Below are 72,089 nucleotides of genomic sequence, written 5' to 3'. Positions count from 1 at the left end.
GCACATAATCTTTTAATTTTCTAAACTATTTTATAATATACTTAACAACAATCCATCCCCTTTTGGAATTCTACATTTTATATATAGACAACATTTTGTCTATATAAGATGCTTGAGACTGGCTAGTATTATATTCTTGTCATTCTAAAAAATTTGGATCCTTAGAACACATTGTGCATTTCTAAATCTCTTATTTGTAATTATATAGCTAGTCATTTCTAATCGTCTGATAAATAATCTACATCATTCTTTGTCTGTTCATAAGTCAATATATACTTCAAACCATCATCAAGTATGATGATTTGGTTTTCAATAACACTAGGTAACGACCATGCTGATGAACAACCCTCCCACTACTTCGAGGCACTCTCAACTTTTGAGAAGGATGTGACTAACCAGATTTTCTAGTTTTATCAACTACTTTAGTGGATGAACTATGTTTATCTATAACGTCTTTAGAAATCCTAATATTAATTTACTACTTGGTTTGATGATTTATTGTGAGGTTTTCTTCTAAGAGTCTGGTATTTGTCTATACAAATTCGTTATTTCTTGAGAATCAGAGAGCAAAGTTCATCATAGAGCAAACCATGTCCAATAAGGCTTAGTTTCTTCTTTCTGATACACTGTTCTGCTTAGACATACTAGATGTAGAGAGTTGTGACTGGATTTCATGTTTTATCAAATAGTCTTGGAATCTTAAGTCCACATACTCAACTTCAGCCTTGTATTCTCTAAACTTTTCAAGAGAATCAGACTTGTGATACAATAGAAAAATATGATTAAACCTTGAATAATCATCAACAAAATTGATGAAATATCATACAGTCCTTGAACGTTGACATTCATTGGTCACTGAGGTCCAAATGTACGAGTTCTGATGGTATTTTGGTTCTGAGACATTTTTTTGATAAAAAATCTTTTGGTCATTATTCCTTTTAAGATAAGACTCATATGAAGGTAAATAGTTATTTTCAAACTAATTTAGAAGTCTACACTTAACCAATCTCCCAACCGCATTGTGATTTATGTGATCGAATCTTAAGTACCATATATAGGTATTATATATATAAATATCATATATATATATATATATATATATATATATATATATATATATATATATATATATATACAGTTTTAACTAATTAAATCTCAACTTCAGTCTTATATTCTCTTAACTTTTCAAGAGAATCTCTTTTAACTTTTCAAGAGAATCAAACTTGTGATGCTATGGGTAAATATGATCAAACCGTGAATAATCGTCAATAAAATTGATGAAATATTCATACCGTCCTTGAATGTTGACATTCCTTGGTTTACAGAGGTCCGAATGTATGAGTTTTGATGGTATTTTGGTTATGAGACATTTTTCCGATAAAAAATCTTTTGGTCATTAGTCCTTTTAAGATAAGACTCACATAAAGGTAAAGAGTTATGTTCTAACTAATTTAGAGGTCTACTCTTAACCAATCTCCCAATCGTATTGTGGTTTATGTGATCGAATCTTAAGTACCATATATAGGTATTAGAAGAAAACTTTTTGTATTTTATGTAACGCCCCGAAATTTCGAGGTAAACTTTTACCGTTTTATATATTTTTCGGGAATTTTAAATTTTGGATTAATTTCTGAAATTCTGGAATTTATAGTTGTAAATTTATATAATAATCATATAATAGTAATTATATTATTATTATTATTAATTATTATAAGTTTTATATAATAATTTAATATTGATATTATCTTTTATTTTGTTATTATTAGCATTATTATTATTATTATTTAATTATATAAAAGTTAATATATATATATATTAATATTTTATATATTATTATTATTAGTAATTAGAATTATTAAAGTTAATATATATACATTTAATAATATTTTCTTTATTATTATTATTATTATATTTTTTTATATATGTTAAGCTACGATTTGCTCAACAAGTATCGAGACTACTACATCGTCAATATAATGCACATTTACCCATATAAGGTAGTATAATTTAACGACTTTATCCTTCTTCACACTACTACTTCTGCAGTTAGAGTGAATATTGATTTCAATGTAGACTTTCTAGAATCTTTGGAAATAAAAAACAGCGTCCGATAAGGATCAGATCCTTAGTATACACAAGCACATAATCTTTTAATTTTATTCTTCTTCTTCTTCTTCTTCTTCTTCTTCTCTTCGGCTTCTTCACCCGACGAACACAGACGCCATCCGTACGCCTTCGACGACCGCCCGTTTTTCTCCATCCGCACCTCACCGACGGGAAGCCACAGCGACAGCCGTCCCCGACCGTTCTTCTTCTGGGTTCCGCGTGCACGGCCAGCCATCGGCCGTCTCTGCCTCGGTGGTGCGGCGTCGGCTGTCGCCATACCAGCATCGACGTAAGGGCAAGCCATTCGGCCATCGCCGCCGTGTGTTCCGCCGCCGGGTAGTGTGGAAATTAAACCGGCTCCAAACCGGCTGTGTGGAGCTGAGCCAGCCGAGCCGCCATCCTTGTCCGAGCCGAACCCCAAGCCGAACCGAGCCCCAAGCCGAGTCAAGCCGCGAGCCGAGCTGCGAGCCGAGACAAGCCGAAGACCAAGCCGAGTCAAGCCGCGAGCCGAGCCGCGAGCCGAGCCACGAGCCGAGACAAGCCGAAGACCGAGCCGAGCCAAGCCAAGCCGAGCCGAGTTGAGCCGAGCCGAGCCGCGGCCAAGCCGAGCCGAGCCGAGTTGAGCCGAGCTGAGCCGAGACCAAGCCAAGCCGAGCCGAGTTGAGCCGAGCTGTGAGCTGAGGCCAAGCCGAGCCGAGCCGAGAGTGAGCCGAGCCGTGAGCCGAGGCCAAGCCGAGCCGAGCCGAGCCACCTAAGCCTTCCTTCCTCCACTTCGGGTCACGGTGAGTCTTCGGTAAGGATTGTTTCTGATGAATTCCCTAATGTTACCATATCCGATTCGAGTTGAATATTGGAATAAGCTTTGGTCCTATCTTTCATCCCTTAAAGGTAGTAAGGAGTTGACGCTTAAGTTCTCGGGTCCCGCGGCAGGCTTGTTTGGAGATAGCTTTCCTTTCCTTGGGTTGATCCGTTGAGCGTGGATTCGATCGAGGGGCATAACCGAGTATCAGGTAAGGGTTTTCCTACTACTGGACCTCGGATCGAGGCTGAAAACGTAGTAATCCACAGGGGATTACACGTTAGTGACTGTACTGAATAACTGTATGTGTGTTGACTGTTAAGCACGGTTATTATATTTTGTCTGATGTAAAAGTACTGTGACTGCTAATTGTAGATTGGGATTTTATGTTGATGGACCTTGAAGTTACGGTTCAGTATGTAGTAATCATTGGTCGGGATGTTGATCATGGAATTTGGACGGGGAAAGACAGTGAGTCCGGTTTTGGTTGGTTAGTTGATTTGGGTTTAGGGTTTTCCCTAATGGTGTGCGAATTGGTGATGCGTATAGCAACTGAGGGTGTAGTTGTTTAAACCTATACTATCTGACTGACAAAGCCTATGGCGGAATTGTAATATGAATGCCGTTGGGGTGTGACTGTTGTAGACGGTTTAGTATGGACTGAGGGGTAACGGTTAGCTTCATCTATGGGGTAGTATGCCTTACGGATATGTGCATCCTTCGGGAGCACTAGACTGATATGTGCATCCTTCGGGAGCACTAGACTGATGTGTGCATCCTTCGGGAGCACCAGACTGATATGTGCATCCTTCGGGAGCACAAGACTGATATGTACATCCTTCGGGAGCACTAGACTGATGTGTGCATCCTTCGGGAGCACCAGACTGATATGTGCATTCTTCGGGAGCACAAGACTGATATGTACATCCTTCGGGAGCACTAGACTGATGTGTGCATCCTTCGGGAGCACTAGACTGATATGTGCATCCTTCGGGAGCACTAGACTGATATGTGCGTTCTACGGAACCACTAGACTGTTATGTAGGGTACCCCCGAATAGGAAGTTAACTGTTGTCCCCTAACGGGCCCAGTAGTGGGTCCCTTACTGGGTATGTTTATACTCACCCTTTTCTCTTCCTTAACTTTTCAGGTAAGGGCACAGCGAGGGGCAGACCGACGAGAGGCAGGAAGGACGCGTGAAGGCCATATGGACGCGTCTGGTTTTCTTATCGCTTCCGCTATGTATTTTGTCAGAATATTTGACTTGTGATTTTGAACTGATGACTTGAGTTTTTATTTGAGACTTTTTATGATTGATTTAAAATAGGGCCCGAAACTGTCTTTTTGTAATGTTTCTAATGCTTTTAATGAATCGTAACTGGTCCGTTTTAAATTTTATGTTGAATGGTCGAGTTTTGGTATTTGGTAGTGACCTCAGCTTAGTCCGGAAAGTTGGGTCGTTACATTTTATGCTAAACAATTTAGTATTAAAGACAAATTTACTCCAATTGGTGTTAACTTATATAAGTTGTTTATTAAGTATGGTAGAACAAAACTGAATACTTTTTCTAGAATGATGGACCTTTCATTGATTTCAAAAAATATTCTATACATATATTCTAAAATACAAGAGATAGATATTAATTAAATTTCTCAACTTTTTGAGAAGCATACAAAACAAAAGTATGAAATATCCATCTAAACAACTTTAGATCTCCCATTTACTTCAACGATATTGATGTGCATCATCATGTCCAAGACATGTTATTTAACAGAAGTCTCTTTCTTCATTTGCTTGGTGTAAATGTGCTTAATAGCTTTATGTTTGAGGGGCCATGGAGGTTGACCAAACATTTTTGTCAATAAATCCATAAACTCTTTAGCGTGGCTAAGGCTTCATGTTTTTTCCTAAAACATTAAATATGTTGGCAAGAATATAGACACGGGCATTTTTATTGGCATTAACCCATCGATCATATGCTTCATAAATATTTCGATTAGCATTTGAGGTCGGGGCTTGAGGACGTTCCTAAATTAAGAAAAACCTTAAATCATCTACGACAAGTATTGTATTTAAGTTTGATTTCCAAATTGTATAATTATCGCAGTTAAGTTTTTCAGAAGCTAAGAGTTGTACTATTGAGCTATTCATGCTGGAAAATAAAACATATTCTATTTAGTGAAAAACTATAATTCTTTAAGAACTAACATAGTTAGTTTAGCAAATATTAATAATGTATCCATCATGATTATGTTTTGCAACGATATTTCAAAGGTTTAGAATAACCTCCACCAAAGGATAGTCGATTACTCTCATCCTTTGAACCAAGACAATCTTGACCAAATGCTAACTCATGAATATCTCATATTCCCTTAGCACTTAGTTACTGCTATTTCCATCAAGAATATACTAACAACTTAGTAATTCTTGTAAGTGTAACCTTCCATGTTTAGATCTTAGATATAAGAATCATTATGCTCCCGAAAGTGGAAAGATAATATGAAAATTGATCTAAGAGACCCTATCCATATATGGAGTTCGCATTGTTTCAAATCCTATTATACAAACCTCCGAAGGTAACATCACTCAAGGGCAGACAAGCAGACACATTATAGGAATCTCACGGTGGGACCCAATGGAAGAGACTGTGGGATGTGTTGTCACATATTCATTACCACTTACTATGAACTACTTCTCTTATTCACCTTGATATTGATCTATGCAAACACTCTCCGAAGGGAGTCCACTCCAATGCACGACCCAAAGCCCTGCATAGACCTTACGGTGTAAACTCTTAGGGACACTGGAGCTAAAAGTATGCTACTTTTTTGTAGCTGAAGTGTTCTAAGATGATTTTAAAGGGTACTCAGGAAAAGTATGATCATATTTAGGCTAACTTATACATATTCTAAGTCTAGGTGAAACATCTGAGTATAACCCTTATACTGGATTTTAACCTATGATGTCTAAGTGATAAACCAATTTTATTATCTCACATCTCTCACGCATGCACATAAAACTAGGTTAACTAGGCTCAATAACTGATTATGATCTCCAGGTAGAAGGTGTTTCGTAAACCGTCAACTTAAAAACCTCAAACCTTAGTCATATTATTTGACTTGTTACCAAGATCGAATCATGTGATCCTCTTATAACCAGTTTTACAAGATATCGACCTAATTCTTATAACCAGTTTTACAAGATATCGACCTAAACCTAGGTGAGATTGCAACTTATCTTTGTTATAGATATTAAATGTCTAATTCATTTTATAACACTTATAAAACTTTAGACAATAATTCTTGGATTCTCTTTGGGGTAGGCCCTGAAAGGAGAAGGAAGGTTGGAATGCCAACAGGCCTCTACTATTGAATTCACCTGACTCGATAGTATCCCATTTTTGGAACGTCCAGTGCCAAAGTCACTAAATGGGTAAGTCGTCAATCCCTAAAACGGACTATGTAATGTACTTTATCTACTGGGTTACGGGTGGGCATTTTACCAAAGGTTTCTATTGTATCAATCTACCCTTGTTTAATTCCTGTTGAAGCATTTACTCGGGGGGTGGGTGCAGGGCAGACGATTTCAAAGCGGTGCAGAATAGGACACACCAACGGACGAAGGAGAGGTTCGATTACGCTATCAAGAGAAGACGGTTCTCTGACGATCCGAAGAGGGATGAAATAGCTCCACCAGTGGCTCTCTCAAATTCTTTGACTCGTCCTCCGTCTCATTGATAAGGACATAAAAGCTGTCGCTTTCCATATGAACCTCTTTCTGGGCATAACATTCAACTAACAATATATAGCCATTATATAAACAAATTAATTAATATGGATTTTTTTGATTTATTTAACTTTTAATTAAATCATATTTAATTAAAATAAATAAATGATTAATTAATTAATTAATTAATTTCATTAAATCATATTTAATCAAAATTAACTTAATTAATTAAAAAATTAATTAATCTAACTAATTAATTTCCATATTAATTAATTGACATGCATACTATACATTATAACCATTATAACATATTGTCAATGCATGAACATGTTAACCTATAGTGGAATTTTAAATCAATATGACATACTATATGCACAAACAATTTATACATTAATTAAAACATACATCAAATGCATAACTAATTAAACATCCTAAAATGACTGGTTTTGTCTTCTAAATTAAGTTAAAAGCTAAATTATTACAATAATAATTTGGTGGAGTACATAAACTGTTCCCGAACAACTTGAATAGATTGGAAAACCATCAAAATCGCTTGAACTAGCCCAAAAACATTTGAATCGACTCAAGAAAGATTGAACGACTAAAGAAGCAACCATTGGGCTTGAACTGACCCAAAAACTACCAGACCCACGCACAAGTTGAACGAACCTGGTCGGACCATCGGGTCGGATGCGGGGGTTGTTAGGCAGAACCAAGCACGAGGATATGGCTTCGTGTGGGCTGCATATTGGACAACAAGGCCATATTCGAGACTTGGGCTGAACGGGTGTTAGTTGGGTCAGACGCATGGACAAAGGTCCTCATGGATACGCGTGAAGAAAATTGGGTAGCAGGGGGTTTCCGGGTCGAGTAGGGCCTCTACTACAAAAAGAAGGGTTCTGGCGACACAAAGATGCATTCGAAGATGTCAAATTCATGTCGAGAGAGACTACGCCGACACAGAAATGGCCGTTGACAAGAGCGTCATGAGGGATGCGTTGTCGAAGGCATTCCTAATGCGCAAACAGAACGATACCAGTAAAGGGTTACTACCGACGTACTGTTCGTCGATGTGGTTAACACGTCGGCAGTGGGGAACTACCGACATTTGGTAACAACGTCGAAAATACCTTACTATCAACTTCTTCTAGTACGTTGGCATACATGAACCACTAGCACGACATCGATAGTGTTATATAATTTAAATTCAATGAAATTCAAAAAACAATTAACGTAAAATTAATTCAAATATTAAAAAAGTACATGTTTGTAGATTCAGAAATTACATGAATAATAAAAAAAAAACAAAAAAAAAAACAAAAAACATAGTTTTAAGCGCCAACGCCAATTTTCTAAAATTTGCACATTGCCTCCGCATGACTGTAGCTAGTATGATTATAGGGACATGGACAAAATGTGCAAAGAAGGAAGTTGAACATTATTATGAGCTTAGTCAAAGGAAATATGAGGTTGCTTCAAACAGAAACAACCCTTGTTTTAGTGGTTTCAGAAAATCGATTGGGAAGAGAGGAGCAGTAAATGACAAGATCGAGAACCGAACAAGTAAGCCATAGAAAGTTTCCCACTTGCATATTAAGTAAACGTAGTTGATAGCCTTTTTAACAATCAATCGTATTTACATAATATGCAAGTGAGAACCTTGTCAAAAGCAGTCAGAACGTCATATATCTCGTGACGTTACCTATACCACGTTGACAGAGGTTCGACCTCTCATGATGCCATGCAATCTTGATATGGTTGTCAGAATGTTTTAAATGTTAACCTTTGCCGACGTGGACAAAGCAACATCGACAAAAGGTATACCTCTCAGGATGCCTTGCATGCAACGTTTGCAGTTATTAGGGCAAGGACGGCGTGTACATGCACAACATCGTGAAAAGTGTATATTATTATTTAAATTAAATGTTTTTGTGACGTCTCCTTGCTCGGCGTTGTGGAAGTCTCATCCTCTGCTGATGTTTTCTGTTCGACGTTACCAGAGCGACACTGTTGACACCTTCTTTAGGGCATCACAAAAAGGTCTTCTTACGATGAACCATTTTCTTAATGCCTGTTTCTGCGTCGACAAAGCTTCGATTTTTTCTAGTGCTCCAAACGGGTCTGATGCCTTATCTTCTTGGGTTTGTGCTCCAATTTCTTCAATTTTTCAGCTTTTCTCTTTTCGCGTGACACTACAATTTTTCTGCCTAAAGTCCACTCTAATTAATGACTCCAATAAAATTACAAACCCTTTTCAATAAAAATTAAGCCACAAATCGACCTCATTACAATAATTATTACAAATTTAAATCTAATTTATGGAAAAAACCATAATATATCCATTTTAGTTAAAACCAAAACAATTTATCAAATAAATTGAAATCACCATATGTAAATAAGTAAAATTTAACATGCTCTAATACCACATGATAGAAAAACGAGAGATGCGCAACAGAAGAATGGATCAAAAGTTACTCTAGATGCATCTAAACTAATTTAGAAGCTAACATGCTTAATAACTATCCTAATTACATTAATTAGGATTAAGAGAAATACTTACCTTCGTAGCTTCCCAATACTCAAAATCTCCTCAAGATCACGAATCTGGAATCACTACTAGCGTTGGCCTACTATTTTCGAACTTAGAACTAGGTTGTGGGACCCGTAAAGTGAAGAAAAATATGAAAGAGATGAAAAATAGAGGAAGAAACCAACAATTAGTTAGTTGAGAGAGGTGAGGAAAGTTTGAATAATTTCTCAAAATTCTCAAAACAAATCTCAAAATAATTTTTAAAACCTATTTTTATAAAAACATTACGTGCATAATGCATGAAAGAACTTGACCAAAGATTAACACCTCTCCTTCCACATAATCTTAGTGGGCTTAGTTTTTTTTGGATAATCCAACATTTTGTAATAATTATTCTAAATATTTTATTTCTAAAGAAAATCCAACATTTTATTGGATAATCCCACTAACACTTAGTGGGATAAGTGGCTACATAAGATATAGATACCTAGACCACTAAGTTTCACTACTGGTTAGTGGATTATTAGATGTTGAGATTTAAGAAATTAATTACATGCAATTTTGCATATAATTAACTTATTTAAGAAATTAATTTTATGCAATTTTGCATGTAATTAACTTATTTAAAGGACATTTTTCAAAGATTTGAGAATTTTTTGATAAAATTTATGTTTTTGTTTTTACAAAATGTTACCAAATTTTTCTCTCAATCTCAACCTAATTTCCACCTCCAAATTCCATCTCTCTCTAAATTACCTTCACATATGGGGCCCCACAACCCAATTCTTCTAAGTCTGAAGAATAGCTGGTGAACATTAGTGGGGTCCCAATTCGAATTCGTGAGGAGATTATCAAGGAATCAAAAGTCTTCAAAGGTATGACTCTTTCAACCCTAATTTCGTTTGATTAGGATATTTTTATATGCGTCTAATTAATTAGATGCAATAAGAGTAATTTTTCGATTCTTTCTTCTGCTATGCATGTATTGGTTTTCATCATAAACCATGCAAATTTGTTTCAATTTTCTATTTGAGAAATATATTATCAATTGATATAATTAATAATGGCTATTGCGATAACTTTTATCAATCATAGCCACTAAAGGGCGGATAACTTTCAATTTGAGAAATATGGTATCAATTGCTATAGTTAGCTGCTATTAGTGATAGCTTTTAATTTGATAAATGTGATATGAATAGCTATCACTAATGTCTTCTATTAGCGATGTTGCTATCAATTGATATTCCTTATAACTATTATAAGTAATTTTTCTATATTGCTATTAATGTAAAATTATATCACTAACATTATCTATCAATGATTGCATTAGAGGGATATCGCTAATAACAACTATAAACGATATCATTAGAATGATATATTTTTATAAGTGATATCTCCTTAGTAAATCTATCAATTTTGAATTGATGGAGTTTAATTAGGCTATCAATTGATATTTTTGATAGCTAATAGCTACTATTAATGATATTCTTCTATATCACTTATAATATCTATCAGGGATAGCAACAAAAGGATATCACCAATAGCATCTACAAGTAATATCCCTAATAGTCTATTATATACCATTGATATTAGGGTAATGCTATTATTGTAAAGTGATATTGTGGTTGTTTGTTTTTAGCCTAAATGGACAAAGAAAAGAGTAGCATGCTATCGGTAATAGCTTTGAATCAAATAACATAACATCCATATGATAGTTTTGATCGTTGATAGTATAAATCAAATTGATATAGTTGCAACTTTTGTTGAAATAAACTATTGATTTCATGTTATATGTTATTAACATTTATATCATTTAGAAATTCAAAGTTTAAGGGACCGTTTGGGGGAAGGGTTGGGTTATGTAGGGTTAGGGTTATGATAAACCTAGTGTTATGATAAACCTAGGATTATGATAAGATGTGTTTGAGGGAAGAGTTATGGAGGAAGTGTTATGATAAAATGTGTTTGGGGGAATGGTTATGAAGGAAGTGTTATGATAATGTTTTGATAAGATGTGTTTGGGAGAAGGGTTATGTGGGTAGGGTTATGATAGATTAAGGAAGAGTTGAAGAAGAGTTAAGGAAAAGTTAAAGAAGTGTTGAAGAATGATTGAGGAAAAGTTGAAGAAGGGTTAAGAAGTGTTGAAGAAGGGTTTGAGGAAGGGTTAAGGGGCTAAAACTAGTGTTACATAACCCTTCCCCCAAACGAGGGTTGGATTACATAACCCTAACCCCCATAACCCAACCCTTCCCCCAAACGCCCCCTAAGTTATAACTGATAAATTCATGAAAAATATATTGACATATTAGGCAAGATGTTATTGATAAAAGTTATCACTGATAGTATGAGAGGAAGGAAACTAAAGGGTAAAATTGACATTTTAAAAAAATCACTATATGATCGGTTAAAAATTGCTATTTTTGTAAATATTATTTCTTTGTGTTATAGATTATATTTATTTTTTAATTTATGCTATCGAGTGCAATTTTTCATTAAAATAACAGAAAAATTAGTCATAATTTTTAAAATCTATTTAGAGAGAGAGAGGATGAATGGAAAATGAAAGTGGGGTTACAGACCTCCGCTGCCTCCGCCAATTCCGGCGGCACATAGGTGAACTTTTTGCGAAATTCCAAATTTGTGTTTGGAGATGATTTTGGAAGGAATTTTGCTGTAAATTTGATTTTCTTTAGGGTTAGTTAACTTTCAAATCCCCAGATTTCTCTTCCATGACCATTAGAAAAGCTTGTACTTTGCAACAATATAGTGTACATTTTTCTAAAAAAATCCCTGCCAAATGATAGTCCTAATCAACCTCTACGTCTTCCTTTTCAATATGGTTACCAATTTCATCTTCTTGATGAATCAAAGTAGAGCAAGAAGACTAAGATGGGAAAAAAAGTAGAACAAAAGACTTTTTCTTATGAGAATTTTTCCCGCTCCTACATTCATGTGAGCCATTCAAATTTAATTTGAGGGGTTGATTGCAGCACTTTACAAAGTTTTAATAAATAATATATGGAATATTTTTGCGGGATCTTTTAAAAAATATAAAAAAGCGGAAAAATATTTACACTTTATACAACAATTTCAAAAACAGAAAAAGCCCAAAGGCCCATCGTATAAAATACAAAAAATGCCCTGTCAACTACGCCGTCAATAACGCACGCGTAATATATTTACGATCATTTAAATATGGTTTAATATATACGCGATTGTTTAGATATGTTTCAATATATAAGCGATCAATTAGATATAACTACAATTTATACGCGATCGTTTAGATATGACTACAATTTGTACGCGATCGTTTAGATATGGCTACAATTTATCTTTTCAATTCCATCATTTAATTTTGATACATGATCGTTTAGATTTGGTATACGTTCATTTAGATTTCGATCGTTCATTTTCTTAATTTGGTACACGTTCATTTAGATTTCGATCGTTTAGATTTATTTATGTGATCGTTTACTTTTTTTACACGATCATTTACATTTGACTACTCCAATCCAAATGATTTTTTTCAAGATTTTTAATACACGATATTTTTTTTACACGATCGTTTACTTTTGGATACTCCAATCTAAATGATTTTTTTTAAGATTCTTTATACATAATTTTTTATTTTTTTTACACGATCGTTTACATTTGGCTACTTCAATCCAATCTAAATGACTTTTTTTTTCAAGATTCTTTATACAGGATCTTTTAGATTTTGCTATTTTGTTGTACACAGTCTTATACACAGTCGTTTAGATTTGGTTACCATTGTCTTTCTTTCCAAATGTAAATGCGTAAAAAAAAAAAAAGAAGAAAGTCGATGGAAAGAAATCGCAGTGAAAAAAGAAGAGGAAAAGTAGAAAGACGATGGAAAGAAATCGAAGCGAAAAAACCAAGAGAAAAAGAAAAAACGATGGAAAGATTAAACGATATAAATAAAGAATTGAAAAATAAGAAAGATGATGGAAAGAAATCGCAAAAAAGAAAAAGAGAAAAGAAGAAAGATGAAATCGTAGGGGAAGACGGAAAAGACGAAATAACACGAGGAAGACAAATTACGAGGAAGAAAAGAAATATAAAAGAGCAAACCTAGAATATTTAAAAAATGGCTAACTTTATGGGCTTTGTTACACGGGCTGTAAATAGTTTACAGTTTTGTTATATTTATGTAAGTTTCCCTATTTTTGCCCATCGAAGACTTTAATTTGAACAAATTTGATAACTCGTGTTTTTAACATGTTGTGTAAAATTTAAAATGATATTTAATTATAAAAGTTAATAATACAATTTTACTTTATAAAAAAGAGAGTTTTCTTTTCTAAACAAGCCATGAAAAATTATTTATAAAGTTTTGGAAGTTGGATAAGGAAAAACAGTAGTTTATATTAAATATTACTAACCAAGGACATATCTACCCAGATAAACACAAAAATGACATTTTGGTATGACTGACATACATGCATGGACTGTAGTCTGCAGATCTAGCACTCGTGTGCGTAGGGCTTTGGGGCCTAACCACGTGCTAACCTCGCATGCTGCATCACGTGCCATGTGCTTGCATGGCTGGCCATATGTTGAATGAGTTTTGAATAATATGTAAAGACATACAAGGATCAATGTTTGAGATACAACTTAAAGGGTCTTTAGTATAGGGATAAGGCTGGGCATGTACCTTATCTTGGTAATACTATAGATACAACTCACTTTGTATTTGATACAAATACAATGATCAAACGTGTCCGTATAGGTGATATGCGAGTGAGGTATACTATACAATGAGTTTGCATAAGATTGGACGACAAAATAGTAACCACTAGATGTAACTGCGTTAACTAGTTGAATTTCTATTTCATTACACTACGCTAAATGGGCCTTTTAATAGCCCTTAAGGATAACCCATTTTGAATAGGGCTATTGAAAATAAAAGCAGAAAATAACTTAAATTAAAAATTAAAAGTTGTCCAAAATTTTCTTATCTCTTTCCCTCTTTTCAATACCCCTAATTCTCTCTTTTAGAAACCCTCGCTCGAACTCAACGAAGCTCCAAGCTGCTTCGAACAACACTGCTCGAGGCCATCGATTTCGATGTAGAACGCATCGTGAACGCTTCCCTCACTCTTTCTTTCTTTATTCAGAAAGCTTCAGAACAACGTTCTCATTCGACGATCAGATCCCCGAGTTTTTAAACTGGGAAGCTCTACAGTTTCGTTGACGACTATGGTCGAGCAGCTCACCGACGATCAGATCTTCGAGTTCAAGGAGGCCTTCAGCCCCTCCGACAAGAAACGACGATAGCATATTTTCTCAAATCTTTCTCTCTCTCTTTTTCTTTTTCGATTATTTTTCATTTCAGATTTGCCTTTTGTTTTCTCATGTTTCAAGTGTTCTATTTTTCTTCTAGGGTTTAGGTTCACTTTTAGATTGTTTTTTTGTGTGTGTATAATGAATTTTGATGTTTTTTTTATTTCTAGCTTTGATTTGTTTTTGTATGGATTTATTAATATTTTAAAATTATTTCAGTGATGACAAGGCAAAAGATTCCATATTTTACTCCTATAAGAAGCATATAAACAGATTTGTAGCAATTCTCGATGAGGAAGATGCAAACCGTCATGGATTTTGGATGAATACTCAAAATTTCACGGTCACTCCTCATTCGTTGTCAGCAGGAAGCCCATAGTATGTTTCAAATACAATAAAATCCTATGAATTTCCAAACTTCAAGTATTTTTTCTTTTTTGTTCTCTCTTTAACTTTATACCTTTGAAATTCCAGGATTTGGGTGGATCACTTGTAGAGAAGTTGCAACCGGGCGTGGTGTTGTTTTTGCAACAGAGGCATTACTTGTCGAGCATGGAAAACAAATCAAGAACATGACATTTGCAATTCAGGTACTTGAAATAGTTTCATTATTCCTGTCTTTCTAGTTGAATATTACATTCTTTTGCACAAAAAAATGACCTTTCACAGTTGAAAAAATTGTAGGGGTTTGGAAACGTGGGATATTGGGCATTAAAACTTATTTATAAGAAAGGTCGAAAGGTTGTTGCTATAAGTGATATCATAGGCGCGTAACAAATGGTATCGATCCATTCCAAAACTTCACAAGCATAAAGAAAGTACTGGAAGCCTAGTGAACTTTCAAGGTGCAAATGGTATGGATCCAAATGAGCTACTTGTACATGATTGCGATGTTCTTATCCCTTGTGCCTTAGGTGGAGTTCTCAACAGGTTTGTTCTATTCTTCTTTCTAATAAATTCACATGCCACAATGTCAAAATATGTGCTTTTTTTAGATGAATAAAAAATTTATGATAAACTATTTAGCAAGGTTTACAATGTAAGAGTCTTATTTGCAGATACTTGCAACTAGTTTTTGCATCATTCTACTAAATCTTGGTCATCGACGATCTAGGGAAATGAGGTACTTGTTGTACTTGATAGAAACTCTCATTCCATTCCTTAGACCCCATCACTTGATAAACTAAGAGAATACATGATTGCATGTCTATATATTTTCCTGTCTCATTTAAGGTATTTTGCTTTGGCGTTATGGAAATAGACTCGAAAAAGAAAAAAGAGCTTGGTGCTATAGTAATAGACTCTAGTCCAAAAGGACAATACCAAGCTCATTATCTTTTATATAGCCTTAGGAACATTTTCTTTAGGATGGAAGTTCATATCAACTATTTTTAGGTATGGTCTTTTTCTCTTTATGATAAGATAACAACAAAGAGGAAAAAAGCGACATTAAGGCCTTTTAAATTGGATGTTGGTTTGGATTTGAATTTCCTGTCCTATCTCTTATGTATTTTTATATCCATTATTATATCCAAAATGACAATTATGTACTTTTTATGTAGTTTTGAGATTCAAAGTTATGCTTAGACACTTTCATTTTGATGTAGGTGGATGCAATTATACATTTACATGCGGAAAGATCACAGATGAAAGAACAATTTAATGATGCTATAATCTTCATTGAATTTTGTAATTTTGAGCCTTGTATAGTTGCAAATTACTTTTATGTATTATTGGATAATTTATTTAGTTTCTAATGTAAAATGATTATTATATATCAATAATGAAAGGAAGTCATTGTATTAATGCACAAATTATGAAGTATTCCACGTGTCTATTTAGCTAAAAGCAAGTTCATGTAATGTAAATGAACATAATTTCATTATTGTTTGTTATAGAATGAGATAAAAGTGTATATATATATAATAGCCTTTAAAAAAGTTGGCATAAGTCAAAAAAGCATTAAGAAAAAGCTATTATATAGCAAAGATGGTATTTAGAGCAAGCTATTATATGTTAAAGATAGCTTTAACGACTAATGTTATTGAATGTTTTCATAGCTATGTATACATGTTATATCTTCAAACTCTACTATAGCCTCCATTACAGCTCTACAGGAAAGCTATAAAAAGTTCCAAACTTTTAATAACATGGGCAGGACTTTCCAAAAAGGCTATAAAAGGTCTTTTATAGCCCTTTTTGTTAGCTATTGTAACAATTATTTCTTGTAGTGTTAGGATGACTTAGGTAACTTAGTCTTAATCCTGAGTGTATTTTGAACTCCTGTTCGCAAGAGATTGTCCTTTGATTTGTATGGGTAAGAGTGACTAGATTGTCGATTCAATATGCTTATCATTTTGGGGAAGATCGAGTGGAGAGTTGGAAACATAATTACACAAGATGGAATTCACTCATTCTTGACTTTATGGTAAGTAGATAAGTATTCCCTTAAATGGTGTCTCTAAGACTCGAACAAAGGAGTCTACACTTCCTATAACACGAGAAGGGTTTCTATTCAGTGGTTAGACCATAAACATGTTGTTCATTAGAGGAGCACTGATATTTAAGGACTATAAGTAATATGAGGGTAAAACAGTAATTTGACCTAACTGGTGTTACAAACACTTGTAAATGACTAACTTATTGTTATTGGTCTATATCCATGGACACAGAAATATATCTACAGGGAGAAGAGTTCAGTTGTGAGTTTTTAATGGAGTTAACGAATATTGATTAATGTGGTTAATGTTTAGCTAATTTATCTCATATTGTGGAAGATTCTGTTTTGTAGGTTCATTAGGTCCTCTTCCTAGCTTGTAAACGGTAACGAGATTTATTTATATTGGTTATAATTTGAAATGTTCAAATTTACTTTGGAAATTAATATAATATATGGTGATACATTATAATATAAAGTTTATATTTTAATTTAACTTTATTATGTAAATCTAATTTTGAGTATGATTCAAAATTAATTTATGAGAGAATAAAATTTTTGAATGAGTTTAAATATTAATTTAATGTGAATTAGATTAATATTAAAACTATAGGTTAAAATTTAATGTGTATATGATACACATTGAAGCTATAGGTTATGAAATAAATTTATATTTGAATATGATTCAAATTTGGATTTAAATAAATATAAGAATTTAGAAATTAATTAATTGTTCGGTTTAATTTAATTTAATTCAATTTGATTTAATTAAATTAAAACTATATGTTATATGAGAGATATTCATTTAAATATGATTTAAAGGAAATATTAATTAAATATGATTTAATTAATTATTAATTTAATTTAGATTAAACTAATTAATTATTTTTTAATTTTAATTTAATTTATTTTTAAACTTAATTAATTAAATGAGAAATGCGGGTGGTTATCTCTGTAACCTAGAGATCTCTCAATTCCCTCTTCTTCATCATGAAGATGTGGGAGGTAGGAGTACGATTGAAAAGTTCAGTTTTTCTCTCCAAGTTTCTTTGGGTACTTTGCCAAAATCCTTTTAAAAAAACTACTCTAAAAAACTCAAAATTTCTCATCCAATTTTGGTTGCCATAAACCAAAATTTCATTATAAGAGAATAGGAAGATTTCCAAGTGGTGGTGCCCCCAATTTGGTAATTGGCAGATCCAGCGTTGTCAACGATCATTAGTTCCTCTTTATTTCTTCTCTCTAATTTTATTAGCAACATGCTTTGGCTTGAGGTTATAGAAAATTTGTTTATGCATTTTGCCAATGTACTGGTATTTTTAATTCCCAATTAAATGGAGTTAAGGTCTCTGTAAAATTTACCACTATATAGGGCTCTCATCTTTTCACTTTGCTCACCAAATGACCAACTAACCTCTTTAACTTCTTTTTGCGTGCAACACAGCTTCTTGCGTCCTGATTCTAGGCTCACACTCAAATTTGTCCAAATGGCTTGATTTTTCATTAGAACCTAATCTCGACTTTAGAGGTTAATAAAGGAAAATCTATAACTCCAATGAGAAAACGTTTTTCTAAGTTTGTTTCTTTACATCTCGTTATATATGATACTATGGCTTTAAGTATGCGACTTGGTTAGGCATCCAGGCTAGGCTCATGTGACAAAAGGCACTGACTCCTACCTATGGTGTTGCTAACTTTAAAGATGTTTTGTGTACATGCATGCTTTCCTCTCTCTTGCCTAAGTATAAGCGAAAAGAGAGATTTCCTGAATAAGCCAGGGTCGAACACAAGGAATTAATGTACTGTCGGTTTCAATCTTTGTGTTCTAAAATCATGTGGTATCTGTATAGTATAAACAATTATCTAACTTATGTGCAGTAAAAATTGGATAAAAAATTCTACCCTAGTTGCTAGGATTAACATGTAATATAGTAATTAAGGTTTAGGGTCAATTTTACTTTCATAGCTTTTATTTCTTGAAAATCTTCACGCATACTTGACTCCAACTACCACTAAAGTTGACCTACTATACTATAAACTCAGATTCAGGTTGTGGGATCCATTGGATAAAGGAGTCGAGAGAGCCAAAGAGATGGAAATTGAGGAATTGAACTTAGGGTTAAAAGATTATTTTTGTAAAGAAATTGATTTTTCAAAAAAAAAAAAAAAAGCAAGAGATAGTGGACAATTCTTGTCATGCCCCGCCCCACGTGTCCTTAAACTCACTATACGACACACGACATGACTCGAGCAACTCTGAAGCCTCAAATGAAATGCCAAAACGCTTTGCTTAAAACCTTAAACTTAACACTTAACTTTAACATGCAATAGAAAACAAACTAATAGACTTCAATATAACTGATAAACAAAACATTTCTTATTACTTGAACCAATCGTTTTATAGTTACACTTTGCTTAGTACAAAGATAAATCTTAGACTTGAACACCTTGCCTAGCTCTCACAAAACTGAGATGCAGCTCCTTTCGTACAAGGCTTTTATTAATAAAATAAATTTCAAATTACAAGAAATATGAGATAAAAGAACTTAGATTAGTTGTTCAGCTTCCACGTGTAGCAACTCATCTTAACCTTTCTTACTTGGCCTTAACACTTGATCACTTAGAAAGGAAAAACTTTAAAACATAAGTCAAAGACTTAGTGAGTGATATCTCTAGAAAACCTTTTGGGCATACAAATATATAAAATCATTTTTATAAATATGGCTTACACGCCTCATTCATAAAACATTAAATTATTCTTCTATCTTCCTTTCGCAGAGAACATGAACCATTTCCATGCATCCCTCGGAGAATATCCTGGTTCATTTCTCATTGCTCAGGCCGCTAAGCACAATACGCTCATTTTAAACATTGACCAGCTTCACTCCACCATGCACTCTTTTTTTACATGCTATCTTTACTCCTTATGTGCACATAATAGTTAGCTTCTATGATAGGAATAAGACTAATGGTTTATAATAAACATAACATTCAATACAAAGCATTCATCGCGTATCAAACTTTACTTTCATAAAAGCTTTCTTTAGCATAATCATTCATTTCATAAACGTTAAACATGTAGAACAACTTTACATTTGAACAAGAAGTCCAGAAGAAAGCTTTATAAACATTAAACATTTTGGAAAATCACTCATGAATCCTGAGTTTTCCTTTAGCTCAGAACGCCTTGTCTTCAAGCTTCTTCTCACCTAACACTTCTTCTCCTCGTTAGAAAAACACTAAGGAATTTTTTTTTTTTTTTTTTTTGCATTGTAATTCTTTTACCATCTCTTTTCCTCTATTTATACTAATTTCAAAATAGATTACTCATCCTTAGGTCCTTAATAACTTGATAGCTCCTACTCCTTGATCTTAATCTTGACACGTAAGACACTAGTTAAACTTCAATAGAAAATTTCCTAGAAAATTCCTAATCCTTCATCACCTAGCATATCTCACTTTGAACTTTAGATTGTTTAGTTAGTCTTGTTCGCCTTCTCATTCTCCTCACGTCACCTAAAGTTATTGCCAAAGCTTCAAAACGCATTTTCCTTCTTTCCATCGCCTAGCTTTGCGTGACTCAGCAAAATAATTAGCTTCTCAAACACTTTCTTTTTAAAGCTTTCTTCAAAATTCATACTAAAATACTTACTTTCCAAAATTGACCTTTCTATTTAGACATAGGTCTTACAATTCTAGCTCACTTTGAGAGAGTATGCAAAAAGGCCAACCCACTTTCTTTTCTAAAAACCCAATTTATAAGAAAAAAACCATGCAATATGCATGTTTGTTCTTCACCATAATCCAACAACACATAACCCACTAACATATAGGAGGCTACTGTCCTCACCATAAGTTAACACCTGGGTCACTAAATTTAGTGAGATTATGCAACAAAATGTTAGATTTTTTCACTAACTTTGGTCAAAGGGCAACAAGGCCATTTGTCAAAGTCAAACTTTGACTTTTCAAAACCAAAAGTCAAAATTTTTACTTTTCACCATTTTGTTTGTCTTGACTAAATTCAACCTCCCAAACATGAAACTACATTCATTTTCTTGAAACTCAAATCACATTTAAATATAATGTCGGTCAAAGTTTGACTTTTAAAAGTCAAAAGTCAACATTTTGACTTTTTACAACTTTGACGATTTTCATGAATTACGAGTTTCAAAATATGAATCAACATTCATATTTTTTATATTTAAATCTCATTTAAACATAAAACTCTATTTCTAATTTGGTAATCATCAACTATATCACATATACTTGTCGTTTCTCTCTATTCCAAACAATTCGAATGATTTCATCATTCTGTTTTAAGTTTATTTCCCACCACCCTCTCATTGGCCTGAGAGCGATTCCGTTTATAGGTAGGACCTGAAACCAATTGATCAATAATGCATACCTGCGACTTAAGGAGCAACATGTAGTCTAAGGGGGTAAAATGATATTTTTACCCAACCAAGGTTACGAACAACCTGGGAAGGATTAACTTACTGATCATGGTTATTGTAATGCCCCAAAAATTAAGATAATCTTGGAGTTAATTATCATAATTTTGTTTAATTGGATTTAATTTATTGGGCGTTATTTTGAATTCATTTAATAAGAATTATTTGATTTTTGTGAGAATTGAAATTAATTAAATATTTGTTGGATGAATATTTAATTAATTAGAGGTTTTGACATGTGGTGTTTGTTGAGGCTTTGATTAAATGGTAGGTTAAGAGGATTAAGTAAAGTTGTGGATTTTTAGTGTTGTTAAAGTTGAATTAAATTAAATAATTATGGATGTTATTTAATTAAATTGTAGAGTGGAAAGTTTATAGGAGATTTGATAATTATATGTATATGTGGAAATATATGTATACATTTATTATCAGAAAGAAAAGATAATTATATTTCAACAAATATAATTATTTAAAGAAAAGATAGTTGTATTTTGGAGAAAAGATATTTATTAAGGGAGAAAAGGAAAATAATTATATTTATGAAAAATATAATTATTTGAAAAAGAATAATTATTTTGGAGAAAGATAAATAATAATTAATTATTGTGAAAGATAATTAATTATTTTGGAGATAGATAAATAATAATTAATTATTGTGGAAGATAATCAATTATTTCGGAGAAAGATAAATAATAATTAATTATTGTGGAAGATAATTAATTATTCTGCAGATGATTGAGTAAATAAAGAAAGAGAAGGAATTATATTTATTTAAAAGAAAATTGATAATTATATATTGAAATATAATTATTGGGAAAAGGAATGTAACATCTCAAATCTAAATTATTTGGGTATTATATTAAAGATTGGAACTAAAATTTAATGGTTAGTTAAGATAATTCACGTTAAAATTTTATGAGTGATTTATTGGAAAAGATTTGATTGATTAAAAGAATTGAGGATTTAAGTTAATTTGAGATTTTGGAAGGAAAATTTGGTTTTGGTGGAATTGGATTTAATTGAGTATATATATATGGATGTATATATTTAATTAATAATTTAGATTTTTTGTGGAATATGATATTAATTATTTGGTTTTATATAAATAATTAATATGGAAAAGTGAAGCTAATTATATGATGGAATATAATTATATTTATTTGGAAAAGAAGATAATCCATGAGGAGAGAGATGATTGATTTGATTGGGCGAGAAAAGATATATTTATTTAGAAGAGAGAATGATGGTTTAAATAAATATATATGTTTATTATAGATTTAGTGAGAGAAAAATAATAATAAAAATAAATTATTATTATTTATAATTAATGGTTATAAATGCCTAAGATTTTGTGCATTTAAAGAATTCATTGAGGAAAGATAATGGAAATAAAGATATATGTATATTTTTGTATTATATATATATCCTAAAAGAAAAAGAACAAGGAAATAATAAATATATGAATATTGTATTATCGAGGAAATATATGTATATTTTTGTATTATATATATGTCCTAAAAGAAAAAGGAAATAATAATAATAAATATTGTTGTTATTATTTAGATCTATAAATAACATTGGAATGCTTAAGTTGGAAAGAAAAGGTAAAAGAAAAAAAAAAGGTTCTTCATCTTCTTCTCTAAGATAACCCTCTGCCGTTGTCGCCTCATCAGTTTTAGTTAAGATTGGTCTCTTTGGCAAAGCTTGAAGATTTAAAGTGATAAATTTTTCCCATCAAGGATAAGAGAATTTTTCAACCTCCATTTGAGTAACCTTGGTATGCTAATGAAATTAAATCAATATTTTGTTAATTTAATTTTGGATCTATTTGGGGTTTCTTAAAAGGTTCAATTAGCTAATATTTTAGATTTAAATCTTGGATTTTTCCCAATCAATGTTGAATTGGTTTCAACCCCAATTTTTAGAAAGTTAATTAATTTGGGAGAATTTTGAATGTTAGCCAATTGCTAATTTCATTAATTAAGATACTGAAATTTCCTTTTATGATTAGGATCAAATTAATTAGAGAATTTTTACTGTCAGGTATAGAGTACTTTGTTTGGCTAAAATCTCCAGCTAAGAGATTCTACTACTAGACCTTCGAACTGAATTTAAGAGACTGCATGTATTTATGGTTATGCATTGATGATACATAAAATGCATAACTCTATGCTATTGATGATGACTGGCATTATATTGATGATTGATGATGATGACTGATATTCTGTTTATGACTGATATTATGTGGATGATGATGACTGATTTATGTTGATGATGATGATTGATTTATGTTATGATGATGACTGATTTACGTTGATGATGATGCATGGTATATTAATCACATGATAATGGATGTTAAAATTAATATTCATGCAATGTTTATGATGTTTATGATATGCTACATACTATGGATGGACATTCTGTTAACTTTGTCTATTAGAGTCGTACCCACATGGGTGTCCTTCGGGATCACCACCTTTTTTATGACTATGTAGTCTGACGGAATCACCAGTTCAGTATGACATAGACATGATTGTGAGTGATTCGACGGGGTCATTCACAGCCCGATCGTCTTAGTATTTCCCCCAGGTATACTAAAGATCAGTTTGTCCTAGGTATTCCTTTAGGTTCCCCGAAGACCAGAGATGTTCCTACGGGATTACAGATTGCACGTGTTCGGGAATGTACTAGTTTAGGGGTACCACTTTACAGGACTCTAATGGAAAGCTAACAGACACCTAGCGGGACTAGTAGTGGGTTCCTTACTGAGTATATGTTTATACTCACTCTTTCTATGCTTAATATTTCAGCCGAAGGTAAAGGTAGAGGAAAGCTAGCGAGTGACAGAGAAGGATCTGTGACATGCCATATGGGGACTCAGTTTTGCTTCCGCGTATATGTATCAATGTTTTAGTATTATGTTTTTAATGAAAATTTAGTCTTCCCTCTTTTCAAGAAAGCGTGTAATGTTATTGTTTCTTTTTAATAATGACCTTAACTTAGTATAAAGAGTTAGGTCGTTACAGTTATATCAGATGGACACAAATATCAATAGTGAGGGGAGTGTAACTACAAGACTTTAGTGGAATGACCGTTAGTTAATGAATTTTGATTAGCTCAAACTAAAAGAATTTAGCTAGTTAATCTTGGATCGTCGGAGTCCATGATCTATAGGTCCATTAGGTTCACCTATTAGCTCATATGGAATTAACTTTGAACAATATGTTGGAATAATACAAATTGTTCGAATTAGAGTAAAGAGAGAGAAACCGACGAATATATGTGATATAGCCGTCAATTATCAGTTTGAGATAGAGCTTTATGTTTAAATGTAATTTGAATATTAAAAATATGAATGCAAATTCATATTTGGAAGTTCAAAATTTATGGAAATTGTCAAAGTTGTAAAAAGTCAAAATGTTGATTTTCGACTTTGAAAAGTCAAACTTTGACTAGCTTTATATTCAAATGCGATTTGAATTTAAGAAAAAAAATATGGATTCATGTTTGGAAGGTCGAAATTAGTTAAAACAGACAAAATGGTAAAAAGTCAAAATGTTGACTTTTGACTAGCAAATGTCAAAGTTTGACTTGACTTGAATGGTCAAATGGCCATGTTGCCCTTGGACTAAAGTTAGTAGAAAAATCCAACATTTTGCTAGATAATTTTACTAACATCTAGTGGGATTAGTGGCTACATGGAATATAAACACCTAGCCCGTTGAATTCCATTAATTGTTAATGGAAAATTAGGTGTTGAACATAGGTTAATTTCTACATGCAATAGTTGCATGTCTTTTGCCTATTTAAAGGTAGGTTTTCAAATTGTTAAAGAATTTTAGCAAGTTTTAATTTTTTGAAATTAAAACAATGTTGGAATTTATGTCTTAAAACTTGTAGTTTGTAGTTAAAATTATATTTTATTCAATAAAGTGGTTATTGAATGTTATAATCTTAAATCCAATAAACGAAGGTCCCGAGGCTATTTAGTGTAGACTTGAACTTTATTTAGAGACATAAAAGTGGATCAAGTTCGAGTATATAAACCAAGCGGTCTATAGTGTATGAATAAGATTGGGCGCATTATTCTAGGAACAGTATGGACGCAACCCACTTTGTTGTTAGTACAAACGATGTGTTCCTGAATCGTTCATGTAGAGACATAGAAGTGGGGGCATCATATGTAAAGAGTTTACATTAGATTGGAACCATGACATAGTCATTTTTAAGTGATAACGCTGTTGATTGTATAAAACTGACTATTTTGACTTTTGATGACCTTGGTAACTTAATATTAATCCTGAGCTAAATATGAACTTGTGTTCAAACAGTATTATCCTTAGATCTGCATAGATAAGGGAAACTTATCAACCTTGGTCCAATAAGCCTCTCATTTAAAGGGTAAGACCAGGTGGATCGCTAGGGACATAGGATGCCAGATGGAATTCACTTCTACTCGCTTTAGGGTTACTAGGGAAGTTGTTTCCTTAAGGACTGAATCTAAGTCTTGAAGAAGAGGCTAGAGACAAAGTCTCATTGGCTCGAGAAGGATTGGATTTATAGGTTGGGCTTTAAATTAATTGTTAAATAGTTGATTAGTGGGACTTAAGGCAGAGCAACATGTAATCTCCAAGGTAAAACGGTATTTTGACCCAACCGAGGTTACAAATCTATGAAGGATTAACTTACTGATCATTTTTATATCATATGGGCACAAATTTATCTATAGTGAGGAGAGTGCAACTACGAAATTTTAGTAGAATCACTCTTAGTTAACGAATGTTGATTAGCTCAATCTAAATGGGTTTAGCCAGTTAATCTCGAATCCTTAGAGCCCATGATTTATAAATCCATTAGGTTCCCCTGCTAGGTCATATGAAATTAACTTAGAATAATAAGTTGGTATAAAACAAGTAGTTTAGACTCGTAGTTAAGACAAGTAGTTTGGACTCGTAGTTAAGACAAGTAGTTTGGACTCGTAGTTAAGACAAGTAGTTTAGACGTGTAGTTTAGACTCGCAGTTAAGACAAGTAGTTTAGACCCGTAGTTAAAACAAGAAGTAAATTTTAACTAAGTGTCATGAAATAGACGTTTTAAGTGATCTAGCGAGAAGAGGTTGGTCCGCGAGAAAGGTTATGTGAGAAGACTTTTGAAAGGTTAGGCGATTAGTGTTCTTCCCAAAATGGAACTTGACGAGAAGAAACAAGGAAACTTCTCAGAAATTTCCTAAATTTAATAAATGGGGTATGTGTAAGGTTTAACTTAAAAATGATAAAGAGATTACACATGTACCACTAAGAAGCAGGAGGTGTCAACTTATCAAGAGCTTAAGGGTGACAAAGCTTGTTTAAGGATTAGTATAAATAAGGGTCTTCAATAAAATTATTAGTCACGATTATTCTGAGAATTTGAAGAGAAAAGTTCAAGGGTTAAAGCACAAGTATTTAGAAATACACTTTATATGAGCATCTATATTTGTTTTGCCACATTTCAGTGTCTTTACTCAGGATAAAAGTAAAAGAAGAGATTAGTGAATCGTAGAGGATATCACATAAGAGCTACACGAGAAGAACCCGTTTGGCAAAAGCAAATGCTCGGAAAGAAGCTTCATTAGTACTTGAGGATGATTCATTAAAAGACAAGAATAGTAGTTGGGGATGATATGACTTGATAATGGCGGCTTTCAACGCTGACATGACAAAAAAAATAGAAGTTTCCAGCAGAAAGTTGTTTATATAAAGAACCCCATCACCATCAAGCAAAAGAGGTCTGGATAGGCCAAAGTGGTCGGTTGTGTGTAAAGTCACATACTGATCTCTGACCAAAGTCTAGATAGTGGGAGAAAGGAGTAACCTTTATGTCGTCTATAAAACGTCATCTTCTTCTTCTCCGACCAAGTTGTGAGTAAGAGCTTAGAGTTTGAAGGAAAGGAAGTCCATTTCCCACTTCCCCTAACTTGTAAAAAGTTTTCATTCTCTTTTCTTCCCATTTTTGTACTGTTTGTATTATATGTTGTTCATATTGTACAATAAGCGAAGGACTTCATTCTTTAATATATATTATATGTTTATACCATTTCAATCCATACATCTCTTTACTATTGATCGGTCAACGTGTTCTTTATAGTTTAGTCTTATGTTAGGTTCTTGATAAGTTGCCTTGCTTATAACTCTTATTTTGTTAGTTGAGCAATTTTCATCACCTAGTCAGTGCTTATCGTCAATTACCTGAGAGAGCAAGTATCAAGGATATGGCTAATGCGCGTCAGGAAGAGTTTGGAGACAAACTCTCTGTAATTTGTACCCCCAAAGGAGGACAAGTGTGGGCAATAAGTGACGAGAGGTTGCTATCCTTAATCACTAAGCTCTATACATTTTATAAGTAAATTCTTCTAGATATATTGGCATGACTCAGTCATTTGTACCTTGAAAGGTGAACAAGTATGGTGTATAAAGACTTTGAGAGGAGCTCGCTTTAATCATAAACTAGTTATGCATGTAAGCTATATCGCATCATACCTTTCAGCGTCTAATCGCCTGATCATGCATAGGCATTCCTTCACATATTCTCATACAATTTAGTTCACATCTCCACTTTGCATCCATTTAGTTCCCATTTACAGAATCTCTAGAGTACATAAGTAGTTTTAGTTTGGTTCACATTCATTTATTCATTATTCATTATTTTTTTGCACCACCTAATTGATGAGTAAATCTTAGGACTAGTCTTTTATATTAGTTCCCTGTGTTCGACTTTGGATCATCAGGATAAACATATTGTTTCGCTTATACTTTGGCAAGCAATAGGAAAACTTGTACATGACAAGAACTTAGTTCACAAAATCAACGCAACACAAGAATCAATTCAATTTGTCAAGTTTATCACTACCATAGTGTCTATGCGAGAATACTATGCGAGAAGGAGAAGAAGAAAAGTCTTTAAAGTTTAAGTAGCTAAGTAGAATGAGTGTTTTCTTTGAGGTATTTGAATGATTTTAAGCATTTTTATAAATTCTTTGATTGTATGAAATGATGATTTCAATTCAAATGTTTCTAAAATAGATTTACATGAAAAGTTTATATGTTTCTGTTCACACGAGATTTCTTGAGAAATTTGATTCGTGGAGTTGAACTTGTGTTGATGTTGTATTTATGTTGATTTGATGCAATGTGGTTCGATCTCTAGAATTTGATCTTCTGATCCTCTCTCGGCTGGATGCTTATGCTTGATTTGAGGAAGCGAAGCACGTGATGTTCTTGAAGTTGGAGTCTTGGAAGAAAGCTTGTATCTTCGAGGGTGTTTTTGAACTTGAAGACTTCGAAGAAAGCTTGGATCTTTAAAGGAGCTTCAATCTTCAAAGGCGTTCTTGAAGTTGGAGACTTGGAAGAAAGCTTGTATCTTCAAAGGAGCTTCAATCTTCGAGGATGGTCGACTTCAGGAGTTGAGGAGGCTTCTATCTCTTGGGAGAATTCTCTCTAGACCTTCTGGAGTCAAAAATTTCCAACCCCATAAATGAAGAGAACTCCTCTATTTATAGAGTTCCTTGGTGGGCTTTTTTAAACTTGAGCCTGTTCTGGTCCATGGACCATACCCATGGGCTCAATCACATGGATCTGGGTCATATTTTATTTTAAGCTAAATTAAGCTTATTTTTTTGGCTCAATTGAATTTTAGCCTAACTAAATAATATTTAATTGAACCAAAATAATTAATTTGACCCAATTGTCATAATCAAGACGCGTGACATCATTAGAATTGTCCAATTTATCTTTAAATATAATTTGAGACACATGCCAATTTTTAGTTAATCCCAAATATAATTATTTTAGTAAATGATGTGGCAATTTGTGATTGGTTCCAAAATTTCTTATTCAACAAATGCCCCCTTTCGAGATTTATGCACGTGTATGAGTGGGTCAATCTCGAAAAGATAAATTTAAAGTCCAAATATGAGCATTTTTTTTGTTCAATTTGACATATCCAATTAATCAAACTGAATTTAGTACATGAGTTTGATTTAAATTTGAAATAACTGTTGGGATATGGTCAATCCTTAATTTAGAAAAATTTAAGGTTTTATCCAGAATTAACTTTAATTTGAGGATAAAAATTTAAGTTTTATGATGGTTTGATTTAATTTTAAGAATTTGGAATGACCAATTTTAACATAAGATAATTGAATTTTAATTTCATTTTAAAAATTAAAATATTAAAATATGTTTGAATATTTTAAGAGTGGAATCCGAGATTTTATTCCAAAATAAAATATCATAAGATAATTGGATTTTAATTGGATTTTTATTTTATTTATTATTAAAAAGAAAATTAAAACCTTTCCAAATCCTATTAGGAATTGGATTTTAATTTTATTTATTATTAAAAAGGAAATTAAAACCTTTCCAAATCCTATTAGGAATTGGACTTGTTTGCCTTATAAATAGACTCATACCATGATCATTCTTCTCTCACAAAGGAGAACAAAGGTATGAAAGAAAATAAGAAAAAAAAAAATTCTCTTCTCCCTTTTTGTTTTTTTTCTCTTTTTGTTTTTCTTTTTTTTAAACAATAATAATAATATTTTTTTTAACTCTCCATCTTTTTTTAGGAACTAGAGGTATTGTCAAAAGGTAAGGATTTATTTATTTTTTATTGTTTTTTATTGTTTTTTTAAAATCATTTTTAGAAGTAACTCCGCCGTCAGCGATCCAACTTCTACTGGGGGATGATCGGGCTTTTGCCGTCAGATCCATCGCCTTGGTAGGAGCGATCGAGCACCTTCTTCGTTTGGAGAGCTGATACTGCCGTCAGCGATCCAACTTCTATCGGGGGACGATCAGGCTTTTGCCGTCAGATCCACCCCTGGTAGGAGCGATCGGGCACCTTCGTCCTTTGGAGGGGTGATATTGCCGTCAGCGATCCAACTATCGGGGGACGATCGGGCTTTTCTCGTCAGATCCATCGCCCTGGTAGGAGCGGTCGGACACCATCATCATTTGGAGAGGTGATACTGCCGTCAGTGATCTAACTTCTATCGGGGGACGATCGGGCTTTTGCCATCAGATCCACCCCTTGGTAGGAGCGATCGGACACCTTCGTCATTTGGAGAGGTGGTACTGCCGTCAACGATCCAACTTCTATCGGGGGACGATCAGGCTTTTGCCATCAGATCCACCGCCCTGGTAGGAGCGATCAGGCACCTTCGTCATTTGGAGAAGTGGAGGCAAAATTGTACCATCGAAGTCTTCTTGGAGAAGCAAAGGTAGAGCTGCACCGTTGTCGTCCTCTTAAGGCTACAACATATTAGAAATGAGGTAGAGTTTTTTTCTTTTTAATTTTATTTATTATTATTTTTTTTTTGTGTTGACATTTCTTTTAGAGGAGGCAAAGCCACCTCTACACCAATGAAGCCTAAGGTCTTCAAACTTGCTTGAAAAGGCAATGATGAAGTCTTTTTTATTTTTATTTTATTTATTTATTTATTTTTTGCTTGAAGAAGACAATACTTTTAAATTTAAATTGAAGAAGAATCCTTTGAGCTTGAATATGAGGATACATCGATGAAACCTTCGATCTTGTACATGGAAAAATAACAGTGCAATCCTCAAAGTCGGTGGAGCATTGGTAAAGTCTTCAGCCTTACATTTGAATGATCCTTTATGAAATTTTTGAACTCGAATTTGAAGAAACATCAACAAAGCCTCAAAATTTGATTTTGAGGAACTTCTAATCTTCTGTGAACTTAAGTTTTAAGAAACATTAACACAGCCTTCGAATTTGATTTTGAAGAACTTCTAAACTTGGCGATGGAGTATTGAACTTCAAAAGAATGATGTCACCTTATAAGTATCAACATCTTGCTCCTACTGCCACAACTTTTTAATTTTGTTATATTGCCCCCCCAGTGAGGCATCTTCAACTTTAAGTTGATATTCTTTGATGAGAACGAAAACCATCAATTGCTAATGCCATGCTTTATGTGATCATGACACTACTCTTGCTTTCCATTCTTCTCAACTGAAGTTCTTTTTATTTTACTGGATTGAACTTAAGGTTTCCCTTAAGTTGCCTACGTACCCTTTATAATATAGGGATCAAGTCATAACGTAGTTCAATTTTTTTTCTACCATTCACCTTTTAAGCTCTTGTGGGCTAGGAGCACCATGTAGTTTAGGCTCTTGCGATAAGGAGATTTGAATATTTAGCAACTTTTATTTTCATCAAGAATTTTCTCATCTCTTTCGTTTATTGGATTGTTGAAGATAATGAATCTTGGTTTCATGTTCAAGGAACCTTCTGTATTTATGTCAACAGACAATTTCCTCTTCATGCGTGATAGGACACGACTGTGAATCTTAACGTCATCATTTTCTTCATGAAATGGTTTTGCCTTCAAATATTTCATCTCTCTTTGTTGTTGATCGTTTGTCATCTTTAGACGATCAAAAGCAGATGTTGAAGGTCGATGTTTCTTCGATGTGGAGATGCTTAGCCTTTTGAAAGCTGAAGTTTGAATGTAAGTAGACGTTAGACATTGGTTTTCTTCTTTTTTCGTGGCCATACTCAATCTTTGAATGACTGAAGATCGAGTAGTTAAAGGCTTGATACGATTAAAGACAGAAGTCCTTTGCTTAATTTCATTTGAATTGTCCATTTCTTCATAAGAATCATAATTGTTGTCGACTTCTACTATGCTGGTAGTATGACACGCAGTGGCTTCTAGTATTTCTTCTGGATGATCCTCAAGGAAACTTCTTGGGGCGGAATTCTGTCAAAGTTATCGACCGTTGAGGTTGGAGGAAGTCCTTTTCTTTTCCTTTGATGGGCTTAGGCTTCTACATCCTCTTATTCCTTCTTCCCTTCTTTTTATGGGAGATGTTTCCTTTTGAATGCTTTTGATGGAAGTGTGACTTCATTTGAACAGAACTTGTTTGTCTCTCTTTTTTATGAGCCACGATTATCCATTCTTTGCCCTCATCCTCAATTGGCTCTTTTTTATTTTGAGAGTTCGACGTCACGATCTTTTGTTGGAATCGAACAAGTATAGGTTCGAAAGTCCCAAATTGAATCAAACTTTCCCTTTGATCATAAAGCAGTATTGATGGCGAAACACTTGAAGTCATATTGACTGCAACATGATTGGTTTGAGCTACTTCATCAATATTCAGCTCAATCTTATTTTCACGAGCCAACTTTAGAATTAGCTCCTTCAACACGAAGCACTTTTCAACAGGGTGACTAATGACCCGATGATACTTGCAGTAGTTAGGATCATCTACTTTTCCTGCTTGCTCCGGTCGTTTACATTCTGGCAACTGAATAAGTTGCTTCTCTATTAATTGCTCCAACATGTCTGCAACATCAGAGTCAGAAAAGGGATAAACTTTTTTCTGTCGTTCTCCAAGAGTTGGGCGTTGCTTTTCATCGCCATCATGATTTCTTTCATGTTTTGTTTCTTTTCTTTTAGAGAAAGATTTCAATGGAGTCTCTTGAACAAGCATAGACTCGTTTAGTGTCATTAATTTCATTCTTGTCACTCCTTGTTCTTTAAACCAAGAAATCTTTTGCTCTTCTGTTGGTTATACTCAACTCCATATCATGGGCGCGAGTTGCCAATTCTTCAAATGTGCGAGGTTTTATTCCCTGTAAAATATAGAGAAGTTCCCAGTGCATATCTTGGGTGCACATCTCTACTGCAGACAGTTCTGTGAGCTTGTCTTTGCAATCCAGGCTTAGAGCTCTCCATCGGTTTATATAGTCGATGATTGGCTCTCCCTTCCGTTGTTTTGTATTTGTTAACTCCATCATGCTGACGACACGTCTAGTGCTATAAAAGCGGTTGAGAAACTCTATTTCCAGCTGCTCCCAACTATCAATTACTTCTGGCTCTAGATCAGTATACCACTCGAAAGCATTTCTTTTTAAGCTTCGAACGAACTGCCTGACTAGTTGGTCTCCTCTTAATCCTACATTTTTGCATTTTTCGACAAAGTGGGCGATATGCTGCTTTGGGTTGCCTTTTCCATCGAATTGCTGGAATTTTAGAGGTTGGTACCCAAATGGCATTATCAAGTTGTCGATTCTCTTGGTGTACAACTTAGAATACATGAAAGAAGTTTGCGGCGGTCCTCCATACTGAGCTCTAATGGAATTCACAATCATATCCTATAGCTGCTGAACTGAGAGAGAAGCAACAAAAACTGATTGTTGTTGTGGTTTTTTTTCTTGCACTACATTCTTCCCTTTATTAGTAGCTTTGACAATAGGAGTTTGAATTGACTCAGTAATTTCATGAGTCTTCATTTGATCTTTCAAGATGGCGATTTCATGATCTCGCTCCTCAACAATTTTCATTAGGAAATTTATTTTTCTCTCCATCTCTGCCATGGTTGCCTCAGCTATCACATCTATCATCATGACAGACACTACTTCAAGGTGTCATTCTTTGTCTGATAGATTAAAAGCATGCGTAGAGTTGTTGAACAAAGGATTATCTCCTGATGATGATCTCGCCTTTAGGAGATTCTATCAGTTGTTCCGAACTTTTCTTCTTGAGGACAAAACCTTGTTCTTGTTCTTGCATGCTTCTCTTTAAGTGACTTTGGGTGGCAAGTCCAATGTAAGAGTCACTTGTAACAGAAGATTTGGATGCAGCCTTATTTGTTTCCATTGATTTTTTGTAGTTGGATGACGAGAGAGAGATGAGAGGTAGAGAGGTCCCACTGGGCGTGCAATTTGTTCACACGAGATTTCCGGAGAAATTTGATTCGTGGAGTTGAACTTGTGTTGATGTTGTATTTATGTTGATTTGATGCAATGTGGTTCGATCTCTTGAATTTGATCCTCTGATTCTCTCTCGGCTGGATGCTTACGTTTGATTTGAGGAAGCGAAGCACGTGATGTTCTTGAAGTTGGAGTCTTGGAAGAAAGCTTGTATCTTCGAAGAAGCTTCAATCTTCGAGGGTGTTTTTGAACTTGAAGACTTGGAAGAAAGCTTGGATCTTCAAAGGAGCTTCAATTTTCGAAGGTGTTTTTGAAGTTGGAGACTTGGAAGAAAGCTTGTATCTTCAAAGGAGCTTCAATCTTCGAGGATGGTCGACTTCAAGAGTTGAGGAGGCTTCTATCTCTTGGGAGAATTCTCTCTAGACCTTCTGGATTAAAAAATTTCCAACCCCCACAAATGAAGAGAACTCCTCTATTTATAGAGTTCCCTGGTGGGCTTTTTATGGACTTGAGCCTGTTCTGGTCCATGGACCATACCCATGGGCTTAATCACATGGATTTGGGTCATATTTTATTTTAAGCTAAATTAAGCTTATTTTTGGGCTCAATTGAATTTTAGCCTAACTAAATAATATTTAATTGAATCAAAATAATTAATTTGATCCAATTGTCATAATAAAGACGCGTGACATCATTAGAATTGTCCAATTTGTCTTTAAATTTAATTTGAGACACATGCCAATTTTTAGTTAATCCCGAATATAATTATTTTAGTAAATGATATGACAATTTGTGATTGGTTTCAAAATTTCTTATTCAATAGTTTCAAATTATGATTTATGTATTTCAAAGCATGAGTTGTTATGAAATGATTTTTAAACCATTAGTTACTTCCAATCAATGAGCTAACTTTTATGTGCACATAAAAAGTCAAGGCCACCATGGGGTGTACGAGGCTACATGGTGAATTAAGGCGGAACAATGTATGGAAGATGTGCATTGCATCTCAGCCTTAGCAACAAGGGCAAATATGTATATTCTCGGATGCTGTTGTTACAATAGTCTAAAGCAATGTTAGGTGACCTAGCGTAGAGAATGGTTTGGGATCCTTGGTGAAAGGAATGTTGATAACTAATGCGTGTTTATACAAGATGTCGTGTTCATGAGAATTAATCATGCAAGATGATTTGTTACTATGAAAAAATTGTTTATGCTTAAAATATGTTATTATGAAACAGTTGTTTATGTTCAATGTTTTGATGTTAAGAAAAGGATATTTGCTATGGTTTTGCGAAATGGTTTTCTTAAAATCTCATCGAGTATTTTAGACTTATGTTTTAAAGTTTTACTTCTAGATGATTAAGTAGTAAGGCTAAGTAAGGAAGGGTGAAAGGCTTGCTACACAAGAGGAGCTGCTAGGCATTTAGATCTTAAGTTTAAGTTTTAGTTTCGTAGTTTTGGCTAAGTGTTGGAATCATGTGACCTAAGTTAATAAAACTATTTGTTGTCTTATTCCTCTTGTTAAGTTGTTGTATAGTCTAATTTAAGACTGTAGTTAAGAAAGAAAATAGTAGGCGATTAAGCAAAGCTTAAGTGACAAGACTTAGTGTCTTTGGTGTTTAGAAAAGATAGAGATCCTCATGTCATGTCGCATCTCGCACAACTAGCAAGGGCGCTTATGGGGTGGGGTATGACAGTTGGAATAATTTGAATTGTTCAAATTAGGTAAAGAGAGAGCAACCAACGAATATATGTGATGTAGTCGTCGATTATCAATTTAAGTTAGAGCTTTATGTCTAAATGTGATTTAAATATTAAAAATATGAATGCAGATTCACATTCGAAAGCTCAAAATTGATGAAAATGGTCAAAGTTGTAAAAAGTCAAAATGTTGACTTATGACTTTGAAAAATCGAACTTTGATCGACTTTATATTCAAATGTGATTTAAATTTTAGAAAAATAAATGTTGATTCTTGCTCAGAAGGTCGAAATTAGTCAAGAGTGACAAAATGGTAAAAAGCCAAATGACTATGTTGCCCTTGGACTAAAGTGAAAGGTATAAGTGCCCTTGCACAACAGAATAAATAACAGAGACCATAACTCAAATTAATTTGGGAACCTAAAAATTCTAGTCATTAGCAAAATCTAATTTATTCATGGCTAAGCATGCTTGAAATAGATTACAGAGAATGAAGAATCAGAAACTTAAGCACATTGACGACTCTGAATAGACCAAACGCCAATTTGGGACACCGCCACTCAGAAATCTTTCTATTCTCTAGGTTGAGATTTGGTTTGTGGGAACCAAAATTGGAGAATGGAAAAATTTGTTTTGAGAGATTTTCTTGAGAGACTTCACAATCCGTAAATCACAGAACTCTACTGTCCATTACGTACCGTACCAGTATCTCCCTCTTCTTCAAGTTGGAGAGAAAAACGGGGAACGTGAGAAAACCATCCACGTTTTTTATTAATTTAACCAATTAAATTAATGTTAAAATTAATAAATTAATTAATAAATAAAATTAATAATTAGTTAAATCCTATTTAATTAATATTTAATGTAAATCATATTTAAATGAATATCTCTCACGTAACCTTTAGTTTTAATATAGGTTCTTCTTTTGTTTCAAATGATGAAGTTATAAGAGACATCTCTTATTATTCTGATTTGAAAGAAAATTTTTTATTTGAAAGTAAAGAAGTGCTTCCAAAGTGTTTTTGTATAATAGTAGTGAAGACCAACTTTCAATTTAGGACTACATTATCAAATTACATTATCAAATTTGAGGTCTCTTGAATTTAGATATCTAAAAGAAGGCTGTAAGTGGTATGCTCGGGCATCTCGTTATAAGAAGAGTGATTTGTGGATGCTACAAAAATACACTTGTGACCATGATTTTTCATTTAGTACTGCCCAAACTTATCACTTGCAAGCTTCTTCAACATTAATTAGCAGTTGTTTGATAGATGGTTTTAGATTCATGTCTACTGATCATTTCAGTCCTAAATAGATTGTGCATAAGGCTTGTACAAATGTTGGAGTTAATATAAATTTCCAAAAAGCTTGGAGGGCGAAAGAACATATGGTAAAGATATTACATTGTGATGTAGTTGAATCGTATGCATTGATTCCAAGATTCTTTGATAAATTTGTTGAATCTAATCTAGGTATGATCTCATTTGTATATTAAATTTAAATTCATTTGCAGATAGATGTGGATAAACTAATATCACAATCTATCTAGATAGACCAATATTAGCATCTTTCACATTCTTTTTGTTCTTTTTTGTTTGTCCTAATATAAATGTCTTTGTAATTATTATTAGGTACATGCACTGCTTTAGAAATGGATGATAATGGTCATTTCAAGTTTTTCTTTATGGACTTTGGTGCATTAATTCAAGGGTGGAAATATTGTAAACATATTATTTCTGTTGATGAGACATTTTTGAAGTGTAAGTTTGGTGGCATTCTATTAACAGTCTCATCACAAGATGGTAACAATCAAATCTTTCATCTTGCTCTTGCCACTGTAGATTTTGAAAATGATGTATCATGGACATGGTGTTTTGAGAAGATACGAGATGGTTTTTCAGAGTGGGCTAATTTAGTCATTGTTTCTTATAGGCATCTTAGTATCCCTAAAGGAGCTTTAAGAGTGTTTCCTGATGTTGACTATTCTGTGTGCACAAAACATCTTTTAAGTAACTTGAAACTCCATTTTAATGATCCGCTACTTGATATATATTTCTTTAGTTGTGCTTATGCCTACACCGTTGATGAATTTGAGTGCCACATGAGATGCATGAAGTCTTTTTATCCAAATATCAGAGATTATCTTAGTAGTGTTGGTTTTGAGAAGTGGTCTCAGACATATTCACGTAGACGAAGGTATATAATGATGACATCAAATTGTGCAGAAAGTGTAAATTTAGTGTTTAAAGATCTTAGAGAACTACCTGTGGCTACGATGTTTAGTTCAATTAGGGATGTATTGCAAAAGTGGTTTTATTAACGAAGTAACTCTGCTTCTACAATGAAGAGTCGTTTGACTTCTTGGGCTAAGAACGTTCTGCCTTTAGAACATGAAAAGTCAAGACGATTATTGGTAAGATTTTTTTATCTCGAACAGTTAGAGATAGACTGCTACTTCTGTCTATTCGATAGATAAAGATAGCAATTTATCTTTTCCTATCTCAGATAGGCACAAATAGATTGCTATATATATATATATATATATATATATATGATCTATACAGAGATTAAATCTATTTTTTATTATTTTATTAATTGTCCTTATTTGTCTTATGTATTATGTTGATCCAATTAGTACGATTGAATACCAAGTAACGGATGGAAATCAATAATTTATTGAGAAGTTAAATGTGGGATGTTGAAGAAATTCCTTGTGCGCATGCTCTTGCGTTTCTATGAATGCTTAATTTAGATACATATTCTTATGTATCTAAGTTTTATTATAGAGAAACACTATCAGAAACATATAGTGGTTATATTCAACCTTTTGGATCTTATTTTGATAGAAGAGTTGTAGATTTTGTGATAAAAATATTACCACCAGTCTTTAAACGGCAAGCTGGAAGACCAAGAAAACAAAGAATTCCATCTGTTGGTGAATTTAGTAGTTCAACGAGATGTTCCAATTGTAATCGTAAAGGACATAATAATAGGACATGTAAGCAATGTTTGAATATTTAATAACAATGTGTAATCTATTTCTTTCATTGTTATCTATAAACGTTTTTATATTAAAGTTGGTGGAGATTTAATATCGTTTATACATTAGTTTGGTATATATAAATAATCATTTAATATCGTTTACATGTATTAAGAAGATCGTTTAGACCTTACTAAATGATCGTTTATGCTTGATAATTGTACATTTACATATAGTTTACAAAATCGGTTTGACTTAAGTATGTGGTGGTCTATTATGTCTTAGACGATCATTTAGATTAATCGAAAAATATGTGTGGTATATATAAACGATTGTTTAATATCGTTTACATGTATTAAGAAGATCGTTTAGACTTTAGTAAATGATCGTGTGATTTGCATCGCCTGATCGTCTGATCGTTTATACTTTATAATTGTACGTTTACATATATACTTTACTAAATCATTGTTTAGACTAATTGGAAAATACGTGATCCTTTAGACATTGGTGTGGTATATATAAATGATCGTTTAAAGGTATATGCATGAATTTTTACATTTCTCTACACGAATATTTTTATATCTTTAAAAAATTATTTTCTGATATCTATCTAAACGAATACAAACATTCATTCAAAAGTTGATCAAAATTAAAAAGTAAAAGTTGTACATGTACGTCAACTGAAACAAACATTTTATTTACTACTAGAATTTATTTGCCAAAAATTCTACTACATACTGCTGTCTAAACAGTTTCATGTTATCCATATTTAGACAATCATGATCTGCATTTTTTACAAGGCATCCAAAAAATGTGGCACAAAAAATCCCACAATCTAATGAACAACCTTTTTGTAATGTGGTATTCGATCTTACTACTGGTCAAGGGCCACACTTGAAACGTTTTCTTTGCGCAGGTATTCCAATAACAATTGCCAATGAGGGGATGCATCGTGGAGGTATTGCAACAGCTTCATCAACGAGTTTTTGTTCAACATAGTTTGGCATTGAGTCAAACACATAGATTGTGCATTTCTTCATATCAGCTGCAATAGCCATCTAGTGTCCTTTTATGTTAATGCAGCAAATCACGTAGTTGACATCTGTCCAACCTACTTTATTTTCGATTGCACCAATAGCTAAAGTAAAATAGTATCTAAATCTGGTTCTGACCATAATGCTAAGTGTGTTGTTGTGTCTGTCCATTTAGCTTCTTTATTGTCTGTTGCCAGCAAATGATTATCAAAAAGTTGTTACCTAATTACGGGTTCTTTGTTGATGCCAGTCTTGAAGAACAAATAGAAAAACTTAGTCAAAATATAATTATTGAGTTTAACTTCTATACTAAAAAAATTAAAGAATATAACTTATAATAAATGACGAATCTAGTGCTGTAAAAGTATACTTGCAAAGATTCTTAATATGCAACATCTTATTCTACAGGTGGTACAATAACAAATCCATGGTCTACAAAAAAATAAAACGATCGTCTAATGAATAAAAGCGATAGTTTATAAAAAATCAAGTCATCTTTTAGCAAATACAAGTGACCGTTTACAACATTCTTTTCTATACTAAGCGATCGTGTACAATGTTTTTTGTTCCCTTGTGCAATCAGACGATCATGTATTATATATAAACGATCATTTAGTTAAATAAAGAATATTGTACTCGATCGTGTAGTTTTATGTATAAAATGAAATTTGGAAAGAGTACTTACGTCTCCCAGTATCCATGTATTTTTTTCAAGGCTTTTGAAAAATTCCTTCGTTCTGGTTGTGAACAGTACTTTCCTCTCTTCATTAGTTGTTTTTCTAGATCTCTTCCAAGATAAGCATGCCTTCCACAATTTTGGTTCCACTGGCCACACGGGATCATAACTATCTACATCTCGCAATTTCACATCTGGGACAGGTATTATAAGTTTTAATATGACCTCAGTAGCTGTTGTGGGTGGATTAAGTTGTGGTTAGACACTTTTTTATTTGCTATTTTACATAGCTTCCTTCTTTTTATTGGTTTTTGTTGTTCCTTCATTCCCTATAATGCACAATAATAATTGATGCAAAGTACTTCATAGTTCTTATATATACATACCAATACAAATTCTAAGTCAATTGTAGATCTTTGTTTCTTAATTACGTGTTCATTTTCAAGCAAAGTAACTGCTTCATCATTTTTTTTGTATTTCCTACAATGTATAATATTTGATAAGAAACAAACTCTTAATTAAAAGGACTACACAATTGTTGTCTATACATACATGTTGGCATTCTTCATTTACATCTGAAATTGATGGTGGCACTTCATGAATTTGTTCCTCAGTTATTGGTTGATTTTCTTTTTGTATCTTAACTAAAGTAACTGCTTGATCATTTTTTCGTATTTTCTACAATGCATAATATTAGATAAAAAACAAACTCTTAATTCAAAGGACTACACAGTTGTTGTCTATATATACCAGTTGACATTCTTCATTTACATCTGAAATTGATGGTGGCACTTCATGAATTTTTAAAATTTGTTCCAATGGAGCTAATGCAAGATCTTTGAGAGTACTTGATGGTAGTATCTCAAAAAATGGAAGTGGTTGGCTCATTAGTGGAAGAGTAGTAATCATTTCTGGCAGGTCTTCTTCTTTTTTACTTTGAGCATTCATATTATATGATATATTACTTATAGTTAATAGTAAGTCTGCATCCCTACCGTCTATGCTAATACCACTACATAATTCCTCCTGATGTTCAGGTGATGTTGTTTTTTGTTTCCTAAACAAAATGGGAAAAAGAAAAAAATACACTTGTTACTTATTTAAAATATAAGCAATTTTCATTAATATAAAGCAGTAAAAAATGAATGAAATGTTAACCTTTGAGTTTCCACGATAAGTTTTTAAGTGTGTTGTTCTTCAACATATGGTTGCTCATTGTTGATCATATCTTCTCTATTCTGATGGTCATTATTTTTATTCATATTTTAAGGATTAAAATCATCATGAAGATCATATTGGAAGTAATTAGTACCATCATTCTCTTGATTCTGATTCTAATAAATAAATAAAAATGAAAATAAAATTTAAAAAAATCGATTGCTAAATGATCGTGTATACAAAAGCAAACAATGATGTATCATATCTAAACGATGGTGTAAATGTGATAAGCGATCGCTAAAATGTGATAGGCGATCAGATATTTCAGTTAAATGATCGTTTATTTAAAGAACTGATAAACGAAATACTTTCTAAAACTAGAATAAAAAAATGAAAATAAAATTAAACGATCGTGTATACGAAAGTGAGCGATGATGTATCCTATCTAAACGATCGTGTAATTGTGATAAGCGATCGTTGAAATGTGATAGAAAATTGGATATTTTAGTTAAACAATTGTTTATTTAAATAACTTATAAATGAAATACTTTCTGAAACCAAAGTTTATCTGGACCAATCTTTCCAGCATATGCTTCATTTCAGGCAGCTTCAATGACTACTTTCTAATTGCATCATCCATCCTACAGATTATAGAACTTAATGTGGATAAATCCTTACGACCTTCGCTGATGTCATTTTTTAGTTTTTTGTAGGATTTCGAATGACTTCGTTGTGGTTTGTCATTGGATCTAGAATGTTTCTTGTTGATTATTTAATACATTTCAGACTGGTCAATCACTGTTTGTCTTTGTTTTCTTCGTGGTAACAGCTGTATAGCAGAATTAAGCCCACCAACATTTTCATTATACTGAAACAGTGGAGATGAGGTTGATCGCAAGTTATTCAAGTCATTGTGATCCGATGATTGATTATTCATTGTATCAGCAGGAGTATTGGTATTACTACTATTAATATCTGGCATGGATTCATCGTCCTCCATTTCCATGTTATCATCCCCTCGAATTCGACTCTCCATGAAAGCTTTCTCTTGGGTTGATAGCTTCAGTTTAGGTTGAACAAAAGTTTGCAATGTTATAACCAAAGAATTGTTAATACGTCGTATATCAAACTAAGCTACTAAACGATCATTTATAAAATCATATGATACTCGATATGGTGTTCAATGTAAATGATATTGCATTAAGCTAAACAATCGTATATAAAATGATACAAGATTGATCTATTCAAATATAAACAATCATGCAATTGTTTTAAACGATTACTGACAAGTTTTACTGACATTTTTGTTGTCGAATATGTTCTTCTACAACATTTTGTAAGATAAAGCTTGTATACAATTCGATCTTAATATTCTAAGGATTAATCCCTCACTACAAGAAATCAGGGCTTTCCCGACACAGAGGAGGACATCGGAAATAGCTCGTTCTTCTGACGCCTCACATTAGACGTCGGGCAACAGACCTTTCCCGACGCCGTCGTGGTGCATCAGGAAAGCCTCGTCGTAATTTACAACGAATTAATTACGGCGGGCATGTATCCCGACGATTTACCTTATGCGTCAGAGACGGCGTCGTGAATAAGGACATTTCTCGATGCCGTCATGGTGCGTTGGGAAAGCCTCGTCGTAATTTACAACGAATTAATTATGGTGGACATGTATCTCCGACGATTTGTCTTATGCGTCGGGGACGACGTTAGGAATAAGGACCTTTCCCGATGTCGTCATAGTGCATTAGGAAAGGTCGTTAGTTCTCGACGCCATAAGTGGGATCTTCTGACGTTTTCGTGATGCGTTCGTAGATCCCCTTTAAATTCATTTCAGAACCGAAAGAATGAAAGAGACAAGAAGAAAGGGAGAGACGACCGCCGTATGCCCTATCGTCGTTGCCCTTGCCGTCGCCGTCGTCCCTCCTTGTCGTCGTCTACCGCCGTGTATTAAGGTAAGTTTAAAATCTAAAATTTTTAGATTTAGGGTTTTTTTTTTAATTTTTTTAGGTATTTTTTTTTTATTTTTTTAGGTATTTTTCTATTTTTGTATAGAATGTTTGTTGTATTGTTGTATTGAATGTGGAATTTGTTGAATTGAAATTTGAATTGAATTGAAATTTGTTTTAGGGTTTTTTTCTTTAAAAAAATTGAATTGAATTGAATTGAAACTTGTTTTAGGGTTTTTTAGGTATTTGTTTGAATTGAAATTTGAAGGGGGGGGGGGTTATGTTTAAATTGAAATTTGAAGGGGGGTGTTATGTGAATTAAAATTTGAAAGTGGGGGTGGTTATGTTTGAATTGAAATTTGAAAGGGAAGGGGGGTGTTATGTTTGAATTGAAATTTGAAATGGAGGGGAGGTTATGTTTAAATTGAAATTTGAAGGGGGGGGGGTGTTATGTTTGAATTGAAATTTGCAAGGGATGGGGGTGTTATGTTTGAATTGAAATTTGAAGGGGAGGGGGGGTATGTTTGAATTGAAATTTGATAGGGGGGTTTGAATTGAAAATGTAATATGTGTTAATATTTGTTTTGGTTATCCTGCAGTTATGGTAGCCTGTTTATGTTGAATAACTATGTTGTTGATTTAGAATGGTTGTCCTGCAGTTATGGTAGCCTTTTTTGTTTTGAATTTGTTTATGTTTGGGATGGTTTCAAGGGGTATGGTAGTAGGATAGCTTGTTAAGGCGTAGCGTTGTTGGAAGGGGTGGGTAGGGTGTGAAGATACAATATTTTTTTTAATTAATAATTACGTTGTTTTGGCTATCCTACACTTATGGTAGTCTCTGTAGTTTGAAGTTAGTTTTAGTGAAAAATTTGAGAGACTGTATATTACTGAAAAATAGTGAAAATTCAGAGGAGTAAGTTATGGATGTGAGAGAGGGAAAGAGATATGTTTCTAATCAAACCTATTTATGTTTTAGGAACTTAAACGATGGACAAGGATTGGACGAAAATTAGAAATAAGTTCTCCCTTCAGTATAAACAGGGAGTGACCCAATTTTTAGAATTTTCCAAGTTTCACGTTGATGCTTACGGATGATTAATGTGTCCATGCAAGAGATGTTTGAATTTAAATTGGAGCTCATTGAAGGGTGCGGAACGACATCTATTGACTATTGAAATATCCCCCTACTACACTGAATGGGTGTATCATGGAGAGTCATTAAGCTTTAGAGGTACAAAAAAATTTGAGAAAGGAACTAGTAGTAATAATCCTTTTGATGAAGGAACTAGTAGTAGGCAATTTAATGAAGAAGATGATATGTTTGGTACATGTGATGAGGCTGTTAAAAATTGTATTTTTCCCACAATTTAATGAAGAGGACGTTTGGAGTCGGTTGACCGTGTGGAGTTGTTTTGGGAAACACATGTTCGAGTCAAGACGTTCGTATTGCAGGTCGCAGAGAATCACATATAAGTTATCGAACGAACTCTTATGCCCTTATTAATTATCCTCATTCATTATATATTTTTGCATTAATACCAATTGCTCTGATAACAATTGAAGTTTTATTTATGACTCTGATACCAATTGCTCATTGCTAACTGCAAAGAGAATTAGGATCGATAGATTACAAGAAGAAAGCGGTCAGAATATTAGGAGCTTAGAGTTTTAGAGCTCGATAATATTTCATGATGTGCTTTGCATTACAACTTGGAAGTCTATTTATAGACCCTCGATTTCACCTATTTATAGACCTCGGATTTCAAACACAATTGAAATTTGAAAAATTAAAAGATAAAATCGAATCAGACATGACAAGACCCCTTATCTGATAGTATTTTAAGAAGATAAGATCGAATCAGACAGGACAGAACCCCTTATTTGATAAGATTCTTGTTTATCTTCATCTCCTAAAAACTAAATTTTATTTATAAGAGTAGGAAATTAATAAATGATGGATAAGAATCCACCTTCGTACTAAACTAATGTGTAGAAACTTCTTCCACCCAATATACAACCTAATAATTACATTATTACTCATAATTAATAACTAACCTATTTATTATGTTCACACATTCATTATTATCATTATTATTAGCTTTACAATAAATAAATAAAACATGTTAAATTAAAATTTGTCGGTCATTGATCCATGGAAAAATTGAGGCTTTTTCCATATTTGTTTTCCTTTCTTGCAAGTATTAAATCATGTATCCATTAATTGTATTCCCTACGGCGGATTACTGACTGACCAACGGACTCACTGCACTTCATTATTGCGACTTACAGTCGGAACCATCAAACGTAGTCGAACACTCCATGAAATACATAATTTTATTTTAGCTTGTGGACTTGGTCTTTATCGGCGCTTGTTGTCTTCAATTTTTTCCTGGATTTCTGGATGACAAAACAATATTTACAGAGTAAATTGGAAGTTTTACAAAAGTTTACTCATTAATTACACTAAAGATGAGAATTTATATTTTCGTTTTTTTTTGCTCATGTAGATATAATATATACAAAAAATAATTATAGTAATTTTGAATAGAAATCTTCTTTCAGAAGACTCTATATTGAATCTATTTTTCTTTTGAAACATGTTTTTTGATTCGGAGCTCACATAGGCTGTGAGTCGAGAAATGGATCATCTAGATCATATTCTGGATCTACTTGTTCTTCGTCTTCTTGTATGGAAGAAGATGGTGACTTAGAAGAAGAAAAAGCATTTACTGCTGTTGATAATAATCTCTGGAAATCTGCATCAGTTGGGGCTTGTACGAGTGCTGCAAGGAGTTTTGATTTGTCATTTAAGAACTCGACATTCTTTCTTTGATCAATGTCTTGTAGATATCTGTTCTCTGCGAACCATTCCTTTATGTCTTTGATGGTGGCATGCTAAAAATTGTATTTTTCCCACCATTTGATTTTTAGATTTTTAACCAACATCTTGTATTGAGGATATGATGCTGTGGTTTAGCTCCAACAAAATATCCATGGAATTTGAAAGTAGAGGCAAAACCTCATTGAATTATGAAAAGAATTCTTTTGATATGTTCTGGAGAAATATAAATATGATTCTTGAATTGGAGTTGGTAGAATATTGTCTGTAAGACCAAAATTAGTCCACCATTGAATAAACCATAATGGAAAATTAATTTTGTAGGCGTTTTGACAAAAAGAAATAAACCACGAATGGTTTCTATTTGAAAACCAAAATACTCTATACCAAGCGTTGATATAATCTTGGTATGAGAAGGATTGAAGAACAAAAGGTTTCGAAAGGGATTTTTTTGTAAAAATTCCTTGATTCTAATGAGTTGGATTGATTGCTTTAAAAATTTTGAATTTTTAATAAGCAATATTTTTTAAGGATCGTTTTTGTCTGGAACACGAGTTATTTCTACAAACTTTGTGTCTACTAAAATAAACTCATAAAATTTTCTTGTTTTTCTGAGGTCTTCAGGAAGAAAATTAAAGTCCTCTGGAAAGATTTTTGAAATTGTCTCTTGTAAAGTGAAACTTTGATATTCGGGTTCTATGATAGGATTATAAACAACGATAGGCTTTTGAAAATAATATTTGATTTCAGGTTTGGCACAAACCGTTTATTGGGGGTGACAGCCTGAGAATAAGTTGTAGGAGGAGTAGAAGACTCTCTATTGGAGAAAGAAGAGGCAGGAGGCCTCATTTGAACGACTTCGCCAGAAGGACGGATAAGATTGGCCGAAGGCCTAGGTGGAGTTGATGACTCCGTGGGAGACCCAATCCGTATAACAAACGATCTTGATCTGGATCGGGTTACTATGGTAAACCATAAATCCATTGCATATTGATCTGCACTCATAGGTGAGGGTGCAGAATTAGAAGAAGAAGATGGGCTATTGCGCTTTGAAGAGGTAGAGTTTGTTCCTTTTTTCGAACTCATTTTTCTTTCGAGAGTGAGTTTTTAGAAAGGAGAGAAATTTTTGGAGTTAGGAACTCCCTTGATAGATAATCAGTTAAAGGGTTTTGTTCTCCTTTTATAGGCACAACTTTAAAATCAAAACAAGACAGTATGGCTTGCCATCTGGAAAAAATTTGTTTCGAGACAAGATTTTTTACATCTTTTTCTAATACAAATTTTGAGGCTCTCAAATCAGTTTTGATAATGAATTTTTTATTAATTAATTCACCCTGGAATTTTTGAACACAAAGAACTATTGCAAGTAATTCCTTTTTTACTGTAGAGTAATTTTTGTGTATGTCATTCCAAATTCCTGAATGAAATCGAATTATTTATTCGGTCTTATCTTGACACTGTTTTAGGATTCCTCCATATCCGATATCAGAGGCATCAGTTTCCACGATAATCTTTGCTTTTGAATTAATTAAACTGAGGTAAGGGATTGATTTGACTAAAAACTTAATTTTTTTAACAGTTTGGGTATGATTGTAAGACCACGATTTTGGATTTTTCTTTAGCCTTTGGTACAATGGTTTACAAATGGGCCTGATGTTTTGAATAAAATCAGATACATAATTTAGACAGCCCAAAAACCTTTGAAGTTGGGGTTTATCTAAGATTTGATCAGGAAAATTTGAAGCAAACTCAATTGATCTCTAAATGGGCTTAATTTTACCTAAATGGATTTCAAAGCTCAAAAATCTTATTTTTGTTTCAAATAATTTGACTTTTGGTAGAGAGACTACCAACCATTTCTTTTTATAATATCTATAAAAATATTGATATGCTTGAAATGTTTTTCTATGCTTGGAGAAAAAACTAAAACATCATCGATATAAACAATTGTAAAATCTTGAAAATTATTAAAAATATCATTCATAATTTTTTAAAACTCAAATGGTGTGTTTTTTAATCTAAAAGGCATCACATTCCATTCGTATCGTCCGAACGGAACATTAAAAGTCGTTTTATATTTATCTTTTTCGGAAATTTGAATTTGCCAAAATCCAGATTTCATATCAAATTTTTAAAATATTTTTGCATTTGCAAATCTTTTGAGTAAATCTTGTTTATTAGGAATCGGATATCTAATCCATTCTGAAACTTTATTTAAAGGTTTGTAGTTGATTACTAACCTTGGAACTCCACGCTCTTTTTCAGCGGCATTGTTAACATAAAAGGCAGCACATGACCATGGATTTTTCGAAGGTCTTATTAGATTTTTATCTAATAAGTCTGAATTTCTTTCCTGCAATGTGTTAGTAAGTCTGAATTCATTTGAATCGGTCTAGCCTTTGTTGGGATATCTGATTCTTTAAACTCTTTTGAATATGGAAGATTAACTATGTGTTTTTTTCTTTCCCAAAATGCATTTGGTAAATTGGAACAAATTTCTTTTTCAATTTTTAATTGAGTTTCTTTTATTCTATTTTGTATTGAAAATTCTTTCAAATTTTCTTCAATTCTTTCGTAATCAATTTCTTCCTTTAGAAAACTAATCTGTTTTTGTTTTCTTTTTATTTGTTCACTTTTCAAAACATTAATTTCTAAAAGTTTATGCGGTAAGATTGGAGTGATAAATTCAAAAATTAATTCTTCTTCAAATTTCTTTGTTACTAAACCTTTTTCTGTTATTGTTAAAGGATATAATTGAGTAATAAAAGGTGTTCCAAGAATTAATTCGTGGCGAAGATCTTTAACTAAAAGAAAGGAAGTTTTGAAACAATGTTCTTTATTACAAACATGTACTTTTGAAAGTTTAAATTTGATATTTAATCTTTTTTCGTTTGCTCCGCCGGTAAGAACTTCTGTGGTTTTTTCAAAATATTTTGTAGGAATTAAACCTTCTTGAACACAATTTTGATCAGCACCTCAGTCTATTAATGCCTTTAAAGTAATTTTGAAATCTTCAATTTTTAATGTAATTAGACAATACCATTTTTGAAAACTTATTTTTGAAATTAAATTGATTTCAGAATTTAAATTACTTAAGAAATCTTTTCTACATCTAAATCTCTTAAATTATTATTTTGTTTCATTTGAGAAATTTCTTTTTTTTTTTATTTCTAAAATTTCATACTTATGTTGAGAAATTTCTCTTTTTAAGCAATTGATTTTAAATTTTAAATCATCAATAGAAACTAATGTTTCTTCTTTTGGAGCTTTTAAAATTTGAGAAAGACTTTTTTCAGGAATTGTTTTTCTTTTTGGAAATGGTTTTGAAGATGACTCATTTGTTAGAGAATCTCTAAGTATTTCAAAAATATTTCTTTTTAATTCTTCATTTGAAACATGTTTAATAGTTTGAAATAACAAATCCTGTTCGGAAGTTAAAACATTTATTTCATTTAAAAAACATTTACATGGGTCTTTGATACAACCACATACTCTTGGTCCTTCATCTAAGAAGGATTGGCTTGAAACTTCTAAATTAGTTTCATATACGATTTCCTGCAAATTAAAGTCAGAAATATCAGTTGAATTTGAAGAATATTCTTCTTCATTTATCTCATGGATTCCTCTTTGGGGACATTTGTTGGCATAATGCCCTTCTTTTTCGCTTTGTAGCAAAAAAATCTTTTTATTTGATTTGCCTCCCTTTTTAGTTTCCTTTTGCTGTTTTTCAGCAGTTTTTTTGTAATTTGAATATTTGTGATATGTCTTGGAGGTATACGATTTGCTGTACCTTCGAGATTTTCTACAATATGTAGGTTCCATATTATAGTTTTTTGGACGAATTTTTCTTGAAGATGAACCTAGTTCTTTGACTTTCTTAAATCCATATTGAGAGCAGAATGTCTTCATTTCTTTCTTATGAAGATTTGAATGCTTTTCAACTTTGGTGTAACGACCAAACTTTTCGGACTAAGCTGAGGTCACTACTCAATACTAAGACTCGACCACACAATACAAAATTCATAATAGACCAGTTACAATTTCTTGAAACGTTAGGAATAAAACAACAAAACAGTATCGGGCCCTATTTCAAATCACAGTTGCAAAAGTTTTGAATAAAATCTCAAATCATCAAATCCAAAATCCTCAAAACAAATACTCTAACCAAAATACATCAGCGGAAGCGAAAATAAAATCGGACACGTCCATATGGCCTTCACGCATCCTTTCTGCCCCTCGTCGGTCTGCCCCAAGCCGTGCCCTTACCTGAAAAGTTAAAGAAGAGAAAAGGGTGAGTATAAACATACCCAGTAAGGGACCCACTACTGGGCCCGTTAGGGGACAACACTTAACTTCCTATTCGGGGGTGCCCTACATAACAGTCTAGTGGTTCCGTAGAACGCACATATCAGTCCAGTGCTCCCGAAGGATGCACATATCAGTCTAGTGCTCCCGAAGGATGCACATATCAGTCTAGTGCTCCCGAAGGATGCACATATCAGTCTAGTGCTCCCGAAGGATGCACCTATCAGTCTAGTGCTCCCGAAGGATGCACACATCAGTCTAGTGCTCCCGAAGGATGCACATATCAGTCTAGTGCTCCCGAAGGATGCACATATCAGTCTAGTGCTCCCGAAGGATGCACACATCCGTAAGGCACACTACCCCATAGATGAAGCTAACCGTTACCCCTCAGTCCATACTAAACCGTCCACAACAGTCACACCCCAACGGCATTCATATTACAGTTCCGCCATAGGCTTTGTCAGTCAGATAGTATAGGTTTAAACAACTACCCCCTCAGTTGCTATACGCATCACCAATTCGTACACCATTAGGGAAAACCCTAGGCCCAATCAACTAACCAACCAAACCGGACTCACTGTCCTTCCCCGTCCAAACTCCATGATCAACATCCAGACCAATGATTACTACATACTGAACCGTAACTTCAAGGTCCATCAATATAGAATCCCAATCTACAATTAGCAGTCACAGTACCTTTACATCAGACAAAATATAATAACAGTGCTTAACAGTCAACACACATACAGTTATTCAATACAGTCACTAACGTGTAATCCCCTGTGGATTACTACGTTTCCAGCCTCGATCTGAGGTCCAGTAGTAGGAAAACCCTTACCTGATACTCGGTTATGCCCCTCAATCGAATCCACGCTCAACAGATCCACCTAAACGAAACACGAAGGTTTTAGTTGATGACTTTAGTAGAAGTCGTTTTAAAAGGTCAGAAGCGACATCCGTTGACTTACCCAAGGAAAGGAAAACTACCTCCAAACAAGCCTACCACGAGACCCGAGAACTCAAGCGTCAACTCTGTACTACCTTCAAGGGAGAAAAGTAGGGCCATATCTTATTCCAATATTCAAACTCTAATCGGATGTAGCAACATTAGGGAATTCATCGAAAACAATCCTTACCGAAGACTCACCGTGACCCGGAGCGGAGGAAGGAAGGCTTAGGTGGCTTGGTGAAACAAGGAGCTCGGCTCGGCTCGGCTCCACTTCGGCTCGGCTCGGCTTGGCCTCGGCTCACAGCTCGGCTTGGGGCTCGGCTCAACTCGGCTCGCGGCTCGGCTCAACTCGGCTCGCGGCTCGGCTCAGTTCGGCTCGTGGCTCGGCTCACTCGGCTCGCGGCTCGGCTCACTCGGTTCGCGGCTCGGCTCAGCTCACTCGGCTCACTCGGCTCGGCTCACCCGGCTCACTCGACTCACTCGGCTCCAGCCCGCGGCTTGCTCGAATCGAATCCGTGGCTCGGGTCTGGTTTTTGCTCCACCCGACAACGCTCGAGTGAGAGACGTCGACGGCGGACGTGGGTGGCTCTCCTCGGCGTTCAGGGCTGCGTCGGGAACACAGACTGAAGTGGAGCCGTCGACGGTGACAGAGACGGAGGAAGAGGGAGAGCTATCGGCTGCTGGCGGTTGGAAGCGAATCGGAAATGGATGGGGAGCCGCGGCGGACGAACACGATGAAGCTGACGACGCTGGAGGCGGAAAGGAGACGAAACGTGGCGGGGAAGGTGGAGACGCGGTGTGCACGAAGAAGGGATGGTGAACGTGGCGTCAACTCTGTACTACCTTCAAGGGAGAAAAGTAGGGCCATATCTTATTCCAATATTCAAACTCTAATCGGATGTAGCAACATTAGGGAATTCATCGAAAACAATCCTTACCGAAGACTCACCGTGACCCGGAGCGGAGGAAGGAAAGCTTAGGTGGCTTGGTGAAACAAGGAGCTCGGCTCGGCTCGGCTTGGCCTCGGCTCACAGCTCGGCTTGTGGCTCGGCTCAACTCGGCTCGCGGCTCGGCTCAACTCGGCTCGCGGCTCGGCTCACTTAGCTCGCGGCTCGGCTCGCGGCTCGGCTCACTCGGTTCGCGGCTCGGCTCACTCGGCTCACTCGGCTCACTCGGCTCGGCTCACCAGGCTCACTCGACTCACTCGGCTCCAGCCCGCGGCTTGCTTGAATCGGATCCGTGGCTCGGGTCTGGTTTTTGCTCCACCCGACAACGCTCGAGTGAGAGACGTCGACGGCGGACGTGGGTGGCTCTCCTCGGCGTTCAGGGCTGCGTCGGGAACACAGACTGAAGTGGAGCCGTCGATGGTGACAGAGACGGAGGAAGAGGGAGAGCTATCGGCTGCCGGCGGTTGGAAGCGAATCGGAAATGGATGGGGAGCCGTGGCGGACGAACACAATGAAGCTGACGACGCTGGAGGCGGAAAGAAGACGGAACGTGGCGGGGAAGGTGGAGACGCGGCGTGCACGGAGAAGGGATGGTGGACGGCGGCGCTGAAACGGAATAGAGAGAGAGAGAGAGATGGCTGCGGCGCGCGAGGAAGGTGAAAACGAAAAAGAAAATGGGGGGGCTCGCGCCTTTAGGGTTTCTCTCTTTTTTTTTTTTTTTTTTTTTGAAATATATATATATATAAATAATAATAATAATAATAATAATAATATATGTAATAAAAATAAATAATAATAATAATAATATTAAATATAATAAAAATAAATAATGATATATATATATACTGAATAAAATTAATATAAATTTATAATAGAATATTAATATTAATTAATTATAATAATATTAAATAAAATATTAATATTTATTTTAAATAAATAAAAAGAAAATATTAACATTAAAAATTGTAATAATAATTCCCGATAATAATAATCTAATCAATATTATATTATTATTTTATCGTTTTACCAAAACTCAAATTTCCGAACAATTCACTTAAAATGCTAAAATTTTACCTCGAACTTCGGGGCGTTACATTCTTCCCTCCTTTGGGAACTTTCGTCCTCGAAAGTTTTATTCCTCGAACAGCTCGGGATAACGGGATCTCATGTCATCTTCTCGCTCCCATGTAGCCTCTTCCACCCGGTGATTCGCCATAAGACTTTAACCAAAGGAATTTCTTTATTACTCAACGTTTTGACCTCTCTAGCCAGCACCTCAACGGGTTGTTCGGTATAGCTCAAGTTTTCATCAATTTCCAGTGGCTCGTAATCCACTACATGGGATGGATCTGGCACGTACTTCCTCAACATAGAAACATGAAACACATCATGAACTGTCGAGAGTGATGGTGGCAACGCCAAGCGATAAGCTACAGGGCCAATCCGCTCCAGAATCTCAAACGGCCCAACAAAACGGGGACTCAGCTTTCCCCTCCTTTCAAAACGCATGACACCTCTCATAGGTGCTACCTTTAAGAACACCTTGTCCCCTACCTCAAACTCAAGATCCTTCCGCCTCACATCTGCATAACTCTTCTGCCTACTCTGAGCGGTATGCATGCGTGATGTAATCTTCTGTATCGCTTCGTTAGTAGACTGAACTAACTCAGGACCCATCAATCTTTGCTCACCCACTTCACCCCAGCAAACCGGGGATCTACAACATTTGCCGTACAAGGCCTCAAATGGTGTCATGCCGATAGTAGCCTGATAACTGTTATTATAAGCAAATTCCATCAAATGTAAGTGGGAGTCCCAGCTACCTGGAAATTCCAATGCACACTCTCGCAACATATCCTCTAAAACCTGGTTCAGACGCTCAGTCTGACCGTCAGTCTGTGGATGGAAAGCCGTACTAAAGTCCAACCTCGTGCCCATAGCAGTCTGCAAACCCTTCCAGAATTTGGAAGTGAAACGGGCATCTCTATCAGAAACAATCGACACTGGCACCCCATGCAACCTCACTATCTCGGACATGTACAACTGTGCCCACTTACTAGCAGTATAGGTGGATTTACCCGGAACGAAGTGTGCTGACTTGGTAAGTCTGTCCACCACAACCCAAATCACTGTAAAACCCCTCAGAGTCCTCGGCAGTCCTGTAATGAAATCCATGGACACGTTTTCCCACTTCCATTCCGGTATACTCAAGGGTTGTAATAAACCCGCTGGTTTCTGCCTTGGTGCCTTAACCTGCTGACACACCAAGCATCTACTAACAAATTCTGCTACTTCCCTCTTCATGTTACGCCACCAATAAACCCGCTTCAGATCCTGATACATCTTCGTACTACCCGGGTGCATGGAAAATGGGGAACTATGAGCCTCAGATAATAATTCTGTCTTAATCATACTGTCTGACGGCACACAGAGGCGTCTCTCAAACACAAGTCCACCATGAGAGGATATGGAGAACCCCTCCGCTTGCCCTGCCTCTGCTAGGCCACGTTTCTCGACCAAATAAGGATCGTTACTCTGAGCATCAATGATCCTTTGCCTCAAAGTCGGCTGTACCGTCAACTGGGCTAACTGCATCGTAACTGCCCCCACCGACACTACAATCTCAGCCCGCTCGAGATCCCGATGCAATGGGGCCTGTCGGGTAATAAGTGCTGCTGAATGTGATACCTTCCTACTAAGAGCATCAGCTACCACATTTGCCTTGCCTGGATGATACAGTATCTCACAATCGTAATCCTTCACTAACTCAAGCCATCTCCGCTGTCTCATATTCAATTCTTTCTGAGTAAAGAAGTATTTCAGGCTCTTATGGTCCGTGAAGATCTGTATCTTTTCACCATATAAGTAATGCCTCCATATTTTCAAAGCAAAAACCACTGCTGCCAACTCTAAATCATGTGTAGGGTAGTTCTGCTCATGACTCTTCAACTGACGAGAAGCATAAGCGACCACCTTACCCTGTTGCATCAAAACACAACCCAAACCCTTCTTGGAAGCATCACTATAGATCACAAAACTGCCAGAACCATCAGGTACAGTAAGAACAGGTGCGGTAACTAGCTTCTGTTTAAGGTTCTGGAAACTGTCCTCACATGCCTTGCTCCAAACAAAAGGAGCTCCCTTCCTGGTCAACTGAGTAAGAGGAGTAGCTATACGAGAAAAGTTCTCCACAAACCGTCGATAATAACCTGCTAAACCCAGAAAGCTACGAACCTCACTGACTGTGGAAGGTCGGGTCCAACCGGTGACTGCCTCTATCTTAGCTGGATCCACAGAGACTCCGGCCTTAGAAACCACGTGGCCCAAAAAAGACACCTGCTTCAGCCAAAACTCGCATTTCGAGAACTTTGCATACAACTTATTATCCCGAAGTGTTTGCAGAACTATACGTAAATGCTCCTCGTGTTCGGCCTCTGTCTTGGAGTATATCAAGATATCGTCGATAAACACGATCACAAAAGTATCTAGGAACTCCCTAAACACTCTGTTCATCAAGTCCATGAACACTGCTGGAGCATTCGTCAAACCAAAAGACATCACAATAAACTCGTAGTGCCCATATCTGGAACGAAACGCTGTTTTCGGTACATCCCCATCCTTAATCCTCAGCTGATGGTATCCCGACCGAAGATCAATCTTAGAGAACACTGTGGCTCCCTGTAATTGGTCAAATAGATCGTCGATCCTGGGCAAGGGATATCTATTCTTTATGGTTACCTTGTTCAACTCCCTATAGTCAATGCATAGACGCATCGATCCATACTTCTTCTTAACAAATAAAACTGGCACACCCCAAGGTGACACGCTCGGTCGGATGAATCTTTTATCGAGCAACTCTTGCAACTGCACCTTCAGTTCTTTCAGCTCTGCGGGGGCCATTCTGTAAGGGGCCCTGGATATAGGAACCGTGCCCGGCTCCAACTCTATGGCAAACTCAACCTCCCTGTGCGGAGGTAACCCTGGAAGTTCCTCAGGAAAGACATCCGGATAGTCCCTCACTACTGGTTCTGATGACAGGGATACATCGGCCTCTCTAGTATCCACCACGCTCGCTAAGATACCCCAAGTACTCTGACTGAGCAGTTTACTGGCCCTGATGGCTGAGATTACCTGAGGCAACGACCTTGACCCTTCTCCCTTAAATTTAAATCTGGCCCTCGAGGGAGGGTTAAACGTTACCTCCTTACGGGAACAATCTATGTTGGCGTGGTTAGCGGCTAACCAATCCATACCCAGGATTACCTCAAAGTCGAGCATATCCAGAACTAACAGCGTTACCTCAATCACATGGCCTGCTATCTCAATCTGGCATGGTTTCACCTTTTCCTTCGACAACATACACTCCCCGGAAGGAGTAGATACTGATAGAACATGGTGTAAGGGCTCTACCTCTAAGCGGGCATGCAACACAAATGCGGAAGAGATAAAAGAATGTGACGATCCCGAATCGAACAAAACTAAGGCGTAATGCCCCAATACTGGAAGCGTACCTGTCACCACCGTGCCTGCCTTCTCAGCCTCAGTCTTGTTGGTAGCAAAGACTCTGCCCTGGTGTGGAGCACCTGCTCCCTGATTCTGTGTGTTCCCCGTAAGTCTCAACGGGCATCTGTCAGCTGTATGACCCTCTTGCCTACACTTAAAGCAAGTCCGGGTTCCGAATAAACAACGGTCTAGATGGTACTTTCCACAGGTGGTACACAACGACTTCCCTCTGGCAGCTTCCCCTGCCTCAAAAGGTTTCTGCTGGAAGCGGCGAAACTCACCACCTGCTCTGAAGTTCCGCTGTGGCACTGGAACAGGCTGCTGCTCAGCCTTCCTCTTCTGTCCCGATGTCGAACCTCTACCAGCGGTCTTAGACGAGTTAGCCCTCTCCTGCAAACTGAGATCCACTGCCAGGCGCAGTGCATCGGCATGAGTAGCGGGTCGGAAAGCTCGGACCAAACCCTGAATGTCCAGTCGGAGGCCTCTAACAAACTTATCAGCTCTGGCCGCCTCGGTCGCTATCATCTCGGGAGCGAAGCGGGACAACAGGTCAAACTCCGCATCATACTGCTCCACTGTCATGTCACCCTGCTCTAAGTTCAGGAACTCCTGCCGCTTGGCGTCTCTCAAACTAGCAGAGAAGAATTTCGCATAGAAACTCTCCTTAAACTGCTGCCACGTGATCTGACTCACATCACCACCCAGCATTCTCTCTGTAGTCTCCCACCATGCAGTACCTCTGTCAGTCAACATAAAAACAGCACACTGAACTTTCTGATCCTCAGGGCATTTCATGTAACGGAATATAGTCTCCAAGGACGATAACCACAGCTGAGCCCTGGTGGGGTCCTCCAAAGACCCATCGAATGTCGTGGGATTATACTTCCTGAAATCCCTTAGGTGCTTAGCCTCTGCTGACAACTGGTCCGGCACAACCTGGGGCGCAACTGGTACTGGAGCCGGAGCTGGAGCAGGAGCTGGTGCTGGAGCTGGCGGGGCAGGCTGCTGCTGCTCCCGCATCTGCATAATCAAATCTCTAAACCTCTGCTCCATGGCAACTAGATCCGCATGAGTAACTGGTGCAGCCGGGTCAGTGGCTTTGGCTTCGGGCTGCACCTCAGGCTGAACGCGTCCTGCTCCTCTTCCTCGGCCTCCTCGGCCACCCCTACGTGCACCTCTCCTTGGCGGCATTTCCCTAACAATCACCAGTGATCCCTTTAGTCATAAATGGTAATTAACTTTGCAGTTTAACTTAGGTAAGGTAATGCATATAGGGTTATACATATACTTTCATGAGAGCTTACCTGACGAGTGGCAAGGATCGTTTTAGCCATAAGGACACAAAACACAGACTCACATTATAAGTCAGTCTACAGAACCTAAAACTTAGGCTCTGATACCAACTGTAACGACCCAACTTTCCGGACTAAGCTGAGGTCACTACTCAATACAAAGACTCGACCACACAATACAAAATTCATAATAGACCAGTTACAATTTCTTGAAACGTTAGGAATAAAACAACAAAACAGTATCGGGCCCTATTTCAAATCACAGTTGCAAAAGTTTTGAATAAAATCTCAAATCATCAAATCCAAAATCCTCAAAACAAATACTCTAACCAAAATACATCAGCGGAAGCGAAAATAAAATCGGACACGTCCATATGGCCTTCACGCATCCTTTCTGCCCCTCGTCGGTCTGCCCCTAGCCGTGCCCTTACCTGAAAAGTTAAAGAAGAGAAAAGGGTGAGTATAAACATACCCAGTAAGGGACCCACTACTGGGCCCGTTAGGGGACAACACTTAACTTCCTATTCGGGGGTGCCCTACATAACAGTCTAGTGGTTCCGTAGAACGCACATATCAGTCCAGTGCTCCCGAAGGATGCACATATCAGTCTAGTGCTCCCGAAGGATGCACATATCAGTCTAGTGCTCCCGAAGGATGCACCTATCAGTCTAGTGCTCCCGAAGGATGCACACATCAGTCTAGTGCTCCCGAAGGATGCACACATCAGTCTAGTGCTCCCGAAGGATGCACACATCAGTCTAGTGCTCCCGAAGGATGCACACATCCGTAAGGCACACTACCCCATAGATGAAGCTAACCGTTACCCCTCAGTCCATACTAAACCGTCCACAACAGTCACACCCCAACGGCATTCATATTACAGTTCTGCCATAGGCTTTGTCAGTCAGATAGTATAGGTCTAAACAACTACCCCCTCAGTTGCTATACGCATCACCAATTCGCACACCATTAGGGAAAACCCTAGACCCAATCAACTAACCAACCAAACCGGACTCACTGTCCTTCCCCGTCCAAACTCCATGATCAACATCCAGACCAATGATTACTACATACTGAACCGTAACTTCAAGGTCCATCAATATAGAATCCCAATCTACAATTAGCAGTCACAGTACCTTTACATCAGACAAAATATAATAACAGTGCTTAACAGTCAACACACATACAGTTATTCAATACAGTCACTAACGTGTAATCCCCTGTGGATTACTACGTTTCCAGCCTCGATCTGAGGTCCAGTAGTAGGAAAACCCTTACCTGATACTCGGTTATGCCCCTCAATCGAATCCACGCTCAACAGATCCACCTAAACGAAACACGAAGGTTTTAGTTGATGACTTTAGTAGAAGTCGTTTTAAAAGGTCAGAAGCGACATCCGTTGACTTACCCAAGGAAAGGAAAACTACCTCCAAACAAGCCTACCGCGAGACCCGAGAACTCAAGCGTCAACTCTGTACTACCTTCAAGGGAGAAAAGTAGGGTCATATCTTATTCCAATATTCAAACTCTAATCGGATGTAGCAACATTAGGGAATTCATCGAAAACAATCCTTACCGAAGACTCACCGTGACCCGGAGCGGAGGAAGGAAGGCTTAGGTGGCTTGGTGAAACAAGGAGCTCGGCTCGGCTTGAAGGCGTTCGGCTCGGCTCGGCTTGGCCTCGGCTCACAGCTCGGCTTGTGGCTCGGCTCAACTCGGCTCGTGGCTCGGCTCAACTCGGCTCACGGCTCGGCTCAGTGCGGCTCGTGGCTCGGCTCACTCGGCTCGCGGCTCGGCTCACTCGGTTCGCGGCTCGGCTCGTGGCTCGGCTCACTCGGCTCACTCGGCTCGGCTCACTCGGCTCACTCGGCTCTAGCCCGTGGCTTGCTCGAATCGGATCTGTGGCTCGGGTCTGGTTTTTGCTCCACCCGACAACGCTCGAGTGAGAGACGTCGACGGCGGACGTGGGTGGCTCTCCTCGGCGTTCAGGGCTGCGTCAGGAACACAGACTGAAGTGGAGCCGTCGACGGTGACAGAGACGGAGGAAGAGGGAGAGCTATCGGCTGCCGGCGGTTGGAAGCGAATCGGAAATGGATGGGGAGCCGCGGCGGACGAACACGATGAAGCTGACGACGCTGGAGGCGGAAAGGAGACGGAACGTGGCGGGGAAGGTGGAGACGCGGCGTGCACGGAGAAGGGATGGTGGACGGCGGCGCTGAAACGAAATAGAGAGAGAGAGATGGCTGCGGCGCGCGAAGAAGGTGAAAACGAAAAAGAAGATGGGGGGGGCTCGCGCCTTTAGGGTTTCTTTCTTCTTTTTTTTTTTTTTGAAAATATATATATATAAATAAATAATAATAATAATAATAATATATGTAATAAAAATAAATAATAATAATAATAATAATATTAAATATAATAAAAATAAATAATGATATATATATATATATACTGAATAAAATTAATATAAATTTATAATAGAATATTAATATTAATTAATTATAATAATATTAAATAAAATATTAATATTTATTTTAAATAAATAAAAAGAAAATATTAACATTAAAAATTGTAATAATAATTCCCGATAATAATAATCTAATCAATATTATATTATTATTTTATCGTTTTACCAAAACTCAAATTTCCGAACAATTCACTTAAAATGCTAAAATTTTACCTCGAACTTCGGGGCGTTACATTTGGTTTGAATTTTTATCTTGTTGCAGATATCTAAACCGCACTCTATAATTTTAGAGGTTAATTGAGCATAAGTAAAGTTCTCCCAAGGTATTTTCACGGGGTATGCTTTGTTAAGAGAGTTGTAGACACGTTTTACCATAAAGCTAGGAAGTCCATCAATGAACATTTCTTTCCAATGTCTAGCATTGCAGTCTTTGAAGATATAAATTTTTGGTAAGAACATATCTTTATACCATCTAAAATTTTCCATAGAGGAGCACTTTAGATTTTTTATTATTTTCCTTTGATTTTCTACATTGGTGTTACTCCCTGGGCCGAAGTGCAGGTTAATTGCATAGAGAATGATTTCTACAGCATTCTCTATTTCTTATTCTACCTCTTGTGTTGTTGAAGTTCCTTCTTCAAATTTAATTATTCTTCTAACCTTTGTCTTATGTCTTTTTATTGCTTCTTTTTGTTCAGCATTGGAAGAAACTTTTTGTCTTTTATTCTGAGTTTCAGCTGTTCTAAACATCTCAGTATTTAGGAGAAAATTTGCTTGTGTTGGTCTTAACTTATATAAGTTGTTTTCAAGTATAGCAGAACAAATATGAATACCTTTTCGGAAAATGAACGCTTCATTAATTTCAAAAGATATTCTATACATATGTTCTAACAAACAAGAGATAGATATCAAATTTCTCTTCATTTGAGGTGCATACAAGACATTCTTGAGAATGATATATTTTTTAGGGTCTAGCGTTAGATTTAGAGGACAATCCTCGTTTAAATTTTTCTTTTGTAGTAGCAACTTTTTCTTCTACTTCTTTTCCTTTACCTTTGGTAAGATTTTGGAAATGTTGGAGCTCATTCAGAAGGGTTGTCAAGTTAAACTCTATCTTGTTCAGGGACGCATTTGTTTGAAATGGTATGAAACTCTTCGGAAGAGATTCTAAGATAAAGTTAACTTGATTTGTCTCATCGATGGCACCACCATTTACCTCAGCTATATTGAAGTGCATCATCATGTCCAGGACATGTTCTCTAATAGAGGTCCCCTCCTTCATACGCTTAGTGTAAATGTATTTGATTGCCTCGTGTCTTAGGGACCATTTTGGTTGCCCAAACATTCCTTTTAATGAATCCATAATCTCTTTAGTCGTGGCTAAGGATTCATGCTTCTTTGCTAAAATATCTGACATGCTAGCAAGGATGTAGTCACAGGCTTTCTCATTTGCTTTTATTCATCGATCATATGCTTTCTGACTAGCTCGGTTCGCATTTAAGGCAGGGGTTTGAGGACATTCCTCAGTTAAGACAAATCTTAAATCATCAACCACTAGTATTGTGTTAAGATTTGATTTCCATGCCGTATAGTTATCGCCGTTAAGTTTTTCAGAAGCTAACAATTCAACTATCAAGCTATTCATGCTAAAAACAAACATACTTTGTTTAGAAACTATAATCTAAATAAACCAATCTCTTTAGAAAAACTTTAAATAATATACCATTTTATTATGTTTTGCAACGACAATTTAAAGGTTCAGAATAACCTCTACCGAGGGGTAGCCGAATATTCGTCCTTTGAATCAAGACAATCTTAACCAAATGCTAACTCACAAATATCTTATATTCTAACTCACAATCAAGAATATACTAACTATTTTAGTAATTCTTGTAAGTGTGACCCTCCATTTTTGGTCCTCAGAGATGAGAATCATTATGCTCCCATAAGTGGAAAGATAATATGAAAACTTATCTAAAAAACCCTATCCATGATATAAAGTTCGCGGTGTTCCGAACCTATAATACAGCCCTACAAAGGGAACGTCGCTCCAGGGCAGACAAGAAGGCGCATTATAGGAATCTCACGATGCGACCTAATGGAAGAGACCATGGGATGTATTTGTCATATATCCCTCACCCACTTACTATGAACTACTTCCCTCATTCACCTTGTTCATAGCTCATGCAAACACTCTCCGAATGGAGTCCGCTCCTATGCACGACCCAAAGCCCTGCATGAACCTCACAATGTGAACTCTTGGGGACGCTAAAGTTAAAAGTACGATACTTTTCTCCAGCTGAAGTGTTCTAAAATTTCCAGGTAAATTATTTAGGATTTAATTTAGGCTCACTTAAACAATCCTAAATCTAGGTAAAACATCCAAGCATAATATTTATACTGGATTTAACCTACGATGTCTTGGTGATAAACCAATTTTAGTACCTTACATCTCTCACGCATGCTCATAAAATTAGGTTGACTAGGCTCAAGAACCGATTACGATCTCCAGGTAGAAGGTGTTTCGTAAACCGTCAACTTAAAAACCTCCACTCCTTAGTCATCTTATCTGACTTGTTGACAAGATCGAATCAAGTGAGCCTTTTGTAACCTAGTTTTACAAGATATCGACCTAAATCTAATTTTGGAAGATATTGTATTAACCTAAATAACCATGCACCTTATCTTTATTATAGATTTTAGAGTCTAATTTATTTTATAACAACTATAAAACTTTAAGACAAACCTATAATCATTCATCTAGAACAACAACAAATTAATATGGTATTTCAATAATTGATTAATTTTGTTAAATCATATTTAATAAAATTAATTCAATAATTTTTAAAATTAATCATATTAATTTAACCATTAATTAATCATATTAATTAATTTCCACATTAATTTCTCCACATGCATGAACATGTTAACCTATGGTGGGTTTTTAAAACTATATGTCATACAATATGCACATATAATTTTAGAAATAATTAAACATACACCATATGCAAGATTAATTAAAACACCCTAAAATAGACTGGTTTTGGTTCTCTAAATTAAGTTAAAACTAAATTATTACAATAATAATTTGATGGAGTACAATAATAGCTTGATAATCTTTGCACGATCGTTGAGCAGGAAGAAGGCATTCACGGGCATAGGCGATCGGCATACCTTATGCGATCGCCGAGCAAACCATACGCGATTGCTAAGCAAACCATATGCTATCGCTGAGCAAATCATATGCGATCGCTGAGCATGTAAACGATTGTTGAACGTCAAGGTTTTTAGGGGAGCGATCGTTTACAAAGGTGAGTGATCGTTTAAAGAGTAAACGATCGTTGGAGCACTAGCAATACGCGTTCCTTATGCGATCGCTTAACGGGTATATGATCGTTTTAGCACTTAGCATTAGCATACTTTATGCGATCGCTTAGCGGGTATACGATTGCTTCAGCGCTTAGCATTACGTGTACCTTACGCGATCGCTTAGCGAATGAATGATCGTTTAAGAGGTAAATGATCGTTTAAGCGCTAGCACTGCTCGTACCTTACGCAATCGTTTATCGGGTATACGATCGTTTCTTATGCAAACAATACGCATACCTTACGCGATTGTTTAGCATATAAACGATGGAGTCACCTTCAAACGATATTCGTACCATACGCGATTGTTTAGCTAGTAAGAGCGATGTTCACTGGCCCAAGCGATGCGCATACCATATGCAATCGTTGAGAGGTGAACAATAGGCTTGATACATCTCCTTCTGAGCTTCAAAACAACATCTTCTTCTTCTCGAATGAAATATTTACAGCCATTTACACAACTCTAATGACTCAAATAAATTACAAACTCTTTGCAAAAATAAATTAAGTGACCAAAATGACTAATTACAAGGATTAAAGTAAATAAACAACTTAATTTAGAGCCAAATCCAAAACTAATTCATTTTAGTTCAACCATAGCAATTTATCACATAAATTGTAAGAACCCACCATATGCATATGAGTAAAGCTAAGTATGCTCTGATACCACATGATGGAAAAAAACAACAAGAGACATGCTGCAGCAGAAGGAAAAAGATCATGTTTTACTCTATATGCATCTAAACAATTTAGAAATCAACATGGACATGCTATGCGATGGATCTAAACGAAGAGCCTAAAAGGTAAACGATGAACTTACCTTTTATTGTTCTGAACTTCTTCTTCAATCCTTTTCTTCTCTACTTGAATATCACGAGCAAGGGCAACCACTAAGTTGACCTACTATGCTCAGGACCAAGAACGGAGTTGTGGGACTCGGTTTTGTGAAGTAAAACTTAGAGAGAAAGAAGGAGGTAGTATATCGTTTAGGTGGTTTTTCAGAAAAACATCATCCTCTCTCATTCTGTAATGAGAAATGTTTTATATGATATTTACATGCAAATTATTTCATATATGTTCAACACCTAATTAATCCATTAATTCATAATAGAATTAGTGGCTTCAAATTCACAATAATCTGTCACATTTCCCATTAATAGTTAATTAATAAAATAATTAGTCAAAGGGGCCTTTTTGTCATTTGACCAATTAAGTCAAAGTCAAACTTTATCTTTTTATAGTCAAAAGTAAACTTTTTAACTTTTTACTATTTTTCCTGTCTTGACTAATTCAAACCTTCCGAGTATGAATCTGCATTTATTTTCGTAAAATTCAAATCATATTTGAATATAAATTCAGTCAAAGTTTTGTTTCTCAAAGTTAAAAGTCAACAACTTGACTTTTACAACTTTGACTGTTTCAAAACTTTTCAAGCTTTTAAATATGAATCTATATTCATATTTATTTAAATCATATTTAAACACAAAGCTTAAAGTTTATTTCTACCGACTTATATCTTATATATTTGTCGGTTTCTCTCTCTTTTCTTAATTCGAACAATTCGAGTTACTTCAACATTTTGTACTTAGTTGAATCCATATGAGCTAGTAGGGGAACTTAATAGACCTATAGATCATGGGTTCCAACGATTCGAGGTTAACTGGCTAAACTCTTTTAGACCAAGCTTAATCAACATTCGTTAACTAAAGAGTCATTCCACTAAAGACTCTTAGTTGCACGCCCTTCACTATAGATATATTTCTGTCCACCTGATATAACCATGATGAGTAAGTTCATCCTTCACAGGTTGTTCGTAATCTTGACTGGGTCAAAATACCATTTTACCCCCAAGATTACATCTTGCTTCTTAAGACCCACTGATCCACTATTGCACTATTGGTTTAAGGTCCAACCTATAAACCTGAATCCTTCTCGGGCCAATGAGAAGGTGGAGCCCCTTGTTCAAGACTTGGATTCAGTCCTTAAGAGAACAACCTATCTACTATCCTAGAAATGAGTGGGAGTGAATTCTGTCTTGCACCCTATTTCCCTAGCTATCCATTCGGTCTTATCCCTAAAATGGGAGGCTTATTGGGTCAGCGATGATGAGCTGCCCTCACCTATGCAGATCTAAGGACACTACCGAATGAATAGAAGTTCATAGTTAGCCCACGAATAAGATCAAGTTACCTAGGTCATCATAATTGAAATAGTCAGTTTATAGGTTACGGTGTTATAACAAAAAGTGACTATTTCATGGTTTTGGTCTTATGCAAACCATTTACATAGGATGCCCCCACTCCCTTGTCTCTACATGAATGATTCAAGATTACATCGTTTGTACTAACTAAGGAGTGGGACGCATCGATTGTGTATACATGTTTAAACAATCTTTATATTGCACAGTGGTCTACATTTTGTTGAACATGACATATCAACATTCTCCCGTACAGTACTAAATGAGGAAGAAATTTCCAAAGAATTAACACTTATATGGGCAACTAATGGATTTCTACTAGTTGCATCTTTAGCAAAAGCTAAATACCAAGCAACATCATTGTCTTTCTTTATTGGCACGACAGTTTGAACATTGCTTTTACCAAAATCAATTAAAATAGATAATTCTACTGATTCATCCAATTCAATTCGTTCACATGTTAAAGCAACCAATAAATTAAAGTTGACTCGCATATCTACCAAATTTTGGACACTGAGTAATTCTCATAAACATTGCAGCCATTCCATTGACCTGCATAAAAAACAACAATAGGAATAGAAATTCTAATCTGGAAATAAAGAAAATATAATTAAGTATTTAATGGTGAAAGAAAGAATTAGATATATATCTATCACAGAATAAGAGAATAAAATGTACTAAACGATCGTGCAAAAAAGATAATAAATACTAAACGATCATTACAAAAATAGACGAACGTATAAAATAAATCTAACCATCGTATAAAATAAACTAAATGATCGTTCACAGACACTGATTGTTTAAACCATTGTATTGACTTAGATGCATGATCATTTAAAGACGCTGATAGAATATAAAATTTTGGTGTTCATAAAGATGAACGCTCGTGTTCATATAGCAAAACAATCGTTTTTATATTGATAAACAATGATGTTGATAAAGGTAAAAAATCAAGTAATTCAATCAAAATTATCATGAAAAACTTCAAACTATCGATCTTCATAATGAAATACACAATTCCCATAGTGGTTCTTAAAAGTTCTAAACGAAAAAAAAAACTTTAAATTCTTAAAAACAACAAAAAACAAAAATGACATTCATACTAAAATATAAATTCTTATTTCGACGTAAACAATCATTAAAATATTCAAAAATCTTCATAACTGAATACAAAATGGCTTACATTAATACCTACATATTCTAAACATTCTATCTTGACACCGTCATATATAATTGTTCACACGAGATTTCTGAAGAAATTTGATTCGTGGAGTTGAGCTTGTGTTGATGTTGTATTTATGTTGATTCGATGCGATGTGGTTCGATCTCTAGAATTTGATCATCTGATCCTCTCTCGACTGAATGCTGAGACTTGATTTGAGGAAGCGGAGCACGTGATGTTCTTGAAGTTGGAGTCTTGGAAGAAAGCTTGTATCTTCAAAGGAGTTTCAATCTTCGAGGGTGTTCTTAAAGTTGGAGTCTTGGAAGAGGGGCTTGTATCTTCAAAGCAACTTCAATCTTCAAGGGTATTCTTGAAATTGGAGTCTTGGAAGAAAGCTTGTATCTTCAAAGGAGCTTCAATCTTCGAGGGTGATCGACTTCAAGAGTTGAGGAGTCTTCTATCTCTTAGTAGATTTTCCTTTAGACCTTCTAGAGTAAAAAATTTTCCTCTCACAAAGAAAGATTATCTTCAAGAGTTCCTTGGTGGGCTTATGGACTTGAGCCTGGTCTGGTCCATGAACCATATCCATGGGCTCAATTACATGGATTTGGGTCATATTTAATTTTGGGCTAAATTAAGCTTATTTTTTGGCTTAATTGAACTTTAGCCCAATTAAATAATATTTAATTGAACCAAAATAATTAATTTGATCCAATTGTCATAATAAAGACATCTGACATCATTAAAATTGTCTAATTTGTCTTTAAATTTAATTTCAGACAAATGCCAATTTTTAGTTAATCCCAAATACAATTATTTTAGTAAATGACATGACAATTTGTTGAAGATGACAAACGTCTGAGCGGCTGCAATCTTGAAAATGATGATCGTATGCGTCACCGCATTCTTGAAGATGAAGATCATATGCGTCGTCGCATTCTTGCAGATGATGATCGTATGCGCCGCAACATTCTTGAAGATGATGATCGTCTGCATCGCCGCATTCTTGAAGATAATCCACCGTTAGTGATCAAACTTTTATTGGGGGACGATCAGGCTTTTGCCGTCAGATCCACCACTCTGGTAGGAGCAATCGGGTGCCTTCATCGTTTGGAGAGGTGACTCCCCCGTCACATTGTTGAAGATGAGGATTGTCTGAGCCACTGCAATCTTGAAGATGATGATCGTATGCATCACTGCATTCTTGAAGATGATGATCATATGCGCCACCGCATTCTTGAAGATGATGATCGTATGCGCCGCTACATTCTTGAAGATGTTGATCATCTGCATCGTCGCATTCTTGAAGATAATGATCGTCTTTGCTGCACCGCATTGAATATGAAGATGATGATCGTCTCTGCTGCACCACATTGAATATGAATATGATGATCGTTCCTGTTGTGCTGCATTGAAGATGAAGATGATGATCGTCTTTGTTGTGCCTCATTTTAAGATGAAGATGATATTGTCTCGACTGCGTCGCATTGAATATGAAGATGATAATAATCTCTGTTGTGCTGCATTGAAGATGGATAATGATCGTCTGCGCCACGCTGCATTGAAAATGATGATCACGTGCGCCACATTGAAGATGAAGATGATGATCCATGAAGGTGATGATCGTTTCTACTACGCTGCATTAAAGATGAAGATGATGATCGTCTCTACTGTGCTACCTTAAAGATGAAGATGATGATCATCTCGACCGCGCCACCTTGAAGATAATGATCGCCAACGCCGCATGAAGATGAAGATGATGATCGTCTCGGCTACAACACATGTGAGAAGATGAAGATGAGATCCTCTCACCCGCAACATATTTAAGACGATGTTCTTCTCGGCTATAACATATTTAAGACAACGATCTTCTTGACTGCAACATATTTAAGACGATGATCTTTTCGACCTCAACATATTTAAGACGATGATCTTTTTGACTGCAACATATTTAAGAACTACGATCTTCTCGGTTGCAACATTTTTTAGACGACGACCTTCTTGACTGCAATATATTTGAGATGACGACCTTCTCGGCTGCAACATATTTGAGACGACAATCTTCTCGACTGCAACATATTCAAGACGACAACATTCTCGGCTACAACATATTTGAGACGACAACATTCTTGACTACAACATATTTGAGACGATGATATTCTCGACTGCAACATATTTGAGAGGATGATATTCTCGGCGGTAACATATTTGAGACGACGGTATTCTCGGCTGCAACATATTTGAGACAACGACCTTCTCGGCTGCAACTTATTTAAGAACAATGATTTTCTCAGCCACAGCATATTTGAGACAACGACCTTTTTGACTACAACATATTGAAGACAACGACCTTCTCGGCTGTAACATATTTGAGATGACCTTCTCGGTTGCAACATATTTGAGACAACGACATTCTCGACTGCAACATATTTGAGACGATGACCTTTTCGACTGCAATATATTTGAGACAATGACCTTCTCGGTTGCGACATATTTGAGACGACGACCTTCTCAGTTGCAACATATTTGAGACAACATTCTTGACTGTAACATATTTGAGATGATGACCTTCTCAGCTGCAACATATTTGAGACAACGAAATTCTCAACTGTAACATATTTGAGTTGACGACCTTTTCGGCTGAACACATGTGAGAAGATAAAAAATGTAGATCCTCTCTACTGCAATACATGTGAGAAGATGAAGATCCTCTCGGCTGCAATGCATGTGAGAAGATGAAGATGAAGAAGAAGATCCTTTTGGCTGAACACATGTGAAAAGATGAAGATGAATGTTCTCTCAGCTGAAACTCATGTGAGAAGATGAAGATGTAGATCCTCCCGACTGCAACACCTGTGAGAAGATGAAGATAAAGATGATGATCCTCTTGGTTGCAACACATGGGAAGATCCTTGTCTGCAACATATCGGAGAGGAGTAGAGTTTACTGGTCAACATTTTGGAGAAGAGGCGAAGCCGTACCTTAAGAAGGTAGACAATTAAACATCTTTCTTGTCACCAAAGAAGCCACTAAGGCCCTAGCTACGGTTCATAAGAGTCTGGACGCTGCACGCAAAGAATTTAAGAACTTCAAGTGGAAGCTTTAACTTTGCCCCTTTTGCCCCCATTCTTTTTTCTTTATTATATTCTTGTAAATGCAAGAATTTGTTGAATGATAATGATAATATTCTTATTCTGGTGTGACTGCTCCTGAATTTCATTTTGTACTTTTTACGCATCCTTTATTATGCGCTTACATCATCACAATGAAGAATAATATTTTTTTTACGTGCGACTGAACTTAGAGTGAACTTTAAGCTACCTACGTATCCTTTTTATAACATAGGGATCAAGTCTAACGTAGTTCAACTTTTTTTTTTTTTGTCATTCACTTTTTAAGCTCTTGTGGGCTAGGAGCACCATGCAGTTTAGGCTCTTATGATAAGGAACTTTTCATGTTGAGTAGCTCATATTTTCATCAAAGATTCACCTTCTTCATTTCTAGAATTGGTGAACATAATAAGTCTTGGCTTCACTGTCAAGGAGCCTTCTATACTTATGTCAACAGATAACTTCCTCTTCATGTGTTATGGGACACGACTGTGAATCTTACTGTCATCATTGTTTTCTTCATGAAATATCTTTGTCTTCAAAATTTTCATCTTTCTTTATTGATCATTTGTCATCTTTAGACGATCAAAAGCAGATGTCGAAGGTCGATCTTTTCTCGATGTGGAGATACTTAGCCTTTTGAAAGCTGAAGTTCGAGTGGATGTAGACATTTGACATTGATTTTCTTCTTCTTTCGTGGCCATACTCAATCTTTGAAAGACTGAAGATCGAGTAGTTGAAGGCTTAATATGATCAAAGACAGAAGTCTTTTGCTTAATTCCATTTGAATTGTCGACTTCTTTAAAAAAGACATAGTTGTTGTCGACTTCTACTATGCTGACAGTATGACATGCTGTGACTTCTAATATTTCTTTTGGATGATCCTCAAGGAAGCTTCTTGGAAAGAATTCTGTCAAAGTTATCGACCATCGATGTCGAAGGAAGTCCTCATCTTTTCCTTTAATAGGCTTAGGTTTCAACATCTTCTTGTTTCTTTTTTCCTTATTTTTATGAGAGATGCTTCCTTCTGAATGCTTTTGATAGAAGTGCGACTTCGTTTGAATGAAATTTGTTTGTCTCCCTTTTTGACAAGCTCGACTATCCATTCTTTGTCATCATCCTCAATAGGCTCTTCTTTGTTTTGAGAGTTCGTCGTCATGATCTTTTGTTGGAATCAAACAAGTATAGGTTCAAAAGTCCCAACTTGAATCAAACTTTTCCTTTGATCATAAAGACACATTGGTGGCAGAACTCTTTAAAGTCATCTTGATTGCAGCATGATTCATTTGAGCTACTTTTCATCGCCATCATGATTTCTTTCATGCTTTTTTTCTTTTCTTTTAGAGAAATATTTCAATAGAGTCTCTTGAA

General features: G+C 35.6%; 1 long non-coding RNA gene and 1 pseudogene across 1 annotated transcript; one reads left to right on the top strand and one right to left on the bottom strand.

Moving 5' to 3' along the window:
• Nucleotides 1-2,810: 2,810 nt before the first annotated feature.
• LOC127148401 (uncharacterized) lies at nt 2,811-4,191 on the top strand. The gene is made up of 3 exons (XR_007819365.1): nt 2,811-2,888; nt 2,995-3,116; nt 4,056-4,191. It is a non-coding gene; the product is annotated as an uncharacterized LOC127148401 (long non-coding RNA).
• Nucleotides 4,192-46,197: 42,006 nt separating this feature from the next.
• LOC127148661 (uncharacterized) lies at nt 46,198-62,528 on the bottom strand (annotated as a pseudogene).
• Between the last annotated feature and the right edge of the window lie 9,561 nt (nt 62,529-72,089).

This window comes from Cucumis melo, chromosome 3 (genome assembly GCF_025177605.1).
Source record: "Cucumis melo cultivar AY chromosome 3, USDA_Cmelo_AY_1.0, whole genome shotgun sequence".
Lineage (NCBI taxonomy): Eukaryota > Viridiplantae > Streptophyta > Magnoliopsida > Cucurbitales > Cucurbitaceae > Cucumis > Cucumis melo.
The sequence above is the reverse complement of the archived record's forward strand: the minus strand, read 5'-3'. Positions and strand labels throughout refer to the sequence as shown.